Genomic DNA, 57,867 nt, shown 5'->3' with positions numbered 1-57,867 from the left:
TTGGAGGGTAACCATCATATTGTTAGGTAACCCAACAATCGGGTTCAAGATCTCGGAGGTAAGGATAGAAGCCTTAGAATAGGCACTAGACATTACAAAATTCCTATCTACTGAGGAACTCCTAGGCGAGATTTGGGAAGCGAGAAAAGTGAGGAACATGGATTCACCTTGGTAGGCGGAGTGTTGTATAAATGGGGTTTCTCCACACCCGTTCTTAGATGCATCTAAGGAGAAGAGGCTCAATACGTCATGAAAAAAATACACGAGAGGGTATATGGGAACCACTCGGTCAGAAGGGCGCTAGCGACAAAGGCTATGAGAGTAGGGTATTACTGGCCGCACACCTTCATGGACATGGAAGAGTTCTTCAAGAAATGCACCAAGTGCTAGCTGTACGCACCTGTACCACATTGCCCACCTGAAGAGCTCACGTCCGTTATGTCACCCTCATCGTTCGCCTAGTAGAGGGTCTACCTGGTCGGACCCATGCCTCCGAGAAAGGGGAGAGTCAGGTTCATGATCATTGCCGGTTCACGAAGTGGGTAGAAGTAGAGGCTTTAACAACTATCACTACTAACAGCATCACGAGATTCTAGTGTAAGGCAATCAAGTGTCGATTTGGGATATCGTGAAGCATCATTTCGGACAACGGCTGGGAGTTTGACTCTGACCAGTACTAAAGCCAGTGCATCAAACTCTGAATCAAGGTGAAATACTCCTCCTCAGGTACCCTCAAGCCAACGAGCAAGTCGAGGTGACCAAAAGCACTCGAGCCCATCTTCTGCCTAGTCTCGAAAGCCGAGTTCTACACTTGCATCAGCAACCAAAGGAGGAACAACTTTCCTAAGTGTTTCACTCCACACTACCTAGCACAGTCAGGCCCATCTCCTGCTTAGTCTTTAAATTCGAGTTCCACACTCACACCCGCAACCAAAGGGGGAAACAACTTTCCTAAATGTTTCATTCCTCGCCACCTATCGCAGTTGAGCCCATGTCCTGCCTACTCTCTAATGCCAAAGGAGGAAAAAGCTCTCTTTAATGTTTTGTTATGCGCCACCTAGTGTGGTTGAGCCCATTTCCCGCCTAAATTACAAAACCTAGAACTTGAAGAGAGCATGCACACCTACAAAAAGCTTGTCCATGCAAATCAACACAACACAAACATATTCACCATTCCAACACTTAAGGCACAAACACACCCGTGATGCCAATTAAGGCGTAGGCACATGCACACTCACCAAGCACAACATATAAGCTAACATGAACAAATTGCCATTACTATATGAGAAGTGTTATTTTCAAAACAATAATACAATGCGGAGGAAAGCAGGAGGAAGAAAATCAAGGGTTCGGTGAGTGGGAGGAGGAAAAGTATCAAACTCGTATCTCTGTCCAATGAGTCAAAAACTTGGTAAGTGGCATTGTCAACCATATTGGACTTCAATATTTTATGGCCAAGTGTGTAGCCTAGACCCCATCCTCCATTACGAACGCCCCGGGCGACAACAAGTTCTTCTCTAGAGGCCTCCAACTCAGCTTCCAAATCAACAATCTTCAACTCAAAAGTAGCCAACTTCCACTTGTAACCTTCAGAAACCTCGCTCAACTGCAGAAAACTTTGGTCATGCTTCTTAAGAACTCGGCTCACTTCCTCGAGTTGAGCCCCAACGTGAGCTTTCTCACCTTGAGCAATGCTAATCTGAATGGAAAGCTCCTGGCGAGCCTCCTCAAAACGAGTCACATGGACAACATACTCAAGGTTGCACCGCTTAGTCTCCTCTAGCTCCTTGTCCAGGCGGCAAAGTGGTCTTGAAGCATGCCACGCTCTTCCTCCATGATTTTTTTACTCACAATGTGCCACCTCTTCCTAGAATTTCTCCAGGTTATGCAAGAAATCTGCCACTTTTCCCTTGAGAAAGGAGACATGGTTATCCAGGTAATGGAAATACAATTCCGCCTGGGAGGGAGTCCTCGTGGCGGACCCCCTAAACATATGAGCTCATCAAGTGGTTCTCCTCCTCCAAGCTAATCTAGAGATCAACTATCTAGGCCACTAGGTGGTTTACTCCTTAGAACACAAAATAAGTCATGACCAGAAAGCACAAAAGGATAAAATGTAAAACTCAGGAACAAGAGACTCACCAAAGATAGAAAAGCCTCACTGTGTTGCAAATAAACTCGTCCTTGGGGTAGAACCTTGAGGGCCAGGCAACCCTAAGAAGTTAAGTGCTCCCCCAACAAAAGACCTGGAACTACCCACCTCATCACAACCTTGAGGCGACAAAGGAGCCAAAAAAGGTTGTGGAGAGGTGGCTGGGGCCATAGAAGCCTCCTCGCCCAACCACTTAGCCTACTCCAAGGATTGAGCATGGGTCAAAAGGTCGCTCAGAAGTGCAAATAAAGGAACCCCACCCCTCATGGGCGAGGTGTTGAATGGTGATGAAGGAATGGACACCTAACCTCTACTGAAGTCCACCCTCGAGGGTCCATTAGGGGATAAACCATGGGGGATAAAAGGGATCTCAGTAGTTAAGCTTCTCAAGATCGTGGAGGGAACAAACAATGAGTAAGGTCTAACATCCAGTTGTTCCTCACCATTCCCAACATCGTTGCTTGGCGCCAACTCATATTTGCCCCTACCATCAAAGAAAGCCCCAAGGCCAAGAGAGGCCTCAGACCACATCAATGTCCACCTCTTCTTGACCAAGATTTTCGTCAAGATGTTTTCAAGTTGGAGAGGACAAATGAGCCGGTTGGGGGTTAGTTTGTTCTGGGAACTCGGCTTCCAAGATCAACACCAAGTCGACATCTACCTTGTCCATGATTTGCTCTAAAAGCTCAAAAGTGGAAGAAGCTGGCTTAGTTGACCCACTTCCCGTCAGTAACCAAGATGCACGCACAGGTCACCACTGCCTAAGGGAACAAAAGTACGACCAACAAAACTCGAATCACTAGACGACTTGGGGTTTGGAGCACTATAAGGACAAGCCTTCTTTTCCCTTTTTGCCTTAGTGGGGTAGAAGACCCCGAGGTAGATAAGACCTGACCAAAATTTGGCCACCAATGGCACGGGCTCGGTTCAGCATAACCACAAATCGGTTTATGTTCGCACGGGTAAGAAGAACATACAACCATGTGGCACTGTCATTCTGTTGTACCCAATCGTAAACCAGATACAAACAAGCTTGCTCGTGATCAGAAAGATCGATGGTAAGGTTGCAACCTTTGGGAGCGGGCCCCCACAATGCCCGAATAGGAAACTTGCGATGGGGAACTTCACTCGACGGGAATTCTTAGCCACTATAGGAGAGAAAAATGAATTTTTGTGCCACTCCCTGGTGTGCGAATAACGAGCCTCCAGACACACCACCTTGTGATTATTGTGAGACCAGAAGCTGCACAAGTTCCCGCCAATACACTTGACACCGTGCGTATATAAGAACTCTTGAGCCATAAGGTCGAGATATATTTCGCTAGCAGGCTCCAACACCTAGTGCCAGGCCACACCATCAAAATCCTCCAAGCAGTAAGGAGTAGCTGTGCAGGGGCAAAACCAAGGAAGTCTAACTCGCCGCAAATGGGGCTACACAAGGAAAGATGAAGACCTATCAAGAACATGCTTGTATATAGAGCAACTCACGCAGCATACCCCTCGGGGTCAACAGACCCGCAACGAGCTGCCGGTAGGTCCAACACCATCGAATCAGGAATCCCATATCAAATTCAAACTCGATCTAGGTCTGTCTGGGAAGTAGTCGTCTGCCAATTGTGACCCTAGAAATCTGGAGAACAACACGAGTTGACACCTCCTATCTGACTAGAAGAATCGTGAGGGTGAGAGGGACAAGAACGTGAGCACCAAAGTGGGAAGCATTGTAGGGAGTCATGAAGAATGAAGGGGAAAGAGTAATCGAAGAGGCCAAAAGAAATTAGGGCTCGAAGGGAGTCGCAATAGTAGTAGAGAAATGGAATGAAACAACAAAAGAGTAATGTGTAAAAGGGAGAGGATTTAAAGGAACATGATGACGTTTGAACGACCCCAATGGAGGACTGACACATCACAAACAGAACAATAGTATGAGCATATCCCTTAATTTGTGAAGCACAAAGAGATGTGGAAAGTAAAACGACACACGCCACCTTAGGATTGGGAAAGTGCGCTCACGAGTGTAATGGAACTCTGCGGGGTAACTAGAATGGAAAAGTATCCCCTCACAAATACTAGCCAAACCTCGATGACCCAAGGGCCTAGAATCATCGGCCCACTCAGCAAGAGGCCTTGGTTGTAACTAGCAATCATGCGGAAGTAAAACACTGAACTAACTATCGCCAAATAACTAGACGATAAGGTTGTTATAAATCATTCTCAACAAGGTGAAGGTCTGAATTAGGTGCTGAGGATAATAATCTTGCCTAACTTGTCGGCAAGTTTAAAGTGCTAACAGCTTGCAACCTAATATGGATCAGGATGGTTAGCTGTTAGACAAGCCCTATCACTTTAATACATGCTCTATATATATGAAAAGGATACACACTTATGAGGTAACTTCTAAACTATTCTCCTACTTGAGAAAAGCAGATGACATTTATTTTCCTAACTTAGACATTGGAGGTATCCCGCAATACCTTGAGCCTTCACTTGGTTTTCCTAGTGCAGGTCTATGAACGTCGTGAGCAGGAGTGCAAAACACATTTTTAACGGTCCCATCACTTGTTTAATCGTCGCCTTCCCCATATATCCTCATTCTGCTTCTGGTGGGGGTTGGTTCTTGGTTCCTCGCGGGCCTTTTGTTCCACCTCTTAGGTTCATTTCAATCAGTGCAACTTCTTACTATCTCTCACTTCGCTTGTCTGTTGTTATGTTTGGCTTAAGCCAAATGGTGCCGTTTCACCTAATTTCTTTTTTATAAAACTTATAACTAAAACGACGCTGTTTCACTTACTTAAGTGAAATGACGTCGTTTTATATATGTATAATATAAAGTATATATATATAATCTGTTGGTTCGGCAGTTTAGGTTTGGTTCAGACCGAAACTAAACCAACTAGCGTTAGTTTACTTAATTTTATACTATCAGCCGACCAGTTCTCTGCCAATTTCATTTGATTCTGGACTCCAACAGTCAATCCACGTTAGGGACGATCGGTACTGTCAATTTCTGCACAACCCTAGCATAGACGTAGAATTAGAAGACAAAATATAGTAAGAAGGAGTGCTCGCTCAAAAAGATGAAAGCAATAACAATGCTCACCAAGTTGAGTGCTTGCTCATAAAGATGCTCATGACAATAATGCTTGCTATGAGGAGGCTCGTGACAACAATACTTGTTTAGAGGAGTACTCGTGAAAGCGATGCTCACTCACAAGGATGCTTGCGACAATGATGCTCTCCAAGAGGAGTGCACGCCCAAAAGGACGCTTGCAATAGCAGTGCTCACTCACAAGGATGCTCACAACAACTATGCTCGCTTCGAGGACCTAGGCCAACTATTTTCATAACCAGTTCTGAGGTGTACATGATGGTGATACCCCATTTTAACTGATAAGAGTAGGTGGTATATGAGATTCTACATTGTTTAGAAAGAAGTTCTTGCTTTTTACATGATGGTGATACCCCATTTCAATTGTATCATTGAAAGTCCTTTTGGAATATAGGCTCAGACGTGGGTCAGGTCTCCCTTGGTGTATTATAAATTAACCATGTCACTTATTTTTGTAGTTGAAATGAGGCAAGAGATTTATATAAATAAAAGAAAAATCTCTTTATTGCATAAAATATTATTAAATGAACCATATCTTAAATAAAAACGTAATTAGAGATTTTATTTTGGAAATAAAAGAAAATGAAATAATTGTTAACTTAACATAAATCAATTTTAACGTCTGGAACTAGGTAACATTAGACTGCTTCATTTAAGCCTGGCCCGCTTGCTGGTCCTAATTATCTTCCTCAGTTGGGTGATTAAAAATATAAAATAAAATTAAAATAAGCAGCACGCCGTACTGTTAACATAATAAAACGTAAGGTTGTTCAAAAAATGCTTGATTGAAATGAAAATTTGATTCATTCGCACTCATGCTCATAACATGCATGCTTTTTATAACTTTACTTCTTTTATCTTATCTTGATTGGCCAACACACATTAGCCTCGTGTGTTAAGCTATGCACTAGTTCTACCGCTTGTGGCCACAAGAGAAACTATTAATCATATCATAATATTTGTGGTCCACCATGCTTAGGTTCGTGGTTTAAACGCCTACCCATGATATGCATTGGTACAATGCATCTCTATGGCCATTGCTTTTCCTATACTTACTATATGAAGGCTTACATAACTTATGCCATGTGAGATGCAATAGTAAACGTGACTAGTAATAAAATATGATCATATAATATGATGAATGCCATGCTTATGTATCTACTCTACATGTCTTACGTATTTCATATCATATGCGGTACATAAAAGCTAGCTTTCAAGAGAATGACTTTAATCATTATATTAACTAAAATAGCTAATTTTATGGAGAGAGATGTGAGATTTACAAGTACCACAAGAGCCTAAAGTACCTTTCACAAAAGTAATTTTGTGGTTCTACAAGTCGGCCACCCTACTTATTTCGTTGGTTTTGCCCACTTGACTTTACCATGCCACGTGTCCGCCACCTAGATAAATTATTAAAAAAAAGCAAAAGGCTTCGGCTGTTTGAGAGGCAAAACCCTAGGGATGAAATTTACATAGCCACCCTCGAAAATTCCAAACCAGATCACAAATAGTCTTGACATTCAAATATGCATGAGCTACATTTTGCACTTTCAATGACACAGACAGTTCTGTGTCCTTAATACATGCTATGATGCAGCAATGTTGTCATCCCTACTAACACATTCTGAAGCAAAGATCACTTTTGTAGACTGCTAGCTACTTGAAATTGCTCGCGGAGCATTCCAGCTTCATGGAAAGACATGTACCCTTACACCGAAGCTATTCTGGGGATGAAATTTCCACCCCACGAACAAGACTGTTCTTTTTATTTCCCAAATCAAATGTTTTGCTAGAACTCTACACAAACAAATGGGTCCTCTGAAATGGGCTATTGTCGTAAAATGGGGCCTTCATTGGGTATACTACCGTAATGAAATAATTGCTAACGTTATGTGATTTAGATGTTGAGCTGAGATGAGATAATTTTTTAATATTAATAAAATATTTGAATTAAAATGAGATGAGTTAAAAATGATTTGACTTAAAATATTTTATGAGATTTTGAAAAAAGAATGAAGAAAAAGTTAAATAAAAATATTATAAAATAAAATATTATTAGAATATAATTTTTTAATATTTTAATATTTGAAAAAGTTAAATTGTTTTATTTTATTTTATTTTAAAGTTTTAAAAAATTATAATAATTCGATAAATGAAAAAATTGAAGATTTAAAATTAAAAAAAAAAAATTGAGACGAGATTATATAAAATAAATGAAAGCATCTCTATTAAATCGGGCCTTATTCTCATGTAATTAAAAAAAAACAAGCACAAGCCAACGCAGCGGTTCACAGATTTGTCCAATAGATATCTATCCAGAATAAACCTCCATCATTCAATTCTCGTATATTTATTATCTGAAAATTAAGAAAAACAAAATGGTCGTTCAATGACGAAAATACCATCAGCATACACATGTTATTACATATCTAGTGGTTAAGATGCAGAACTCCACGATCTGAACTCGCATGGACTGTAGCAGGTTATCTGCAACAGAAACCGAAGTAAACAAAGGTAAGCCAAAAGGAAACAAAAGCAGCAGTAAAAAGCCAAAATACAGAGCTGGCTTTCAGTCCGAAGCGAGCCATGGTGGAGCTCAGGCACTCGAGCTCGATCGGGAGCCGGGCTTCTTCGTCTCCGATGAAGCGCGACGACGTCTCCTCCCCTTTGGCTCCCGATAATCATCCCAGCGACGACGACGATCACGATCGACACTCCTCGAAGGATCGAGACCGTCATTTCTGGTACCATTTATCGTCCATATGCCCCTTCTTCAACGAAGATGCTAGGTTTTCTCCGCACAACTCCAGGATCTGGCTGCTCTTCGTACTTTTTCTTGTTCTCGCCGGTTTCGTTTCGGTTTCCTCGATCGTAAACCGATTGGTTAGCATTCTTATTGCGCAGTGCTCTGCATTTTGTAAATCCAATTCGTATCGCCGTGCATTCTCGGTTTTCCTTCTATGTGTGTGTTTCGGTTGCTCAAAAAATGTGGAAAACAAAGAAGGATGGAATTATGGAACGCCAGTTAGAAAAAAGACTGAATTAGGCTCCGTTGACTGAATTTCAATTATTTATTTATATTTTTTTCTGTGATAACTTCGTAGTGCTTTAAACTCTGAGTCATCAAAGAGTCAGAGTACAGTTGAATTTTGACTTTGTATGATTTTGATGATAGGAGATTAGGAGGCTAATCTGCATCAAGCTTTGTATTATTGTTTGCATTAAAATTATTGCAGTAATTTTAGGGGGCGGCTTTGGCATTTGAATTATTAGATTGATAAGTTCAATAGAGCCAGCCTTTTATACTGGGTTGGTTTTTAAAGCTTGAAAGTTGACCGAATGTGGATGGAACCTAAAGCTGTTGTATACTATCCCATTGTTGATTTGTTTTGGTTCATGTGCTTTGGTGCACCTTCAAATGAGATGTATTGTCTTATTTAGTAAAATTTGTCAATGATTGTGTTTTGTTTAATCCCACACTTTTAGTTCTTTTCTGATGTTGGCTATTCGGGTTTCCTTGTTGAACGTCCTTTATAAGCATTGAAATGCATTATTTTATCATGAATGAAAAGGCCATGAGTGCAGATAATGCTGTGAAATGTAAAAATTACTTGCATGCAGAACAATTTAGTGTTGATATTCTCAAATATGTTCTTGCATTCATAATCTGCACAACTAACTCTCCTTTCAACTTATTGTAGAATGCCCCTTACTTATGTAAAAAAGATGGCATTGTTCTTCACTGCCCACATGTAAGTTCTGAAAGGACCTTCATTTGGTTAGTTCTTTCCTTCTGTTCATATGTTCATGTTGGTTTGTGCCAATTGTACATCTTAATTGCTATTTTTAGGTCAAGGAAGCTTCTTCACTCTGGGAGAATCCTTACTCTGCCACCACATCCTGGAAGCCTTGTGCTGAGCGCCGTGATGGTGGAATATCTGGTAACAGTTAGTTTTTTTTTTAATAATGTATGTTAGGTATCATCCTCTCCATTTCATTGGGCCATGTAGACAAGGATATTAGTGGAATTGAGAAGTAAGGATAGTATCATTCTGGAAATTGACTCCTAATTTTTCATTTTCCCATCTGTTGTGAGACTTAAGGCTAGTTTGGACACTGAGGTATTATCAGATATTTCCTTCCCAAACATCACTCAAACACAACAGTTTTCAATTTTAAATCTTCCAACTTTTTCATCTAATCATTACCTAATCATTATCCAAACAATTTTTTCAAATTTCAAAACAAAAATAATATTCAAACAATTTTTTAACTTTATAATATTTTTATTCGTCTTTTTCTCTCACATTTACCCAAGCCTAATAAAACATCTTAATTCAAACCATTTCACTAATATTTACAAATATTCTAAGGTATTCTATGTGTCGAAACGAGCCCTTACACTCCATCCATATAAGTAGTAAATCCACTATGTCCTTGGTGTGATCCATCATAATTTTTTTGATAACTAAAGATTTTATTAATATCAGTTGGCGTTGCATAGTGCATTGGATGTATACAATAGAGAACACCTAGCAAGGAGGTGTGATCCATCATAATTAAGTTGGAATATCTAGTGTTTTTGGGGCTATGAAATATTTGAAAAAGAATCTATTGCCTTATAAGTGCATTACTGGGGCTCACCAGCTGCCATAACACCCTGTTTTTGGAGTGAATGGACTTTCTTTGCCTTTTTACTTTATTTTTAGGAGAGCTTCTCTTGGTTGGAGAACTTGTCTACATATTTTTGGACCTATACACTGGATATCTGTTATGATGATATATTTCCTTTAGGCATGCCTTAAAGTTGTATGATTGGACGTGGATAAAAGGATGATGACTACTTCGTACTTTTTATATAAGAATAGAATAAATAGACTAAAATTTGCACTTGAATCCAGATTGTGCTTAATTTTTTATTATTTATTTTTTTAGAAAGGAACCGATAAAAAAAAAAATAGAAAGGATCTAGATGATATTCTATTCTTCCCACCTTTTTTTCTTTTTATATAAGTAACTTCCCACCTTCTTATATACATACTGCAAAATGCTTGATTGTTATTTTCAAGTTTAGCTCTTTTATTTTCATTTATATCCCTTTGTCTCCAAGCAGCATTTTTGTCTCTTTTGCAGATCCTCCTTCTGAAAATGAAACAACTGGCTATATATTCATTCATGCTGAAGGTGGTCTGAATCAACAAAGAATAGCTGTATGACTTCATTTCTGCAAAATTGAAATCCAATAAAGAAAGTTCCTTTTTTCATTTATGTTGCTGTCAATCTGCACATATTGTACGTCTTCTTTTATCGGCACATAAGAATTTAATTGATGAGAACTAGGCATAGCCCAAGTGCACGGGAAAGAAATAATAAAATATATTGTATGACATTGCAAAGTACAACTTTTACATCAGTTGTCAAAATGAGGAATTTACAGATTTATTTTTCACTTTATTCTCTTCACCCCTCCCAATATACGGAGTTGGGTATTTATGGTTATTCAGCATACGTGTTGATAGAAGTTATAGTGAACTATATGCACCAATATAAGCATTCGTCTGTGGAGTATATGCATGTGATTTTTGTACCTTCATGGTCAAGTCAAGACTTGAGGAATTACTTGTCTTATGATATAACTTGAACGATGACATGGGGCAACTAAATCTTTTTTTTTTTTTTTTTTTTGTTTTCATGAGTGTGGAGCAACTAGATCTGAATCACAAATGGAGAACGAACTCCAAAACAATTTTTAAAAAAATCTTATAGAAATAGTTAATCGTAGAGGTTCAAACGATTATAAACAAAAGGATGATCATCGTGTTATTGTTTTGAAATAAATAAATTAATGAATCTTCAGTAACTGTCGAGAGAAGGAAATGGAAAGCAATGTCTTTGGATTAATTAAATTTTCTGCATTTAATAGGTTCTAAATATTTTGATACGTGTGACTTGCTCATGAAAAAGCTTTTCCACTGCTTCTTACAATGATTATATTCAAGTCTAATTTATATCATGGGAAAAGATTCCTGGCATTATCAGAATATATTGGTTTCTTCTGAATGTCCTGCTGAAGTATAAAGACTTTTAAGCATATTTAGTTTGTGTGCTGTGGTAATCTACTTCAACGACTAAATTTTATTTCTTCAAATGAAGTTCTGCAGCATGGAGTTCTACAGATTTTAAGCTGAAGTGTACTATCTGAACCAAGATTAGACTTTTGCATTAGTTACTTGCATGTCAAGGCACAAGTTTGATATTATATTCCCCATCTAAATTTTAATTTCTATTCGGTGATGTTTCTTTGAATGCTTTCTGTAAAGCATTGCTGCGTATTTATGTATTAAAGGGTTGATAAACTTGCAACTCTTAGTGAATCTTTCTTGGTTTTCAGATATGCAATGCGGTTGCTGTGGCTAAAATAATGAATGCCAGCCTTATTTTGCCAGTGTTGAAGCAAGACCAGATCTGGAAAGACCAAACGTGAGACATTGGCTGATATTGTTATACATTTCTATGGTGTAACCCATATGCTCACACGGTGATATTAGTATAGATAAGCAATGGTAGATTCGAGTCGATGATACTAGTGGTTCCCGTTTTCATTAGATGCCATTAGAAATTGAAACTTTAAAGTATTTCTCTTTCAATTGCTTGTTTTTATGTTCCATAAAATACGATAAAAATTTGTATCATTGAAGAACTTTTTGAGCATCATTAACCCCAAGTGGTGAAGGCATTGGTCTTGGGGTATCACTCCCTTCAAGGTCCAAGGTTCAACATCTCATAGGTGCAAACAATCCTTTGGAGCCACACTCTCTGGTGAAAAGCCAACGATTTAACCAGTTCCGTGTAAGGAAACTTCTGAGGGTGCGGTGCACGGGACTGGGGTTTACTTTGCAGGGGTGGGTCCAAAGGGCCCTGCCTTGGAGAGGTTCCCCGACATACATTTAAAAGATTACATATATTACAACAATGAGAATATTTCTCATTGAATAAAGTAAATGAAAACCACTAAGTAGGTGCGTTAACATTGGCTCTCTCCAAATCCTGCTCTATACGGTGATTTATATAAGAGCAATGCTACTTTTCATCTAGATTTTAATCACTCACAGTCATATTGGGTGATGTGGCACATTTTAAGTAGCTTTATAGTTCAACCGCTAAGTGTGACGCATGGCTGGTGTGATTGGGGATGATAAAATTCAAGATGCAGAACGACCTTTCTCTTTATATAATTTCAGTATTTGCCACATATTCTTTGGAAGCCCCTTGCTGCTATTTTTTAGCCCTTACTGTGTAATCTTTTGGTATTCTGAAGTTGCAAATTTTGGAAAACTTAGTGAGATATCTAACAGATCATGTTTCTGATACATCCTGAAATATCATGGTGATATACAGTCATCTCTACTCATTCATAGACTGCAGAATATTAGGAAAATATGTTTTAATCATGTACCTTTTAGTATCATTCTTTAGGCAGATAATTAATCTGATACTCTACTCGGTAAATGGATGGAGAGGGATCCATGATTTCAAATCTAATTGGTTCCTCGAATTCCATTCCATCTGCTTTGGCAAAAAATTAGATTTGTGGAGGTGTTTATATGTACATGCAAACCACTATCAAATACTGTGTCTTCTGCTTCTGACATTAATGTCGTCACAACTTATTTCATTTTGCCAACACCTTTAAAATACACTATCAAACTGTTCACGTTGCACTCACTGCATCCAGTCTTATTGGCTAAGATGCTGCCATGATCACCCATTCTTTTATCACCACCTTTGTCAATTCAGGGGGACTTTTAAGTCATTCACATTAGAGGAGGTCATAGTCCATATGTTAATTTTGTGTCTCGTAGGCAATCTTTTTCTACTCTATGAAACAATGAGATGTGCATGCTTCATCCAAAGGTATTCCTTTATTCAATTTTTTGTTGCTTGTTTGACATTTGCCTCGTCAATTTATAATTTTCTACTTCCGTATCATGTCTAAACAATTTCTTTTGTCGTCATGGTTCTGTTCTGTTATTATAGTATATTTCTTAGGCAAGCCGATTTTGAAAAAATTCTGATATTTGTTTTTGAATATTTATGGCCAATAGACGCTATCACTTCATTGAGACTATTGAGTAGTGGGTGGTAATTTGTTTTGATTGATAAGTTACACTCATAACCAGTCTTGAACCCACAATCTCATCCTTCATCCTTGTGTTTTCAAGCTCATTGGCATTACATGGAACTTTTTTTTCCTTTTTATCATGACCACCAATCTTTGCTTTTCTTTTTAAATTTATGCAGGAAATTTGAAGACATATTTGATGTAGATCATTTCATTGACTACCTGAAGGATGATGTGCGAATAGTTCGTGATATCCCCAAGTGGTTTACCGACAAAACAGAGCTTTTCACGAGTATAAGGTTTGATGACTTCACATGCTTCTGGTTTAGATACATTAGATATGCCTCCCTATATATTTGAGTTGAGTCTTTTGCGCTTATTAATAAATATTTCTATTTTATAAAAAGAACAGTCAATAAAGCATGTGTTCTTCCTCTTTAGGATTTATAACACATCTTATCTGATCTTTTACACTTGACAAAATGCAGCCTGACATAATACCTTTGCACCAACTTAGTGAAATTGTCTCTGAGTGAAATTGCTCATTTGGAATACTGTACTCTTATGGAATTTGATGCTGCTTTTTGCGACAATCATAGGACTTTGAGATAGTTTATTTAAGGTGCTTCTGAGCATCCTAGTGTTAAAAGATATAACAATAAAAAAAAAAAAAAAGGTATTATTGAATGCAAAATGTCTGTTATAGATTGTGATGCCAGCTATTGTGATCTACACGTTATCTTGATATTTAATTGATGCCAATTGGTTACAACTGGTATTTATTGAAAACTTTGTTATTACATATGGACAGACAGTAAAAAATATTCCAAAGTATTCAAAATGTCTGTTAAGGTATTACTGAATGTAAAATGTCTGTTATAGATGCTATTGTGATCTACACCTTATCTTTATTTAATTGATGCCAATTGGTTACAACTGGTATTTATTCAAAACTTTGTTATTACATATAGACGGACAGTAAAAAATATTCCAAAGTATGCACCAGCACAATTTTACATTGATAATGTTCTGCCCCGAATCAAGGAGAAGAAGATAATGGCACTAAAACCTTTTGTTGATCGACTTGGGTAAGCCATGGATTTTTGTTTTTATTTTTAATCTATGTTGTACTGCAGAAACAGTTCTGCTTTTGTGCGAATAAATTGATATTTTACATCTTGCGAATCATCTGGGTTCAGGTATGACAATGTTCCTCCAGAAATCAACAGGCTAAGGTGCAGGGTAAATTATCATGCTCTGAAATTTCTTCCTGAGATAGAGCAAATGGCTGATTTACTGGCATCAAGGATGAGAAACCGCACAGGCGGTTCAAATCCTTACATGTATGTAAAATTCGTGTTTGAAAGTTTGCTGAAATAATCTGCATCTTGTTAGTATGTATCTGTACTAACAATTTACCCTAAGTAGGGCTCTTCATCTTCGGTTCGAGAAAGGGATGGTAGGCCTATCATTCTGTGATTTTGTTGGAACAAGGGAGGAGAAAGCCAAAATGGCAGAATATCGAAAGAAGGAATGGCCTCGACGTTATAAGGTGAAGTCTAATGATACTACTTGTGTCAGGATTCTGAGTAGAAGTTAGTAGAAGCATTGATGGCATGATTCTCACCTTGTGGTGATTTGATATGCAGAATGGTTCCCATCTATGGCAACTGGCCCTGCAAAAGCGGAAGGAAGGACGGTGCCCTCTTGAGCCTGGAGAAGTGGCTGTGCTTCTTCGGGCAATGGGCTATTCTAAGGAAACTCAAATTTATGTTGCTTCGGGGCAGGTCTATGGTGGAAATAACAGGATGGCTCCCCTCAGGAACATGTTCCCGTATTTGGTAAGATTTATTAAATTTTTTTCATATACCCCATCCACTCCCTTTTGCAGGGGCAGCAGCGGCCATTCCTAATGATGATTATCTTTTTATACTTCTAAAGTTTAGGGTGGAAAAAAAGTTCGTGGTTTGGATAAAAAAAAAAAAATTCAAATTTTGAGCATTTCTTGAGATGTGTTGATATAATAATAACAATAATAATAATTTTATTTGGAGGCCTTTACACCATACCATCCATGTGGCATAATTTGATTTGGAAGATAAATTTTAAAATTTGAATCCTACAAATCAAATTATGCCACATGGATGGTGTATGGTATAAAAGCCTTCAAATAGCACTATTCACATATATATTTGGTTTTTTTTTTTTTTTTTTGTACGAGTGGATTTAATGTGTTTGTAATGTATGTTTTTTATTTTGTTTTGTGAAAACCAGTGCTAAAATGAAAATTTGTTTTAGGAAAATGAAAATCTATTTTGGGGTTTAAATATGTTTGGATTGAAAGTAAAAAAAAATAAAAAAATAAAATAAAATTATATACACCATCTAAACATGGAAGAATATAAAAACCGAGAAGTTTTTGGGCATTATCTGACATGGTAGCAAAAGGTCTTTTTGCTTCTGTTGGCATGGGAAGATAGTCATAGAATTGAACAAGGGAAGGTTCTCTTCCATTTTCCTTTTCTTAAATGACATGTTCATCTTGAGTGTTTATGGTAGGTTACCAAAGAGGAGTTGGCAACTAAGGAGGAGTTGGTGGGTTTCAGGAAGCATGTGACAAGCTTGGCAGCCTTAGACTTCTTGGTCTGTTTGAAGTCTGATGTGTTTGTGATGACCCACGGAGGCAACTTTGCTAAACTGATAATCGGGGCACGCCGATACATGGGTCACCGTCAAAAATCTATAAAACCCGACAAGGGGCTCATGTCCAAGTCTTTTGGGGACCCCTACATGGGCTGGGCAACCTTTGTAGAGGACGTGGTTGTCACCCACCAGACACGCACCGGATTGCCGGAAGAGACCTTTCCCAACTATGACCTCTGGGAGAACCCCCTGACTCCCTGCATGTGTAAGGCCTGACCACAAGGATTGCTGCATATGAATGTTTCACGTTGAGAGTTTCGTGGGGAGTACCCCATCTCCTTCAACAAGCTGTGCATTCTCATTCGGAAAGCAAGCTGTTTCAAGCCCAATGCCTGAGAGAAAAATCTGCAGGGAGTGAGTAATGGAGCTTTGAGGTGGGGAGATTTGGATGTGCACTGGAGTCTGGAGGCACTAGCCAGCAGGATGATGTTCTAACACGATCTTGTGAGGATCCGCATTCTGTGATTGCCAGTTGTGTGAGTATCTTTAGCAAGACACTGGGCGGTTTTGACCTCAGGACGTTGGATCTTTTTAACCGGTTGTTGGCGCAAAACATTAGATATTTTTTCATGTACCATTTGAAATCATGTAAATTCTTAAATGGGAGTCAAAATGTATGAACAATCCCAAAGCAAGAACAGATGGTAAACAAAACCATTTAACTGGAGCGACAAACTTATGTTCCTATGACATGATCATTGATTAGATACTTTCCAAAAAAAAAAAGGGTAATTTATTGATTAAGCAGCTTCTTGGTCGGATTTTACATTAGGAGTTTCGTTGGATAACTTGATGCTATATGATATAGACGTGTGGGACATTATCATATAAACTAGAGAGTTTTAAGTGAAGTTTGCCATAACGACACTTTACCAGGATGACACTTTGTGAAGATATGATGAGGTTAGACACGATGGCACTTTGCCATGACACGGCTTTAGAGTTTGAAGAACCTTTACCTAGCTCTTAAGCCGTTTGGCACCTTGCCATTCCGTGACACTTAAAAAAAAAAGTACTTTCTTAATTGTAATATTATGAACAGAATATTAAAAAAAAAAAAAAAGAGAGAAATAGAGTGGTGCTAACTCTACCGCTTGCAATTGCTTAGTGGCTCTAGTACAAATTGTATTTTTTTTTCTTTTTTTTCAAATATTTTTTTAACAAATTTAAACATTTTTAAAAAATAAATAAAATCAATATTATTTTTTAATTATTAAAAAAATTAAATATATGAACGGTTAAAAAAAAAAAAAAGGAAGGAGAAGATAAAATGAATAGATATAGTAAAATTATTAAAAGAAGTAATAGACAGAGAGGAAGAGATTCTCAATAATTATCCAAAAGTAGTCAAAGTTTTCAAAATTACAGAAAGTTGGAAAGTAGATCCTGAGCAGTGACCTCTAGTCCGTAGTACCTGGGCCGGCCGTGCAAGTTAGGATTGCTGTATCCAGGTGTTCGTTAATTTGAGATGACTCGATTGTAGTTTTCCATTGCATTAGAGAGAGAGAGAGAGAGAGAGAGTGGAGTTGGACTCCTCTCCTGTTTTGGAGGAATCGCCAAGACACAGAGACAGGGAGATGGGAAGAAATGACCAGTTCAAATGGTTAAAACCAAAACGTCATTGTTTGTCGCCGTCAATTACCCGTCACGCTCTCTGTTAGTTTCCGACGGTAAATGCCGCAAGGCATTGTCTTGTCGAGTCGAGTGTCTATATAATATAATACCTGCGAACTCGGTGTCATCAGCAGCTGGATCCCCCACGAAGAGTGAAGCATGAAGCTCTTCGTTTTGATCTCTTTCCTACTCTTCCTTCTTCTAAATCCAAGGTGCTTCCTTGTTCTTCTTCTTCTTCCTCTCTCTCTCTCTCTCTCTCTCTCTCTCTACTTGCAAGATAAGCGTCGATGATCCTAGATTTAACTATCCCTTTATTCATTTCCAGTAATAATCGTAGACGATTTTGAGTTTTTTATGTACTGGTTTGAGTTGGGGTTTGGAGGGACTGTGATTGCTGATATTCGCTAAATTCTTGGATTTTTTTAATGAATTTTATTTATTTATTTGACGAGCATTTAGGCCTTCTTTAGTTAACATCATTTAATTTTCCTTTACAAATTAGCTCACTTTGTATGAGTTCCGAAAGCAAATAAAAATGTGTTTGTATGAAGTAATTAGTGTAGGTTAACATCATGTGACTCGTGCCTTGAGAAAAACAACTCTCTCTCTCTCTCTCTCTCTCTGTTTTTTTTTTTTTTTTAAAACCATTCGTTTGGACTGTCTCGAGGTTATGTGAATGAATTTGCCGGTTTTATGAAGAAATGATGGGCAAAAGCAATCTTCCATTTCAGGGTATTGTCTAAAACTCTGTCCGATGGGGGACCTGAACGTGCCAGCCTCCCACCTAGAGGTTGGAATTCCTACGACTCCTTTTGCTGGACCATTTCTGAAGAAGAGCTCCTGCAAAGTGCTGAAATCATATCTAACCGTTTACTCCCTCATGGATATGAGGTAAAAATACTGGATTTGAGTCCTTTTCTGTCTTTCCTGGCAAACTTCTTTAACGAAGTTTAGAAAGTTACAATCAAATCAAAGAGTTGGTAAAATATTTTTGGATTAAAGAGCGATAGAAACAAATCTCTTTTGTTATTTTCTTTGAAAATGGAAATAAAATGCATAATGGATTAGTGATATCAACAAAAAAATTCCCCGATTGGAAATTCCATTTGTCACACTAGCTGCCGCATAAGAAATTAGTGTGCCATATTATCAAATTCTATTAGTTAAATTGACAAAGATTATTACAGCCTTTTCAATTACTTAAATACTTGCTTTCAATTTTATAAATCTTAGGACCAAATTGGAACTACATATATCTTTTTACAGACTAAAATAGGCGTTTCCCTTATTTTTAATTGATTTAGCAGTATGAGGATTGAAAAGTTTACCAAGAATGAAACTGATCAATGCTTCTTTTTTTTTTCCTTCTTTCTATCAATGCAGTATGTTGTGGTGGATTATCTTTGGTATAGGAGAAAGGTCAAAGGTGCTTACCCTGATTCTCTTGGATTTGATGTAATTGATGAATGGGGGAGGATGATCCCCGACCCGGATAGGTGGCCTTCCTCCAAAGGTGGGAAAGGGTTCACTGAAGTAGCCAAGAAAGTGCATAGCATGGGTTTGAAGTTTGGAATTCATGTTATGAGAGGAATAAGTACACAGGCAGTAAATGCAAACACTCCTATCTTGGACACGATCTCGGTATTGCTCTGCACTCCGACCAACACTTTAGAAGATGCTTCATTTATTATGGTTTGCTTATGAAACAACCAGGAAGCACACAATATAAAATTTTAATCCTCAAAAAGCATAAATAGTGCAAAATGAATATCTAATTAAACTAGAGGAAAATGTGAAGGGTCAGCATTAATAACATTACTTAAACCTTCTATGGTTTTATTTCATTTTTGTTAGGGAGGTGCTTATGAAGAGTCTGGCCGGAAGTGGACCGCAAAAGATATAGGGATTAAGGAAAGGGCATGTGCATGGATGCAACACGGTTTCATGAGTGTAGATACCAAGTTGGGAGCTGGACGAGCTTTCTTGAGGTCACTCTATGAACAGTATGCTGAGTGGGGCATTGATTTTGGTAATTTGACTATTGTTGATGGAATGTTATCCTAGTTAGCCCTTATGCATTACCACAATACATACTCAAGCAGTAGTATGAGTAGAAGGTGTTGGACATCCCAAGGATTTATGTGTGACACTGTTTTGATTTTTGCATGTGATACAATCATAACCTTTTACAATCAATGATCGTATCCATCACTGACTACAGAAAAACATTTTAATTGGATAGTCACCTGATATTGGTGGCTCAGTTGTTTGTATTACACTGATTTTGATATTCATTGATTCTGTTCTTCAGTGAAACATGACTGTGTATTTGGCGATGACTTGGATATAAATGAAATAAGCATTGTGTCAGAGGTAAGCAGCAGTATTCATCACCACCCCCCCCCCCCCCCCCCCCAAAACTGTAATACTTGTGTAAAATTTGTGTGGTTGACTATTTAAAGGTGTGCCTCTTTCCAGGTTCTGAAGCAACTTGACCACCCCATATTGTATTCATTGTCTCCTGGAACCAGTGTGACCCCTGCCATGGCCAAGGATGTGAATGGGCTTGTCAACATGTACCGGATAACTGGGGATGATTGGGATTCATGGAGAGATGTTGCGGCACATTTCGATGTTACAAGGTAAAAAGACTCGTCTATCTCTGTTCTATAGTTTTGGAGTTTAGGTTACATTTCAATCATGGTTTGTTTTCCATTTGGCGCTCTTTTGTCCTGTCATTATTTTATACCAAACGATATTACTTAATTCTTTATCAGGGACTTCTCTACTGCAAGTATGATTGGAGCTAAGGGCCTGCTTGGGAAGTCGTGGCCTGACTTGGATATGCTACCACTTGGATGGCTTACTGATCCAGGTTATAAGAATTTGCATGCTATTTTTCCTGCATATATTATATATCCAATGAAGAATCTTGACCCTTTCTTACAGGATTTCATAAGATTGAATGAACCTAAGATCACTTGGCAGTGATTCTCTTTTTTAACAGACAACATTTTAGTGTCAAATAGGTTGTTCATGCACTCAAGTCTATGTCAGGTAATTTTTAACAAAAAAAGCAGGTGCCATCAAAGGCCATGGTGAAACTTTTGCTGGAACAGATGTATGTCTAGAGCAAGTGGCATGGCTTCAAAAACAAGTTCTACACCATTGTTTCTTTACTCCAAACATGTTATATTCTCATAGAGCATTGCATTGTTATCATGTGTGTTAAGAATCTTAAAGATTCCTGAAGTCCCCATAAATACAAATTATTATTAGATTTAATTTTTAATTTTAGCTTTGAGCCTAGACACAGAAAAGCCATATTAACTTTTATACTTAAAAAAAAAATTAGGTTCAAATGAAGGTCCGCACAGAACTTGTAACCTCAACCCAGATGAGCAAAGAACTCAGGTATACATATGTATGGAGAAAGATATGAGTTGGTTCTTTATGTCCTTAGTAACTAAGCCAACTTTTCTGACCTTACATTTTTCATTTTCACAGGTCACTCTGTGGTCCATGGCCAAGTCTCCTTTCATGTTTGGAGGAGATGTGAGAAAGCTTGATGAGAGCACATACAATGTCATAACAAATCCTACCCTGTTGGAGATAAACTGGTTTAGCTCAAACAACATGGAGGCATGTTTACCCCATCTAATCTTTGTAGTCTTGAAAAAAATAAACTTTTTATTTTCACAATACAAACATAACATAGTATTTTGTTGCTTGTACAGTTTCCTTACGTCACTGGCACGAGGGCTCTTAGTACAGATGAGGTTCATTCCTATCAATCGAGAAGATATGCAATAGATGTGAGAACATCTGATACAAAAGCTTTGGCCCTCACCACCTGCTCAAATTCGGAAGCAATTGGCTGGTCTACTGAAGCTCTGGACGAAGAATTTGAAAAAATCTGCTGGAAAGAAAAGTTTAAAAGAAAAAATCAAGCACCGTTTTGCGTATACAAGGGAGAGCCTCTTTTGGCATCGTAATAGTGCTTTATCTTTCTCCAACTGATAGTCTCAGATATGTTATTGTAGTTTTCCTGTTGTTACTAATACTATAGCCTTTGTTTTTGTGTATAAATTACAGATTAATTGTGATTTTTAATGCTGATGTAGAGATGAAAGAACGACATACAAACAGAAATATCAGGGGAAACTCCATTTATTATCAACTGACAGAAGGGACTTTTGCTTGGGGGCTTCTTCAAATGAAAGGCTTACTGCAAAGGAAATCAAGAGAGGTGCATTTTCACCTTGCAGATGGGAGACGAACCAGGTGTACTTTTTTTTTTTTTTTTTTTCCTAAATTTATATTTCATGAAATTTTCTAAAGATGTACTTGAAATTTAGGTTATTTTCCAGGATGAAATAAATACTTTTAACCATTGGTTAAACTGTGGATTTTATTGCAAGCTAATGCATTTAGTCTTGGCAGATGTGGGAGTTGAACCCTAATGGAACCTTGGTAAATGGCTATTCCGGATTGTGTGCAACAATGAATTCTGTTAAAGGTGATAAATATGAAACTTTGTGCCTTATTGTATAGAATGATGTAATGACAATTTTTCCAGTAACTCGATTTCATATATTCAAATTAGTTGATCATTCTTGCAGCTAAAGTCAGCTCAGTTGGAACTCGTTCTTGGATTGCAACTGGAAGTAGAGGTATGTGACTCCACCAACAAACAAATAACTCTTAACCAATAGCCTCGTAGATGCACATTGCTCCAAGTTCAAAACAGCCCTTTTTTTTTTGCCAAAGGCCTGTGGTCTGATTGGCATAACCCCTAGCCTCCAAAATAGAGGTCTGGAGTTCGAAACCCCCCTCCTCCAACTCAAAAAAAAAAAAAAAAAAAAATATATATATATATATATATGTTGCTTTTTTTTATTAAAAAAAGGGTTCAATATTCTATTCTTCACACTATTCAATGACTATTCTTCCTGCCTTTTCAGGAGAAATATATGTTGCCTTTTTCAATCTGAACACACGGAAGACAGTAATATCTGCAAAGATATCGGACCTAGCCAAGGCACTTCCTGTCCAAAACTTGAATGGAGCTTCCTGCAAGGGCAGAGAAGTATGGAGTGGAAAAGACATTGGATTAACAAACCAGTCTATAACAATGGCAGTAAACGCCCATGGCTGTGCCCTAGTTGTCCTGAACTGTGATTAGCTCAGCATCAACCAAAACAAAAGACCACGTTGTCTGTGCTGTGTATCAAATGCAGCTACACATAATGTATTGTGATAAAAATGAATGATAGTTCAATTAATCCTTAGGTCAATATTGCCAATAACCATTTCCGCCGTGGCGGCAGTGGCGGCGGCAACATTTCTTCACCACAATTCCGATAAATATCATGTATTGGACCCGAGCTAAACAATATTCTATCAATACTGAGTGATGAGAATGGGATGAGAATGGTATACAGTTTCGAGTTCAACTAAAATAATCTTAACAAAAGCAAAAGAAAGAAAGAGAGGAACTTTCAAGGAAATTGATACGAATGTTATTGAAAGTGGGAAGGAGTTAGTGTCTTCCTGAGTTGGTCCACTGTAAATAAGTTATATCGAAATTTCTTGTCTACTATATACATCAGCCGAATGTCATGCATGATGCCATAATTCGTCGTATCAGTGGACAAATAGGGTGGCGTCAAACTAATCAAAGTCCAGCATATTCTCTCGGAGATATTTTATTCTCAAGTAGGTATGTGCAACACATCCCACACATGACACATTACTTGAAGGAAAACACTATACCCACAGAACATGTCTATCGAAATTCTTTACTGAATTTTTTTTTAATTTTTTTTACTTCATAATTAAGTATTTTCAAATAAATATGTGATTTTTTTTTAAAAAAAATATTTAAATTATTTAAAAAAATATTAAAAGAAAAGGAAAAAAAAAGATTTATAGTGTTCGGTAAAGGATTGCGGTAAAAATCTTCTGTGGACGTAGTAACGTTCTTACTTAAATGATAAGATTTGATTTGTAATATTCAAATTTTAAAATTTATCTTTCAAATTAAATTATGTCACGTTACTTTATTAAATATGTTCTACACATAAGTTTGAGAATAAAATTTCTCTCTTCTTCGTCTGCTAGTTTAGAGATTATTCACGTATAAATTTAAAATCATCACAATTATAGTATTTCCTTTAGTAAAGCTAATATCAATTTTTTTTTTTTTTTTGTTAAGAAAAGTTTTGCGAATGGTAAAAATTTAAGAGTTTTTTTTTTTGTTAAAGTTTTGAAATGAATTTGTTAACAAAGAAAAACGTTCTTTTTAAATAAATTTTAGGATGAACTTTGTGAAAATAGATAAATAAATGAAAATAGTATATGCACAACAACTTTTTACAAGTCTTTGTACGATTATGTTTTAGATGAGAAGATTTTTGCAAAATAACTTATAATGGAAGATAATAAAAGAACTGATTTTTTTAAGACTTAAATATATTTAGATCAAAGTTGAAGACTTTTGGTGAATAATTTGTAAAGACAAAAGTGATTCGTTTACTACTTTTTCACGATCTTAAAGCTATTGTGGCAACATTAAATTATTATTGTTGAATAGTGACTAATTTTTGGATTTTAAATAGTTTTTGCCGATTGAGTAACAAAAATACTTTAATGCAGTTGTGCTAAAGTTGTGAACTAAAGGCGTCTCACTTCTGCTTCACAAAAATATTAAATAATTACTGTATCCAAAAGTGTAAGGTCTATTTATATAATAAGATGAGAAGAAATAATTTTAAATGAAAATTAAAAGTTGAATAAAATATTGTTAGAATATTATTTTTTAATATTATTATTATTTTAGAATTTAAAAAAAGTTGAATTGTTTATTATATTTTGTGTGAAAATTTTAAAAAATTATAATGATAAGATAAGATGAGATAAAACTGTTTTTTTTATCTAAACAGGACATTCGATTTACCAACTACGTGTCATGAGCTAGGGCTGCAACCCGATCAACTCCAGCCGGGTTTGGACTCGGTCCGACCCCACCCGACCCGACCCTGTTTGGGCGCCAAACCAATCGGGTTTTCATTTTTTTTTTTTCCTATATAAACTATATGAACGTTGGTATCCCAATTATGGAAATAAGTAAGAGAAACGTTTGGAAATTTCAATAAAGAAGAACCAAAACAAATAAACCAGAAACATGGCAAACATCAAGCCATGAAACATAAACCAAAAGAACTAAAACAAATAAACCATAAACGTTCATGAAACAATCCAAATGAAAGAAGATCTAGAAATGAGTAAACAATCCAAATATGTCTACAGTTATTGACCAGATGAACAAAAACAAATAAACCAGAAGAACTAAAATATCAATTTTTTCAAGAAAGAAGTAAAGGTACAAAGGCATGATGTGAATTAAAAAGAACCATATGCAAAGAACTATTCAGGCCTATCACATTGCATTTAAATCCTGTTAATAATCTAATTAAAAACAACAACCACCATGCATAACATATAATAAAAAAATAAACTTTCGTAAAAATAAGGAGCCCTTGGATGGACTTTATCCATAAAAAATGTATGAAAGCCATCTATTACAAAAACTATCTAAATTACAAAAATATGAACATCAACTGATAAAGGACTGAGGAACATCCAACAATTGAATAACAGCAGCTTCCCATCTCTTCCTCTATATCTGTCATTCCAAATCAATAATAGCACATCATATAATTCAAGTCAACACAAAGTGGTTTAATTTCTCTAACAAATGAGTGAAAATGAAAAACATACCATCATGCATACCATAAGCCTTGAGTCACTCCTCATCAACATAAGTAAAACTTGATTTTGGATCAAACTCTAAAAAAACAAATGATAATTATTAAATGATATAAAAGAATAAACATTATGAAAAAGTTTAATAAATATGTAAATAAGAAATAAGTTTATTACCCAATTCCGCCTCAAAGCTTTCAATATTATCCAAGGAGGCATGAAGATCAATGGGTATTGGATCTCTCAACCATTTTTGTGTACAAACGAGTGCATCAACTGATCTTGGACATAGTGAACTACGAAATGGGTCAAGCACCCGACCCCCTGTACTGAAGGCTGACTCAGAAGAAACAGTAGAAACGGGAATGACCATCACATCCTGTGCAACTCTTGCCAAAATAGGATACTTTACTTCATTGATCTTCCACCAATCTAAAATATCAAAATTTGGAACTCGTGCCTCACAACCATGTTCCAAGTATTGATCGATCTCTGATTTGTTCATAAAATTAGATTCAATTATTTCTTGCTCATACTCAACCCAAAAGTTGAGAATCAGAATCAATCATACTAGGGTCAACTGAGGAAGGAGGCTTAGAAACTCCCCTTGAACTCACATACACAACATTATATTCTCCATAAATGTCAATCAACAATTGTTTCATTTTTGCAATCATTTTTTCGACTAAATTACCACCATATATTTTTTTGAACAATAAATGCAAAAGACTAAATTTGCATCTTGGATCAAGAACAACAACAATAATTATAATCAAGTTAGTCTTCTCGATTGATCCCAATATTTATCATACTTAATCTTCATATTCACCGACATACATTTTAACACTGCATCATTACTTTGATACATTTTTGACAAATGTGATTGGATGCCACAAAACTTTTAAAAATATGCATTAGATGTGACATACAAAGAGCCAGAAAGTCTCACAGTAGCATCATAAAACGTCTTCAAAAACTCTATCAATACTCTAACTCTCTCCTAATTATTAGAGTTTAGAGGGCTCAAGTTCACACTACGACAATAACAAAAAAAAAAGAATCATCATCCTTCTCCAATCGCAAAAATGGTTTTTTAAATGTTTCTGCAACTTCTAGCATTAAATAAGTCGAATTCCATCTTGTGGAAACATCAAGGCATACCAATTTTGTATAACCAATTTTTTCATTCTCTATACATTTTTTTGAATTTATCCATTCTTGCAGGAGATGATCTAACATACTTAACCGCATTACGCACCCTTATGATTGAATCATCACAATCTTTTAGCCTATCATTCACAATGAGGTTGATAATATGGGCACAACACCTGATGTGAATATACTTCTCTTCCAACAAATGATCTCCTACAAACTTCCTCAAATACTCAATGACAACATCATTTGAGGAAGCATTGTCAACTGTAACATTAAAGATCTTGTCAATACTCCAATCTTGTAGACATGAATCTACATACTTTCCAATAGTTTCTCCTTTGTGATTAGGGATCATGCAAAAGTTTAGAATTCTTTTGTGTAGTTTCCATTCACAGTCGATGAAGTATGCAGTAAGACACATATAATTTAAGTTTTGAATCGACGTCCATGTGTCAATGGTTAAACTAACCCGCCCAACCGTTTTAAATATTTTCCTTAACTTCTCCTTCTTCATTTTAAATAGTTTAATACAATCTCTCGCTGCAGTAGTTCGATATGGCACTTGAAACTTTGGTTCAAGTTATCTACATACTTTCCTAAATCTTTGGGCTTCTACTATCCAAAATGGAAGCTCATTACAAATTATCATTTTTGCAATTGCCATTTGTACATTTTCTGAATTAAATTTATGTGCATTTGTCGAGTTATTGACATCACTATCTCCAATTCCCTCAAAAGCCCCCTCATGACTCATAATCTGTTGATCCGTAAGTCTGATTCTATGAGAATGTTGCTTACAAGTACCAAGATGCTGTAGCATACTTGATGTACCATGTCTTTTGGGATGACAATAGTAAATCTTGTGACAATAATTATACTTCACTTTTGGGTCATTAAAAGGGCATCCATCTATTTTAATGAAATGGTCCCACACTACTGAGGGGTCCTTATTTGCCGTCCTTTTACGAGAAGGGACTGAGATACATGTATCACTAGACAAGTTAATATTTGAAACCAGTTGTGATTGATTTTCCAAAGGAGTAGTCGTCTCATTATCTTTTAAATTTGTATAAGTGTCACTTTCGAAATAATCCATATATAAACTGACATATAATATAACATATAAAAATCAAGATATTGGGATATGAACTGAAAATTACTCTATTTTCATAATTTAGAGAAACTCAAAAGAAAGAGAAACCATTATCATTCACGTATATTTTTCATTACATTAATATGATTAAATAACAATTATAGTTTGGGTTGAAAAAGACAAGTTAATTAAGGCTCCATCACTCGATCAAGCTGTTATTCTTTGAGGAGCTCTCACCAAAAAGAAGGTAAGAAAGAACTTGGTGATTATATGTATGTGTATATATATATATATACACATACAAAGTCAATATAAAGTCACTAAAATCTATTATTAATCTATTATTCTATGAACTTGGTGTTTCATAGAACTTTGCATTTTTCTTTTTTTAAATTAACATGTTACGGCATATTTTGACCTAACATGTTTGGTTTTCCATATTTTTTTTTTATTCTCTCTTTATTGTCCTTTTAAAACCTGACTAGTAGAAGAAACAAATAATTCAACCCATTATATATCTCTCCTCCAAATGAACCACCACCACAAAAGCCAACTCATACTATCTTTTGGGGCTCTCACTTTCTGGTACAACTAACTTTGTTTATAGTCTGTGCTTTAAGGCACTATATAAATGCTTGTTTAATCTCACACTATTACTTTAATGCTTGTTTTCACTATATGCGTCTCCATACTAATCATAATAATTACAGGAGAAAATAAACACTGGTTCAAGCGCAGAGACCATCGAAATATGGGGAATGAAAGTTGTATACCCATTACTCTTATAATATTTTGCCCCTTTGTCAATCTCTTATAATATGGGGAATGAAAATTGCACCCTCAAGCCAAGCTTTAGGCATACTAGACACTGCACTTGGCAAACTAAAAGATAGGCAGCAACCCATGTGTATTGAATCAAGAGAATTACTTGCTGTGATAATTGATCCCACAAATTAATTAATACGTAGAAATGAAATTATCTATGCCTAGTTGCCTATCATCCTGTGTATTCTTAGTAGTAGAATTTTGATTCGAGAGTAATAAAGAATCATGTATTCAAACCAGTCAAATCATGTGTCATTAATAGGTAGAATCAAGGGAAATCTGGTTAACATTTTAAGTACAAGTAATCCTAGTTAAACACACAGCATACAGATGACACAAACAATAGAGAAGCACATTGCATTTCTACTAACTAGGGAACTTGCAGGTATGGGTGGTACTTATTCTGGAAGTGGCTATGACTCTTGGCCCATGAACACATGGACACCAACAGCAAACAAGAAGACGCATATTAGAGCAAAATAGAGGATGGAATGAACCAGTTTAATATTTCAACAGACTTTGCAACCCAGAGAACGACGACCAAACAGAGAACACACAGACCACCAAACAAAGCTCGAAAACTTAAATCTTACTGAGAGAGAGAGAGAGCAAACCCATAAATACATGAGTACACCAAAAAGCAAAATAAATTATGGATAATCAAAGACAACGACAATCACTGCATAAATACATGCAGATCCAAAGGAAAAAAAAAAAAAAGAAGAAGAAGAAGAACGAAGCTGAAAGAAGAAAGAAACACCCTGCATTTACAACTCTCAAACCCATGAGAAATAGAAACTAATGGATAAAAGTGGTCCTCCATTTTGGTGCAATTTACGTTGCTCTACCCAACAGAAAATTCACAAACCAGTTCAACATTTCAACAGACTCTGCAATCCAGAGAACGGCGACCAAACAGAGCTTGAAAACTTAAATCTTATCGAGAGAGAGAGAGAGAGAGAGAGAGAGAGAGAGAGAGAACGCACATCTATGATGACCACTGCGACCAACAACAGCAATTGACGACGAGAACGGCGACAGTGACTAGGGTTTCCTCAATGGAGAGGATAGTGTTTTCGTCTTCAGTTCATAAGTGTTTCGTCTTCAATTCAGAGTCGGTTTCGACGGATTCTACGGGTTGTTTTTACTAAAACCTGGTATCATGCATTTGACACGATGAACCATCTTTCACGGGTTGGAGAAGTCGGTTCTGGCAGACGGATCGGGCTTACGGCCCATTATGCATAGCCCTATCATGAGCCATGTAAACTAATTTTTAAAACAAACTAATGTCCATTATCCCATGCTAATGTTCAATTAATCATGATGTCTAATCTAAAACAACTTTGACGCTTGTCCTCACCAATAGTTCTTTTTTCTTTTTTTAAATGGAATTGTTAGTGTTGTTTTTTTTTTAAATGCTAATGTACAGATTGCTTTATAAATTAACGTTAATGTATAATTTTACTTTTGTGAGATATTTTTGTGATTAAAATATTTTAAAAATAAATTAGATTTATTGGATTGGTGATTATCAATTATCATCGTTAAAAATAGGTTAATAATGGTACCAGAAGTCCACTTGATTTTTCGTTATATTTCAAATCAATTTACGTTTTTAGCATGTTGTTAGACGAAATAACTTGCCATTGTGTCATCATTCATTACGATTTGATCCATTGACCCACGATGGGTCAACAAAAAGTTAGGTGGAGCAAGGAAATTTAAGAGTAGTTTGGTTTGCTAGATTGTATTTGGAAAAGCTCTTTGATTGAAGATTCCGAATTATCATCTTTTTTATTTTTAATTTAATTAGAATATCATATTTTTTTTTCATAATAAAGGGGAGTGTAAAGTCGGAAATTCTGATTCACAGAGATGTTTATATTTTTAAAAAATTAATGGGAAAAAAAATCGTGAATATGATATTACCGCAAGTAACACGTCATTGCTGCAAGAGCTCTTCTACACACAAGCAGATTCGTAAATCAATCTGTACATTAATGTTGATGTAGACTGTTTTGTCAAATATTCATTTTTAAATCCGTACTTTTCATTAAAATCTATCTTTCTACCTTAATATTGATGAGTGTATTGGTGCGCAAATCTCCTTACAATCAAATTTTTTCTTACTCTGCAATATTACCATGAGATTATAAATGTTGCTTGAAAAAAAAAAAAATTAGTCCAAAGTTTCGATGTTAAAAGAAGGAAAATATAGATATAAAGTAAATTTTGCAAACTTGGATTTATTTAATTGAGAAATAGGTTTGGGTGGGGGTAATGCGGCTGGTCAAAGAAAGCAGTTAACCTGAGCAAAAGATCAGTAATGGGTCTCCCTCATCGCGCTCTCTCTCTCTCTCTCTCTACATCCATCCCCGGACCACCACCATATTGATATTAGAGCTAAGAAAAATTCATGAAAATTTTATTTTTTTATATTTCAGTTATTAATATGTTAAAAATTATAAAATTTAAAATTTAAAATAAAATTAACAAAATAAATCTTATAAATAAAAATTATAAGTTATACAATATTCACAAAAATTACAAAGACATCATAATTCAGATTTTGCATCTTAACGTGAAAGCTCTAAAACGCGATGCTCGTGAAAACGCGAGGCTCGTGGAATATTGGGATTTTAATCATGATTAATGATATTTACAATCTTTAAATTATATAAATTTTACGTTTTTTTTTTAAAAAAATATGAAATTTATATAAAAAAATTTAATATTTTAATTGTAATCTCCACTATTTTTTAAAAAAGAGTAAATAATATTTAAACACTTTACAACTGTATCATTTTACGTCTCTATTTTTATATTAATTTAAAATAAAAAAATCTAAAACATCCAAATCTCAATAAAGTAAGAGAAGACATATATGAGTAGTAATCAAAAATTTTCTTTAACGCACACGGACCTAATTACTTCTCCCACTCTAATTTGTTTCTGGAATTCAATTTCGCAAGTGTCTGTCTGTCTGTCTGTCTGTCTTTATTTCTAGAGGGTTCTGCAGAATAATGCATTGCGATTCATGGACATTAATGCAGAAATCACCCAAACGTACACGTTTTCAAATCAAACTTGAACTTCGAAAGCATAATAGTCAATAGTCATCCCCTTGGAAAATCTAAACGCTATTTGATCTTTATATTATAATATTTGCACATATTTTTCAAAAAAAAAAAAAAAAAGAAATTGTTGTGTTTTTCTTTATATAAATAAATATGATAGATAGATATATATTATCGGTAAATATGTCTTTTCTCTTATTTTCATAGTTTTGCACGTTGTCAGTGTCTGGGCCCAGGTGGTCATGGGGCCCCACAAACCTCCGACCATCTGGTTTCCTTCCTTGTATGTTATGTATATAAATAGATGGATAGATGAATTGAGAATTAGCTACCTAATGATTCGGATTCGGATTCTGATTCTGATTCACGTAGCACGCAGAGGCACAGACTCCGACACGGAGACGGGCATGGATTCGGAATAGGTGCCCGTTTCAAGGATATTATCCGTTTTACCAGCTCTCCCATTTCATTTCCGCCTTCCTCTCTACTCTTTTTCTTACATTTCTTGCCTTTTGATTCCTCTCTCTCTCTCTCTCTCTCTCTTTCTCTCTGTCCCAACATGATCTCTTCTCCCTTCATTCCAAGAGTTCCTCTCTCCTCCTCTTCTTCTTCTTCTTCTGGCCCCGTGATGTTACCAAATCTCTATAACTACCCCAGGCCCAAGCGCAATGATTTTAAATCCAGAAACCTCGCGTTCATGCCTTTGAAATGCATTCACAACTCCCGTTTCGATTCCTCGTCGGAATCGGACTCTCGACTCCCTAGTTTCTCCGCTTCTTGCTTAACGGCAACGGACACCACTTTAGCTTGCTCCGATCTCGTCGCCGATAGGCTCCGCCGCGTCGTAGCCGAGTTCAGGTCTCTCCCGGAGCCAATCGACCGCGTCAAGCGGCTCTTGCACTACGCGGCGCTCCTTCCCCCATTAGGCGATTCGGCTCGAGCGCCGGAGAATCGAGTCACGGGGTGCACCACCCAGGTGTGGGTGGAGGCCGAGTTGGACAAGCTTGGGCGGGTGAGATTTAGAGCAGACAGCGACTCGGAGATATCGAAGGGATTCTGCTCGTGCCTCATTTACATGCTAGACGGCGCGGACCCCGAGGAGGTGGTGAAGGTGAAGTCGGAGGATCTGGCGGACTTGAACGTGGGTTTGCACGGAAAAGCCCATTCCAGGGTGAACACGTGGCACAATGTTCTTATTGCTATGCAGACGAGGACGACGGCTTTGCTCGCTGGCTCCGAGTGAGTTGGAAACCCGCTTTTGGAGCACCCTTCTCCTATGTTGCCATCGCCGTTGATCTTAGCGCAAAGGGAGTTTTGCCGAAGCCCAGGTTAATCAACTCATTATCTTGAAGATTTTATTCTTGTTCAAGATTATTTGATGCTGAGTTTAAGGCGTGAGTTCTGAAGGTAGAAGAATGTAAATTAGATATTTTTTTTCTATTTTTTTTTTTTTTGTATAAATTTAGTGTTCCGTATATGATACGATATAGAAAAGATGAATAAAATTCCATGTAGTCGATTCCTGAGATTCACGCTATAACAGCGAGCAAGGTTCTTGTTCCTAATCTGTCAAAACAATAGGTATATAGTCAATGAACTAAAGGAAAAGAAACTAGGTGTTTTCAGATATTTTCCAAAATATTTTTTCATTTTCAGTTAGTCAAGAGTTTGAAGTCCATTTTGTTAGGATTTATATATATATATATAATATATATATGGTAATAAAAATTTCTCTAACTTGCAAAAAAGTCTTCTTGGCATAACCCATGTTAACCCCACTTTATGAGAGAAGCATTTCACAGGGCTCTTGGCAACCTCACAATGAAGTATCAAGCGGATGCTTCCTTAGGTTGTTCGTGATTCGCATCTTCCTCAAGGATGCTGTCTAGGTAAAGGAGACCTCTTTTAATAGCGCCTTACTCCTCCAAATGTTTTTTCCAAGGAAAGGGAATGCTCTCCTGTATAGTGAGGACCTCATGAACGTACAATGAATTTCTCCTCCTTTGAGAGGCTTCAAAGAATCTCATCTGTGCCTTCATCACTTAATCCTATAGAGTTCAATAAACTATAGAAGTATGTGAGGGCGCCAAACTCTAGTAATGAGTTTTCATGAGGAAATTGAGATTCTACTATGGAGAGCCACCAAAGACTTCCAATAAATCAGCCACTCAAGTCTCCTGCCCACCAGTTAACCAGGTGAATTTTTATTCTTCACCTATCCCACCCCTTTTAACTTGTGCATCCTCTTCCAACAAGTCAACCTTTAATCAATTTTTTCAATCACACCATCACAAGTAGAATTAGCCTTAGAAGGCTCCTGAAGGAAGATCGAGATATTTCATAGGTAGGGAGTATATCTGGTATTTCCACATACTAATCAAACTTCGACAGTATGAACCAAACTCCCTACATATGGCATAGGAAGTGAAACAAAACAATTTGCAACTGTGCACAATTAAATCAAGTGAAGACAGCCAAGAGCATGATGGCCTTATGGCATATGATCCGGTTCTCCAAATAGAAAACTTGGGTTCAAAACCCCCCACCAACCTTGTATAAAAATAAAATAAAATAAAATAAAGACACATATAATGAGATCATTAATTGCCCGAATGTGGCTTCCTTACGAAGCACAACCATCTTTTAAATGTTACAAAATGTCTTAAAGATTCGAAGACTCCTCTGCTACGGACCCTTTACCTTATGCTTTACCTGTATCTTTATGGTGGCGGTATATATGCAGGTTGGTGTGTTCAGGATGTCAATTGAACAGTTTAGTTGCACACTAGCTGGCAGATCCTACATACATGTGCTTTCTTGAGGCAGCTGCAGTTGCATCTCCGTTTGTGCGTGTTATATTATGTAATCACTTTGTAGGAGTAAAAAGCATGTGCCCCAGAGCTTGTACCTATAATTTAACCATGTTGTTCAACAATTCTTCAGGTAGATTTTATTATTCTCTTTCCTTTCTGCTTTGTTAAATTATTCAGTATCTTCATATGTTTAAATTGTGATAAGCTTGCTGGTTCCTTAATGTGCCAGGGATATGCTCAATTTCCATATATAAACTTACGTTTTAAGGACCTGAATCCTAGATGCCACAACAATGCCTAGTTGTTTCAGCAAATGGCTACAGACTATCATGGAAAATGAAGATATTGCTGAGACCATCCAGTCACTGCAGAGGCTCCATAGGACATAGAGTCACTGTTGCTTCGCCTGCAATATCAACATTTAATTCTTCAGCTGCTTTAATGGAGCTAAGCAAAACTCCTTTTTTTTTTTTTTTATATTACAAGTCCATTTTGAGAATGCTATATGGATTTAAGTGGCTCATCATGGATTAATTTACTTATTTTAGGCAAGTGGGATTATGGGATTTATATTTGTTTTGTTTACTTTCTAGTTGGGACATAAGTTCAATTTTTGCAATGTTTTGTAAAAAATTGGGGGATTTTGTACTAGTTTTGTTTACTTTCCTCGCAATTGGTGTGGAAACCATCATATATTGGAACATATGACCTATCCTTCGTTTGTTCTCTTGCATCTTATTGATGCCGTGGTTGGTGGTTCAAGATTAAAAATCTCAAAACCGTAAAATGGATAACTATGATTGCACAATCAACCGGCATTTAAGCTTCTTAATTTCAGGTTCTTATTTGTAAGAGTATAACCGGTTCGGTTTGGTATGGTTTTGAACAAAATTTAGAATCGAACGGGTATGTACCGGTTTTGTATTTTTAAGAACCGATTATGCATCGGTTACACTCCTAAATCGGTACTTCTGGTTTTACCGATTCTGGTCTGATTTTAATATACTATATTATATATATAATAATACATTATAGTATATAGTACTATAGTGATAATAGATTATAGTATATTATATTATTATAATATATAGTGATATAGTATTAGTATAACTATTAATACAATAGACTATAATGATATAAGATTTTAAAATTTAATATTATATTAATTAGTAACTTATCATATAATACAAAAATAATTTATATATAACTATATATTATATATAAAAATTATATACAATATAAAAAACTATGATATATATATATATGAACGGGTACGGTTCGATCCAATCCGGTTTTAGAAAAACAAATGAAATCGGATCTATTTTGACCGGTTTTAAGAAAAATATAATCAGTGCCGGACCAAACCAAACCCACCGGATCGGTCCGGTCTGGTCTCTTTTTTTTTACACCCCTACTTATTTGGATATAAACCCGCCCTAAATTTATAACCCTCTAATACATATTATATATATATATATATATATATATATATATTACTTTTTATAACTTTTACAATAAAAGAAAGAGAACTACTACAGAGACAAATGGATTCACAAAAGTAAATTTACAAATTGATATGGTTTTATGATATCCATTAGATCTATTTCGCAATAAAAGTAATTTTATAATCTGACAAATCACATCAAGTCACGTCAGTTTGTAGATTTCTTTTTATATAATCTTTTTATAACTAAGTATTTCTCTAAAAGAAATAACAAAACGACACCATTTAATGCCATTGCTATTTTTCAAAAAAGGTTGCATTTAATGGGTTATACGTAAATAGAATGATCGATATTGGCAGAAAACAAAAACACCCCTAATTTTTCTCTCCCTTTTTAGGTACCGTCGACCTTTGTCGCAAGCCACCCACTCCATGTCAATGTCGTTTCTCACCATCAGCCCACCACCGCATGGCATTTTGAGGTGGTAGTTGTACAAATTATTTTACAAAAACGTCATTAATTTAAATATGGTTGCGTAAAAGGTTGTGAAAATGAGTTGTATCTATATTATTATTAAATAAAAACAATGATTTCAAATGGTACGACCGTTTGTGAATGTATGAGAGATAGTGTATAAACTTTGTAATATATATAAGGTGTGAAAAATAAAGAGTTGATTAAACTAAAAGATTATGTGCGATGAAAGAAGATGAGAGAGACGAGACAATGAGAACGGATGAGAGAAATTTACTGGTCGGCACTATAGAGTTAGAAGAGCAGGTGTTTAAATAATTTACATACTTTTATTTAGTGTATGGTCTGTGTAAGGGGATTTTTCCCACTAAGCCTAAGACGCCTGTGGATGAAAAAGAAGTAAGATCAAAAGTCCAGTCCAAATAGTTCCCAACCCAGCCCAAAGGAAAAGTCCTCTGGGTGCAACCTGCAGAAGGGATGACGCTACAAGGAATGAGACTTGTCGATTCGAAGACCCCTCGAGCAGTGTCTAGCCCTCAAGTGTCTGCCCACATAGCATACGTAATATGCAAGGAGCCTTTGATCTATTGACATGAAGGATATCAACGGACCATGAAGAAGATAGTTTGAGAGAAGGAGGTCGGAGAACCACACCGCATTAATGGCTCCACTACCCTGGCAACACGCCACATGAATGACGCTGTCACAGAGCCACGTCGCATTTAAAAATTCTGACATAAGGAACAGTGCGAAGGACGCAGACTTCGTGGAGGCATGCACAATCTATCCCCCTGACTTATAGTATAAGTAGCAGATCCCAAGTACGAGAATGTCTCTCTGATTCAGTGACTCATTTACTTATTTAAAAACTTCTAAGAATATTTACTAACTTGGGCATTGGATGTTACCCAGCCCCTAGGTCGCCCTATCCAAGTTGCACTTCTCTCCTTCTTTTGCAGGTTTGTTACCAAAGACTTGAGCTGTCGGAGCCTGGTCCAAAGGCGTGGGAAACATGGCGTTAACAGTGGCTTCGTCTGTGGGATCGTAATAGATCTGGCTTGTCTTTCTCATGCTAGCGATAATCCATTCCGAGCAACTTAGGAGAAACATGAGAGAAGCCATGGAAGTAAGGTTGAAAATTATAGAAGAATGGGTAACGAACCTAACCGGCGAAGTGCAAACACTTCGCAAGGAAAACGAGGAACTCTGAAAACCTCAGCAGGAACATGACGACAAAGCAGTATCCGGCGACAGTGAGCATGTGGGGTCTCAGAACACGCAAGCTGGACCTAATAAAGAAGAGGAGCATAAGAACATGCAGGACGAGCTCCATAACCTCAAAAGAAAATACGAGGAGATAGCGAGGAAGGGAGGTACGTCGTCAATAGTAGACCAGTTGCTCACAAGCACGGGTCTACTCTATACACAAGAAGTAATGGTGGTACCTTTACCACCAAAGTCAAGGGTCCATGCTATGGAGATATATGATGGAAGAAGGGACCCTCTTAAGCACCTGGAAACTTTCAGAGCTCACATGACGCTGTATGGCTTCCTCGGAGAAGTAGCTTGTAGAGCGTTTCCACTAACCCTGAAGGGGTCCACACTTGTTTGGTTCGGGTCACTAGCACCTTGATCAGTGAACAATTTTGGCGAACTGGCCAGTTCCTAACCTAGTTTATGTCCAGTCAAAAGAGGCGACGTCTGGTGGCGTACCTCCTCACTGTCAAACAAACAGAGGATGAAATCTTGAAGTCCTACCTATCTCGGTTCAACAAGAAGCGCATGACCATCGACGACCAGGACGAGAAGATAATATTGGCGGTGCTGCTCGGAGGAGTTTGGCCACGATCCCAGTTTATGGCAGAGTTGGCAAGAAGGACTCATGTGATGTTGTGAGAATTCATGGACACTCTTCATGAATTCATCAACGCAAAAGACACTCTTCGAGCATTGAAGGAGCCACGGAGGAAGGAAGTGGAGCGTGCAAAGAAAAGGGTGAAGGTCTTGACCAAGACTAAGCCCCACGAGAAATGGGAAAGAGCTCCCAAGAAAAGCAACGAGAGGAAGTCCTAGCAAGGGGATCAAGACCACGGTACGACCGGCCCATGTTCGCCATACATGAGGTTTACACTCACATCGCACAAAGGGAGGACGATCAGGGAGTAACATGCCGCTACTACACATACCATCGGTCAACCTCGCACAATACCAAGGTCTACTTCTTCCCGCAAGGAAGAAGGGAATATGCGAAGCAGTAGAAGCGACGCCACTCCCCGACCCGAAGACTGGAGTAGGAAAGAAAGGGAGGGTCGGGAGAAAGGAGCTGGGATCGAGGCAACCAGCACAGGCAGACAAACAGTTCTCAATGGCGGCCAATGATAAGAGAACTGCAGCCAAATCATGCTCGTTCATCTCTAAGGCAGGAGCTCCCACTTGGAGAAATTCAAACCATAGCTGGAGGATTCGTGGGCGGGGGTGTTACCTCTTCAAGTAGGAAAGCGCATGCTAGGAGTGCTTGATATCATGAGGTGTACTCAGCTGAGTGTCATCATGCTAAACATCGAAGGAGTGACTCTACCCCCGCCATCTCATTCACGAAGGTCGACGAAGAGGGGGTTCTATACCCCCAAGATGATGCACTAGTTGTTATTATACTTGTCGCTAACTTCACCACCCGCATAATCCTTATCAATAACGGGAGTTCCAAGGACATTCTGTTCTGGGGAGCCTTTGCCAGAATGGGCATAGAGACCGCTCGGCTGCATCTGGCACCCATGCCCTTGAAAGTTTCTCCGGAAGTGTGGTCCAACCTTGTGGGAACCATCACGCTATCCGTCCCTGTCATGGTTGACTTCCTGGTAGTAAAGACTCTGTCGTCATAAAACGCCATTATCGGGAGGCCCACCCTTAACAGCTTACAGGTCATCACATCGACCTACCACCTCAAAATGAAGTTTCCAACTCCCCAGGGAGTGGGGGAATTCTGAGGTGAGCAAGTCTTAACAAGAGAATGCATATCCAAGAGCCAAAGAGAAGGATGGTGGGCCCGCCACGGATGACATTACCAGGATAGAGTAGGCCGAGCACCACCAGAGGAGCCATGATAGGCCTCCATCTACAACTTGCCCTGCCAGTCTCAAGGGGGAGTAAGGGGCAGTGCACGACGCTAGAAGGAAGGGTGGACAATAGCCTCATCGGCCAGAAACTCTGTTTTCCTTGGTTTTTGTAATATCTCTTTATCTAGCATGTACTTTCTTTAAATTTAATGAGAATGCGATTTTTTAGGACAGTGCAAAACATCTACCTCCCACTTTCATATTACCAGCAAAGCGCCAACAAGAAAGTGTGTGACTTACAAAATCTACGGCGACAAGGTCATCAGCAAATTAATAATTACCTCCCCGCAGGGCACCATATGGAAAGGTAGGCCTAAAGGTTGCCTTATCCCTCCCGTGATAGAGTACGGGCCAGCCTTCGGTAGCCTGAAGATGAAGGCTTACCTTCCTTGCGGGTGTGGGTACAGGTCCAGTCACAAGCTGCCCGAATAATGTACCTCCCTGCAGGATAGCATAGGAAAAGGTAGGCCCTAGGGTTACCTTATTCCTCCCCTAGCGGAGAGCAGGATCAGCCTCACAACTCCTTGAATAAATTACCCCAACCTTTGCCGTAATGAAAAGTGGGATTAACACCAGTATAACCCAACACTTACCTTTTCTGTGATATCAACGAGTGGGTGCGGATCCAGTCTCAAACTGCCCGAACAACATAGCTCCTGTGGGATTGAAGGGGAGAACTAGGCTGAAGGCTACTCTACCCCTCTCACGATGGAAAATGGGTCATGACCCCTGGCAACTCGAATAGCTTACCCCAACTCCAATCGTGACGAAGAGTGGCCAGCTATATCATTGTCTGAATTTACCTCCCCCCAGGATACCAAAGGGAAATGTAGGCCTGAAAGATGCCTTATCCCTCTCACGATGGAGTGTGGGTTAGTCCTCAGTTACTTGAAATCGAAAACTGTACCTTCCTAGTAAGCGTTAACAAGCAGGAGTGGGTGTAATAACAAACTGTCTGAATAACTTACTTTTCTGCGGGGTACTATGGGGGTAGGCCTAAAGGTTTGTGGCGCCCTCAACCCCCACGTGTTATTTTTGTGAAGTTCGTGACACCGGGATGTTGACCACACGGATCACGCACCCTAACGACCAATGCTCAAAGTGTGTATAATATGCAATAAGTGTACAAAATAATATTTGCAGTGGAGAAATGAAAAGGTCTTTCTTTATTAAGTACCAAAATTTGTTCAAAAACAGTAAAATAACTTTACAAGGATTATACAGTCATCCGACAGATAAATTAAAGACAGGAAATAACATAAGGTACGAGAGCGTTACCATCTCGTCTGTTCCCGTCGTCACCTTGCGACAACTCAGGGGACGTCACGTCAGTCTGTTACGCTCCAGAGTGACCAGAGGAGTTCCACCGAGATAATGCCCCATCTCGGCTTGGGGTCGTGATACACACGCACCCACATATTTAGTCACAATTTCAAACAGACAACGTGACATTACAGTACAATTTATTACGATAATTATGCATTACAACAGTTTATTGGAATACATTTAAATATCTCATTTACAATTTCACAATAATTACAAAAATACAGTTCATAACCACACGCGTAATCCCGTCCTCCAATTCGGCTCAAGGCCCAATTCCAACAACTCCAATTAACAATTACAACCCAATACTTCAACGGCCCAAGGCCCAATTCCAACAGACCAACAAAATCAACAGTTTAATTATAACTATATTATTATAAAACTGGAAAATTACATACACACGAAGATGGAAAATAAATCTGGAAGATCAAGCAAAAGGGGCGTTGCTCAAGGTGGCGGCACAACGGCGGCACACAGCGGAACTCACGGCGGAGCAATGCCAAAAAGACTCTTAACTCACGGATTTGGGTAAAATTACAAGTTAAATACACGGGTGACTCACGGGGATGGTCCAATAGCCAAGGAAAAATCACACAACACAACCTCTCGGATTCACCAACAAAAATATAGAACAAATCTCAAAATACCAAGAGATACAAAATGCTTAAGCGAGAAAGGGAAGATGAGGATTTCGGAAGGTTTTATTTGTAGGACCCGTGGCCTATTTATAGGCCAAGAATGGTGGTTTGAGAGGCCGCGTGTTGCACGGGTGGAAGAATGGTGAAAACGGCAGCTCAAGCCGTGGAGGAGATGTGTGGCAGAGAGGGTCGCGAGGTGAAGTGATGGCTTGACAGTAGATGCGGGAAGGCGTTGCCGAAGGACACGAAGGCAAGCTAGGAAGCTCAAGGTGGAAAGTGGTGGCCGCGTGGAGCTGCAGCTGGACAGCAGCTCTTCAGAAATTCCCAGCCGAACGACACCGAGTAGAACAATGGAAGGAGAAGGTGGCGGCTGGAGGATGAAGTGCGTGACTAAGGTCTACACGGCGATGGCAGCAGCTGCTGGAAGAAGAAGTTGCAGGAAGAAGATAGAAGGAAGAAGAATGAGGAAGAAGGTCGAGCGGCGCAAGGGGGAAAGAGATGGAACCCTAAGGGGTTTTCTTCCAAAACAACGCCGTTTAGCTAAATGAGGGGGCTGGGTTCACTTACGCACGGGTTGGGCTTTGCTTGCACATGGGTTGGGCTACGGGCTGGGCTTCGGGCTTAAACACAACACACACACACACACACACGGGCTGGGTCAAAAACAGAACACACACACAACTCACATGGCCCACATTCAGAATCACGCAAACACAAGCCCAATAAAAACACTACAATAAACAAGCTCAAAAAATATACCAAAAAAAAAAAAAATTTGCATAAATAAAATATCATAAAATAACACAACCAACATAATTAAAATAACACATTTAATTAAAAATATATGAAATTATAAACACAAGCAAAAACTAGAGATCTCACAAGGTTGCCTTGTCCCTCCTATGGAGGATAGTGAGTTTAGCCCTTGAGGCCACTTGAATACTTACCTCGACCTCTGCTGGGAACGAAGAGTGGGTTCAATGCTAGCCTGGCCCAAAATGTTACCTTTCCCTATGATGTTAACGAGCGGAAGTGGCTTCAGTAACAGACTGTCCGAACGACTTACCTACCAGTATAATACTATAGGGAAAGGTAGGCCTAAATGTTGCCTTGTCCTTCCACAGAGGAGAGCGGGTTTAGCCCTCGAGGAGGCCCGAAATTTACCCCGACTCCAATCACAGTGAAAAGAGCATAATCGCCCAGCGACTGTCCAAAGAAGTTACCTCTTTGGGGAACCAAAAGGGGCGGGCTGATTTGAGGCAGCCCAACCTCTCCCCAGTAGAGTGTGGGCTTAGTCTCTTGGCTGCCCGAAGTAAGAAGAATCTCCGGAAGTGAAACAGTGTCCCATAGAAAGCCGCACAGTGTCAACAAGCAAAAGTAGATCGAGTTTGTGAACTTTCTAAATACCGGGACAAAAGGCACAAGCATTAATAACAAGGGGCAACAACGGTGTAGTAGGGAGAACGGTGAATGTGGAGAAATGCGAAAATAGTATGATAACCCCTATCGGCTAGCAAGGTCGGCAGGGTTAAACTGGATGCCAGCAGGGTGGAATAGGAATCCTCAAACCTGGCCCCAGGTTACGGGCACATGAAAAGAAGGAGCAAAATAATTGAGAAGGCATGGTTGAACATGGTCATCAACACAACAAAGTATAACCGACTAAATAACGAGTAGTTTGGAGCATGGCTAAAGCAAGCGGGTACATATAAACTGGGAGGGCATAAACAACAAAACCAATAGCCATGTCCCGAGGACGGCTGTCCAGAAGAGACGAACAAGTGCAGCATGACCGACTGACAGGATGGGTAGAAGCTATGCGAACTCCTAAGCCAAATTCCCTCGGGCCGGTCATCAAAGTAGAGAAGAGAAAACATTCAGAAAAGAAGAGTCAAAGAAAAGCGTAAAGAAAAAGCAATGTATTGTTACTAATTAATAGATACAAGTCGCTGGATGACAAATTTACAGGTACATGTGTACAACTAAAAGGGAAGAACAAAGCAATGAAGCAGGATTATCCGGGTACATTAAGTCTCAGCACCGAAAATACCAGCCTCGGTAGTAGCGGGAGCAGGGTTATCCTACACTGCAACGACTGGAGCGGGAACAACTAGATCCGGGAAAGCATCAAACATCTCCTTTCTTCCCATATCGCGGTTGGCTTCGAAGGTCGTTGTGATGGTAGGAATCTTGTTGAGCACAAGGCCCTACAAATACTTTGTGAAAGACCTCAAACATAGCTCCGAACTCTCCAGGAGGAAGGCCTGCATTGATTTACAGCCCTCGACGATCCCAAGTCCCCATGCTTCATCACAGCTTCTCCGGAACAACTTCAGCTGCCTCTTTGAGGAGAGCGCGACTTCTTGCATACGGGATAAGTCATCCTGATGACTTTAGTTAAGCCTCTCCAATTTTTCCTTCTCCTTCTTCCCCTTCCTCTTGCACTTCTTCCGGCGGCACTCCAACTTCCTCATCCTCTTGCGCTTGTCTGCCAGGTCGAGCCGCGTCCTCTCCAACTCGTACACCAACAACTCCCTCTCTTCCCTCTCACCGCGAGCACAATCAAGGGAAACTCTAGTCACCGAACGAAGACCTAGATTCTATTGCACGACAGCCTCCTGACCATCCACGATAAAAGCTACTAGCCGAGAAGTACCCTGGCTATAAAATAATCGACATCCAGCGATCAGTAAGGCTCAAAGGCAAGAAAGAAAGGACAAAGACAAGAAATGAACAATCAAACCTCATGTAAGAAGCTAGACAAACACTTAACGACACGACCGATGGCCTCCTCAATACTCCCCTCCGTTGCCATCTGAGACAAAGGAGGGGGAACCTCCACAGAACCCTCGACTTCAGATGATTCTACAACTACTTCAGGAAGAGCAAACTGGTCCCTGCACAAACCCTCCAGATCAGAGCCAATTACAACATTCAGAAAGGGATCTTCCTCTATTGGGTGCTCGGCCTAGAAGGGAGGCTCGTAGTGCAAACCCTCACCAACTATAACATCCAGAGGGGCATCATCCCTTTTTGAGTGCTCAGCCTGGGCAAGCGGGTCCGCGACTGGACTCTTCAAACCCTCGCGGACTATAACATCCTGGAGGTATTTGCCTCCTGTGCAGTCCTTTATATCTATGCAGTTGCTGGAAGTAGCCGCCACTACCCCTTTGTCAACAGCCTCGAGGGAGTGACTACCAATGGCGGAATGAGACGAAGAAGAAGGGGAGATCCATGAAGAAGAATGCTACCCCTCATCAAGAATAATGATGTTACGAAAGGATCACTAGCCATTTCACTCGCCGGCACCATCGTCCGAGTCGCTGTAACAATGGGATGGCTGGCCTCCAAGATAACCAACTCCCACAGTGGAAGATTCCGAGTCCCAGAAGAAGGCTTGCTCTTAATCTGGGCACCCTTTTGGAGAGTTTTCTTTCCCCTGTCCAACGGGGGAAGATCCAAGTAGTGCTTCCAAGCAAGGGCAACTTGAGGTCGGGCGACGATCACCCTATCATCGGAAGGAAGGTGGCCCAGGGGAGGTAGAGAACTTCTTAAGCTCTCCTCGGAAATGATTACTTCGGAGAAGATGCTTTCAAGATTATTCTGCACCCATTCTCGGACAACCGCGATACGTCGCGCTACGTAGGAAGTAGCTGACAGACTTGCAACCTTGTCCTCCGGGACCTTCCCTCAGTTCGTTCGTATTGGGAACTCGCGTCGGTTCACGTGCCTGTTGGAAACTCCCATCTGCGGCCAGACATGAAGAAGAATTTAGGAGAGCAGTCTTTCACTTTGCAATACCTCGGTTGCAAGGTGACTAGAGCGTGTATCACCCTAAAACTGCAGACATTCCCCTTTTGCCATATTACCTTATGGGCAAGAAAGATCTCATGACCAGTAAGATCCACATCGTCTGGGAAGGATTCCAGCAAAGCGCGCCGCCAGATAAGATTGTAGCACATCATTAGTCTCCAAGCGTTCGTGTGCAGTTGGGAAGGAGCCAGACCTAGGCGGTCCAGAAGGTCGGGAAAAGGGTGAGGGAAGGGCAGCCTCAGGCTGCATGTAAACATGAAAGGAAATAGGGCCACCCTTGTGGAATGATCCTCTACATCGATGGCACCTTCATTAGAGCTAGGAACTTCGAAAAATGTTGACTCCGATACTTGGTAAGTGAGGGCCAATGAAGCCAACATTGGTTTTGTGGTACTTTAGCGCCATCCACTACCCCCAAACAACGATCCAGTGTTAGTAGAACTTGTACCAAAAACATTGGGTTGAGTAGGTTTTTCAAAATCCATCACCACCAATGTATGAGATAGCAAAGAAGATTGGGTAGAGGAAAGAAAAATCGAGAAAACTAAAATAGCAGGGCGATTACAACGCAGTAGACAAAATCCACACCCCACTCCTACTTTATATAAGGGGAAGGCGATGGTTAGTCTTTCACACAACGTGGCAATAGGGGAAGCACGTGCCTTTTCAAATTTTGAGAATATAGTCTACGAAGTGGCGCAAACACAAAGAGTCGCCTGACGTCCTCTCATTAATGAACTTGAAAAGACGTTATCAAAAGGTGAGCCTACGAAGGAAGATGGGAAACGCTTCCAAGATTACCAACCAACGGAAGCCTCCCTAGACTTCAGAGCGATGCGCACGTCAAAAAACGGATCCCAGCCTTAGTGGTGAGGCGAGTTCTAATAATGATAAAATTCCCACCGTACTCTTCCGATGAGAATTAGCGGGGTAACTGTAAGGGAATTTCCCTCATTAAGCCCAAGATGCCTGCGGATAAAAGAGAAAAAGATCAAAGACCCAGCCCAGGACAAATAGTTCCCAACCCGGCCCATGGGAAAAGTCCTCTGGGCGCAACTTGCAGGAGGGATAGTACTGCAAGAGATGAGACTCATTGATCTGAAGATCCCTCCAGTAGTGTCCATCCCTCAAGTGCCCGCCCACATAACAGGTGTAGTATGCGGGGAGCCTTTGATCTACTGACATGGAGGATATCAACAGACCATGAAAAAGATGGTCTGAGAGAAGGAGGTTGGAGAAACATGCCGCATTAATGGCTCCATCACCCAGGCAACATGCCATATTATTGACGCCGTCGCAGAGCCATGTCGCATTTAAAGATTCTAACACAAGGAACAGTGCGAATATTTATTAACTATCCCCCTTGAGTTATAGTAGAAGTAGTAGATCCCAGGTACGAGAATGTCTCTCTAATTTTGAGACTCCTTTACTTATTTAAAAACTTCCAAGAATATTTATTAACTTGGGCATCGAAGGTTACCCAACCCCTAAGTCGCCCTCTCTAAGTTGCACTTCTCTTTGTCTTTTGCAGGTTTGTCACCGAAGACCCGAGTTGTCGGAGCTGGCCCAAAGTCGTGCAAAACACGACGTTAACAGTCAACAATGAGTAACTTTTGTGAGAGCCCGCCTGAATGTTAGAAGGCTCTCTGCACAGCAGTAGCATGACCACATTGAGTAAGGGAAGTGGTCTTACCGCGTAAGCAAGCAGGCAAAACCCGAGTAAGGCTTGGGGCATTATCTCAATGGAGTTCCCTGATCACTTAGAAGCGTGAAATGATGGAATGATATCCTCTGAATTAACGCTGGGCATCAACGAGTTCAGATGGGACGATAACACTCTTATACCATAGTTGTTGCCTCTCTACTGGTGAAGGTTAGAGATTGCTGTGGTAAGGACAAGTATGCAAAGCCAAGTATTGCTTGTAACAAAGTTTTACGCCCAATCGTTACCCACGATATAAGAAAAAGAGCCAGGATGTATACATGATCATTATAGGGGAGGTCATGGTATATATATTAAAAATGGAATGTTTTAAAGACGGGTTAATGAAGGGCTTAGGGTTCTCGAATACTTGATCTAAGAGAGGGCTGGGCCCATTGAAATAAAGGTTAAATGGAGAACTTCGAATTCTAGGATTGATAAAACTTTGAATTTATGTTGAGCATAAGATGCTTGGACGGCTTTTACTGCGTTGAAATTGTATGATTTATGATTGCTCGAAATATTGATGGCTTGATAGATACAATGTTCTGTTTTTTTGGATTTCTTCAAGTTAGTTAGGAATAGTGTTTGTTTGGTTTCCTCGCCATGTTAAATTTAAAAGTGTGCATGAAGTTATTCAATCCTATTGCTCGAGGTGTGGCATACCCCGTATTAAATATTGATTACTCTTATCACTTTTCCCGGTGAGTAGGTTTCTTTGACCTGATTTTCTTTATTTCTCTGTCGTTGCACACTCATTGTTCTCACATATATTTTATGTCTTTTGGACTGATTTGGTTATATAAAATCAAATTATTTCATCTTGTCTTATCTTATATAATCATTATAATTTTCTCAAATTTCATTGCAAAATATAATAAACAATTTAACATTTTTAATTTATAAAATAAAAATAATATTATAACAATATTTTATTCAATTTTCAACAAAACATCTCATCTCACTTCATCTGAACTGCGTAATCAAACGAGACCTACTCATTGTTCTCACATCCCAACTGGTAGAGTGAGAGATGGGGCTTATCCCCACTTGAAAACAAAGCTTTTGTAAATAAATTAATATGTAATGTTCTAAGAGATATTAGTGAACTTATTAGGGGTGCAACCTACACCCCGTCAGGGTCTACACTAGTCTCGCCCCTGCCCCGACATGGGCAGGTGGGAGACTTTGGTCCATGAGGCTTGGCCTTTTCATCTAATTTTTTTTTGAGGGGGGGGGGGGGGGAGGTGTGGGGCCATCCAAAACCAACCAAAAATAAAAAAATCCAAAACCAAACTCTAGCAGAGAGAGAAAGAGAGACATATCTGGATCTAAAATTCTGGTGTCAATGGCAAGAGGAAGAGAGAGACATCAATAGACGGCCAGAGTGTGAGACATTGAGATAGTAAGAGGAAGAGAGAGAGAGAGAGGTTGCGGCAGTGAGGGGTTTCAATTTTTAAACTATACCTAATAAGAAACGACGTCATTTTGGGAAGAATTCTAAAAAACGACGTCGTTTTATTAAAAAATTATTTTTTAATATATTTATGTAGATATATGTATGTATGTATATATATTTACATAAATATATATATATATATATATATATATATATATATATATATATATATATATATTGAGTGGTCCGGGCGGATGAGGGGCTGTCCAACTCTAGAACTTATGATGGGATGCGATAACTATAGTTAATTTTCGAGATTTGGTGACTTGTGAATATTCAGGTTAATAATTTGGTGATCATAATGATATCTTTCGAGCTAAGTTTGTAGTTTAAATTCATGCCGTACTGTCAAGATCTTTTGAATTAATTGACATACTTTGATTTCTCATTAAGAGAATCAAGGATCAAATCTCTCTCCTAGATAAAAAAAAAAAAAAAAAAAAAAAAATCAATATATGTCAATTAATGAGAATCAAGATATGCCTTTCTGTTGTGCTAATACCTTTCTGTTGCATATCTTTTATATGCGCGTGCAGGGCACACAAGCATAACAAAGTGTGACCGTTGTGCGGCACATCCCCAGTGCCGCAATTCTCCATCAAATCACAAGCAGGTTAAGGATGTCACAGTATTATTTGCAAAATTTTAATTTGCAATACTTTTTTCCAACTTGTGCCATAACATATAAAACTCTTTATTTCCATCTATTTCACTTTTTCACTAAATATATATTATTTCAATATAAAAACACATTAAACTCTCTATTTTTAAAATAAAAATTGGGCAGCAACCACCACAAGGCCATCCATGGGGTGGCCGAAACCCTGTAGTGGTTTTGAATGATTCATTTTTTTAATAAATCTATATAATAATGTTGTAGAATATTCATAACTTTATTTAACTTTTTTGCATTTGGACATAATTTGAAATATTTTCCATGTTACGTTCTGTATTTGAACTTCCGCTATACTTCATTGAAAGGATGACCTCTTGTTTTCTCATAATTCTTTAGATGCCTGGTCTCCCTTAGGCCTATTAATATATATATATATATATATATATATATATATATATACACACACACATTTTCTTAAAATTTTCATCTTTCATTGATTTATTTAATTGTTAGAGGTAGGGCTAAGACTATCGGTTCGGACCCAAAAAACTAACCGGACCAGACCGATAGTCTTATTGGTCGGTCTCGGTCCCAACATGTAGAAAAATTTGGTAATCGGTCCGAAGGTGTGATTTGTTTTTGACCAGACCGAGACTGAGACTGCCTGAATGTATATATATATTTTTTAAAATTATATATTTAATATATTATTTTATATAGTAATTGTATAAGTTAATTATATAATTTTCATCCAATGAATTACCATTGACCATATAAAATGCTAAATAATATATACTATCAATTAACTAATATAACATATGATAAATCATGTTATTACATGTAGATACATAATCTACTATCTACATCTAATTAATGTAAATAGGTCTTTTTTTTAAAATACATAGGTTGCAAGTAAGCATGAAGAATATAATATATACAATGAAATTAATTATTTTTTTAATGAGTTAGTTACATAACCCATATCAAAGAGCTTACTTAATTTTAATTTGACTAACTTAATTAATTTCTTGTGTTAATTTTTCTATCAAAAAAGAAAAAAGAGGAAAAAAAATGTTCATAGATTGAGTCCGACTGATAGCTAACAGTCTGGTCCAGTTTATAGGGTTAATTGGTTTGGTCAGACAAAAATGATGGATTGAAATTTTTGGTCCATGTCTCTCCCCGAACCAGACCGATTATACCCCTAGTTAGAGGTTGGATCTACAGTACTCTACCACCAATAATCAACACTCCCATTGGATTAGCAGTGGCGTCCACATGTCGACTCTAGCATCATGGTTTTTCAACCTCTTTCAACTGGTTTTGGAGGTAAGAGTTTTGCTACAAATCAACAATTGTTCACATCACACACCCACACATGATGTGGAAATTTATTTATTTTTCCCTTCCCCTACAAAAACGCGCGTTTTGGATTCATAACCCCATTTCGAATTGGGTATCCCGCAAAGACCCCCTTCCTCCCTAACCTAGCAAGCTGTGACACCTCCCTTTGCCCAATGCCACCCCACGACGTCGTCCCTCTGTTCAGCGCTACCCCGCGACGCTCCTCCGTCGCGTTGCCCCTCCCCGGAGCTCATTTAACGGACCAAACTCGCAACACTGCCGCGAAGACCCCCTCCTCCCTCACCCAACAACTCGTGTCCCTCCCTCTTCCCAGCGTTACCCCATGGCGCCGTCCCTCTATTTAGCGCCACCCAACTTTCATATTTGTTCATCCTTGACGTTTATAAAACAGTGGTAGATTTGCTGGTTCCTCCAAAGGCCTAACCAACATGCACCAAAGGAAAAAGTTATGCCATTCCTCATGGGCTTGAATGAAAGCTATTGGATTCCTTTTTAGTTAGAATTAATCTAGATGCTCTGTTTGGTTGTCGTTGTCCCTTGGAGTAAACTATAAGAAACGTCGAAAATGTCTTTTTTGGGAGCTCTGACCTTACTCCTTATCTGGGTTCTGTGAGAAACCAAAATGGCAAGTGACAACATTAGGATTTCGTTTCCCATCACTTCATCATTAGGTTTTTGTTTTCAAACATATTCGTTGTCTATGTTTAAGTTTTGGAATGATAAGTGAACATTTATGCCTTGATGTGAGATACAATGGGCTTGGCTTTGCCAATCGCACTACCTTTGATGTTCTAAACATAGTTCGAAATCGCAGATCATCACAAAGAAGAAGAAGAAGAAATCATAAAGGAAGTCGATGGGATGAAACAATCTGTGGAAAAGATTGTCAGTGCGAAATCAAAATGTGTGCACGTGAGTGGTGAGAATCTGAGTGTGAGTGAGTAATAACAGAGAGTAAGTGAGAAAATTTGGGAAAAATGTTTTACTGGCGTCGAAATCATAGAGAAGAAGAAGAAGAAATCTCAGTGCATGAGTCCAAATATGTAGTTGATCGAGGGGTGAGTGGGGGAAGTAGGCTTCAGGAGGGGAATGAGGGCTTGTGAATCCGGTCTGCCACATAGGATGTGGGGTGTGCGTTTGAAAACTGGCTGATACCCAGATTAATTCTTTGCATATACGATCTCCTTTGAGATTGGTTCTTTAACCCTTGTCCTCTTTTTCCTCTTTTCTCTCTCATAGGATGCTAGATTTGTTGATGCCATATGTTACCAATAAGAAATGACACATGACTGCTCATTTTTTTTTTTTTATTGAGGAATTGGCGGAGTTACTTAATTCAATTTTTTTGAATTTTGAGTACCAAATTTTTTAAAGTTGAAAACTAAAGTTTAAGTACCAAGCCATCATAGAATATTGTATGACGGTTAAAAATCATCCTCCTACTGACACAACAACTGTGTCCAACAACCGCATCATGAAATATATATTGTACCGATTTATCAACAGTCACATAAAATATTTTTTAGGACGGTTTGTGATATGATGTTTGATTAGATGTTTGAACATTCATACTTTTTGTGATGGAAGGTTTCTGTCACTAGAACAACATTCAAACATAACTAAAATTACATTTGAACTTACTATATTTCAAATGTATAAGATTAATACGTTCGAACTTAAACTACTACAAGAAAATAAAATTTTGGTGATGGGAGAAAAAGTCAAATTTCTGTCACAAAATATTCTTATTGATGAAAAAAGCCCCCTGACCATCACAAGAACACCTTTAATAATTTTAAGGTTCGGACATGAACATATTAATATTTAACTATGATATTATATATGAATAAGAAATTGTATTCATACATAAAAACAACTCAAATAAGAAAATGAAAAAATACATGCACGTCAATTGTTTAAACACAAAAAACAATTACAAAGTAATAAAAGTTGTTCTTTATAGGTAGGTGGGAAACCTAAACATTCTCTCTGGCATGTTTCCTATTTTCATTTGGTGTATTGCTCCCTGCATTGCGTCCAGGTATTGTTAGCTCCTCTACTTTGAACCTGAAACGATGGCAAATGGGGTGGACATGTCAACACCTTGCCACAACATAGGCCTAACTCCATGATTCAAGAGTTGCACTTCTTGCAAGTAAACAACACTCAGCCTATATGATTCCAGAGTCTTACAAACTCATCTTTGCTTAGATTGGTTAGAGTATGAACCTACACATAGAGTGAGAACTATAGTAAAAAGAGTCAACTAATGTGTAGGAAATATAAATATGTCACTCATTTCATTTATGATATCTATCACAGAAAACTTAGAACCAAGAAATCCAGGCTTGCACCTCCAAACATCTAAAAGACAAATTCAGAAAAAGGATATTTAGACTCATTCTTTGCAGCATCCTTCTTGAGAAACTATGTACTAACAAGAATTTAGTGAACTCTCCACCCCAAATTCAGTCAAAAACTAAAACAAAGTACAAAACCTGGCATGATCATCCAAGGCTCTGTTTACTTGTTGCTGAGTAGTGGGCTTGAGCCAGCCCTTCAAATGTCATCTAACATCAACACTCGTCACAAGAGTATCAATAAAAGGCATCACATAGGGCGTCAACATATTTATCCACAAGCTAAGTTTAAGAAACTTATATGATCCATGCAAAATGCAAGAAGTATATTGCATTAAGCCGAACATAACTATCTAAAGCATTGAAATGTTTCAGAATTCATGATCCTCTTACAAACTTCTTTCCCCTAAAATTGAAATTTCAGTCATTATAATTTCTATGATATGGTTCAAGTTAAGGTGTTTTGTAGTCTAAGGTTTATCATGTGAAGTACAACTTCTATAAGGAACCGAGCAACCAACTCAAACTACTCCTAGAAAGATCGGTGCATACCATTGAGCTTCCCTCCTTTCATTTATAGAGACCTCAGGAATCCAAGGCAGGGGAAGTTTCATAGCAGAATCAATCATTAATCTAGTAGGTTCTACATGACCATTAAATACGCGACACAAGTTATTATTGTAGTAGTATCAACATATTTAAACATGCAAAAATATTATCGACTAAAGTAGCATACATCATTAAGCCATAAGTTGACACATCCCAAAACCCTTTCCATCCAATTCTTCTCAGCATCATAGTTGAAAGCTTGTTTTGCTAGCTTATGTGCTACCTCATTAGCTTCTCTGTATGTGAATTGGACTGTCCACCTTAGCATCCCAATTTACCTTCACCTCATGTTCTCTTGGGTTATGCCATCTGCTGAAACTCCTAGCAGTTCTTGATGTAGGAGACTAATCCTGCAACCTAGTTCCATATAAAGAGCTTAGCACTATCCGGGACTTGTAAACCCGATATCTGTTTCCAACTCCGTTTCAGACTACCTTGATGATTCACACCTTAAAAGCCTTTTTTTTTTCGAATGCTCCAAGTGATATGCACTTTTAATAGGAAAAAAAATCATTCTTTGTGTATCCCCATATCATTTTATCTTTTGCACCCATCCTACTTACAAGGATGCTGAAGATAACCTCAACTTCTTCACTACAGAAAATCTCATATATAACTTGTTTATTCTAGGTTCCACTACTAGCATGAATAAGCTTTTTAACTCTTGAATCATTGTCAAACAACTTCACAGGTGATTGAACTTTATAGGAAGAAGGGATTGGTAACCACTTATCCCACCCTCCCCCCAAATCTTGAATTCTTTTTACTATTCCCCACTCTCCATATCAAGCCTTCCTATAACATATCCATAGATGACCATAGACTCCTCCAAATCAGAGATGACCCATATCCAAGTTTAGCATCTAGAAAGTGATCGTGTTTGAAATAATTCTCCTTCATAACCAGAGCAACCATAGAGGATTGATTACAAAGCATCCTCCAACATTGTTCAGCCATCATTACTTTATTAAAGCATTCTATGTCTATGAATCCTAGCCCCCTCTTTTTTGCTTCCCCTATCCTATGCTGGCTTCTCCATTGAGTTCTTTTATCATTATGTTTATGGCCCCACCAAAATCTAGACATCATTGAGGAGATTTCCTTGCAAAGCTTCCTTGGTAACATAAAAACACTCGTAGAAAATGTAGGTATAGCTTGAATCAAAGCCTTGAGCAAAACCTTTTTACCAGTTTGGGACAGAAAATTATTCTTCCAACTATTGAGCTTGTGCCACACTCTTTCTTTAATACCTCTGAATGTATTGTATTTTGACAGTCCCACCATAGTTGGTAACCCCAACTCATAGCTGCCACTAGGAGAAACCCTAGCTCCTTGTATGATCGAGTCCATGTGTCTTTCATTAGTATTAGAGATAAGGAAAATGGAGGTTTTTTTTCCTGTTCAAGCATAGACTAGAGGCAGCCCCATATTTGTCCAGTACATCCTGCTCTTTTGTCCTTTCATTCAAGTTGGCCCCGCATAATAAAACACAGTCATCTGCAAAAAGTAGATGACTTATCATTTTTCCTCTCCTAACCACTACCACTCCTAGTATCCACCCTTCTTTCAGAATGATCAAAATATAACTTAGCCTTTCAGCACATTATGAACAGGTAAGGAGAGAGAGGATCTCCTTGTCTGATACCCTTGGAAGGAAATATTCTCTCCCTTGGTTGTCCATTCACAAGGATAGAATAAGAAACTATAGCCACACATTCCATAACTAGAGATATCCACTAATCATCAAATCCCAACTTCTTCATCATAACTTCCAAATAGGTCCATTCAATTCAATCACAAGGTTTAGGCATACCGAGCTTGAGGCCATGCTACCTGTTTCCCCCTTTTGTCTAGTTCTCATAGAGTGTAGGATTTCATACCATAACATTATCAGTGAGGAGTTGACCAGGAATGAAAGCACTCTAGTTGCTGAAGATGATATAAGGCATCTCTTTCTTGAGTCAATTAGCTAACACTTTAGAGATCACTTTGTATAATACATTACATAGGCTAATGGGCCTGAAATCACTTATAGCCAACGGATTTTTAACTTTTCGAATAAGAGAAATATAATTGAAATTTAAAGGAGGGTCCATGTCGTTGCCTTTTAAAACACTTAGGATTGCACTACATAACTCATCACCCACTATGCTCCAGTGGGATTGGAAGAAATAAGCCCCATAACCATCGAGGTCTGGGGATTTCAAGGGCCATTTGATGGAGAGCCTCCTCGACCTTAGCTGTTGTTAATTCTTTTAGAAGTTCAACATTCATCTCCACTGTCACTTGGGGATCAACTGATGCTAAACATTATTCTATAACTTAGATGAAATTGAGGAGTTGAATATGCTTTGATAGTGTTGCAAAAAGGTTCATTCAATTTCAATTTGCTCCCTTATAACACCTCCACACCTTCATGTTCTTGCCACCTAATTCGTACCACTTCCTTTTAGTCCTATGTGTCTTCCTGTTCTAGTAAAAGACCCAACTCTTCTTGCAAACTTTTAAGCTTAGCAGCATTATCAATGCCTTCTTCTTCTTGTAGTTTTCTTAGCCTTATAGTTTTACTAGCTATGATCTTCTTATTGCCTCAAAATTTTTTAGAGCTCCACCTGTCAATAACCCCACTGCAGAGCTTTAAACTTTCTTGGACCCTTCTAAGTGACAGATGAAAACACACACTTCCCTCCATTCTCCTGCAATGATCTGTTCACACCTGCATCACTAGCCCATTTGGCTTCATATCTAAAAATATTCCTTCTGTGTTTATTCCTTGGGTTGATCTCTTCAATAACCATCAAAATAGGCTTATGGTTTGAACTCCTAGCAGCCAACAGTTTGACTTAACAACTTTGTATTGGTCTGAACATAGGGAGTTTGCAATTACCCTATCTAACCTTTCCTTATTGAATCATAGATCTTCATGTTTGTTGCTCCAAGTAAACATGTCACCTCTCCACCCCAAGTGAAATAGGTATTGTCCTCCTTAGCCTTCCTAAAATCTTCCATTTGACACTCTGTCCTTGGTCTGCCTCTACACTTCTCATCTAGTGAAAGGATTTCATTGAAATCCCCAATAACAAACCAAGGTTGAGACTCTGAAGGTTTAGTAAAGACAATAAATCCCATGGGTCTCTCCTTTTACTAGTATTAGAGTAGCCATAAAATCCAGTAAGAGTCCACTTGCTACTATGGCCTTCACCATAGATCATAGCATTTATGTGTCTTTGTGAGTAGTTCAAAATTCCAGCATCCCCTTCAGACTTCCATAACAAGTTAATCCCCTTTCCTCCCATTTGGATCTACCACAAAACAACCAGCAAATCCCAGCCTTTTTCTTAAAAAAATCAAATTTATTAGACAATAACTTTGTCTCAATTAGGAAAACAATCTTGGGTTGTTTGTCCTTCACCATAAGGCAAAGATCATGAACTGTCCAAGGGTCCCAAGCCCCCAACAGTTCTAGCTTAAAGTGATCATAATGCTTGGCGGGGCTGACTAGCAACCATCACCATTGACAAATCAAATTCCTCACACAGAAGGATGCTCAGGCTCACTATCAATCAAATAATGTTTAGAAGGAACAACATTAGATCGAAGAGGTGTGTTTTTACCTTGTTCACGAACTTTTCTCTTCCATCTCCTTCCCTTCGAGACCTTTCCACCATTACAAATGCCTAAAGGTTCAAAGCTATCGAAGGGTGGTATTTCATCCACACTTAGGCCTTGCAAAGAGTTGGGCCTTTCATTGGTAATGGGCCCATTTTGTACTGATTTGCAGCCTATTACTCTACCACTATAAGTATCCAACTAACCCTCTTCATTTGATATTGCCTCATCCTCTCTTCTAATCGGAGAATATTCAATTCTCAGATCCTCCTTTGTGATATTCGCCCTGATTCCAGTAATCAACAGATCTTCCTTTTTGTAATCACCCGTCCTCAATGATGGCACCTCCTGTAAGGTAATATTATTTTCCGTGTCCAAAACAGCTTGATTCTCCCCATCTTTTTTGCCCTTTCCATCCACATAATTGTTCACTGCCTTGCTGGTCAACGATGGCTCATCTATATCTTTTGACTCCAATTGAGAAAATTGATCGTTTCCCGCTATGTCTTCTTGTACAGGTTCCAATTGTCTACTTGGCATCCTCTTTTGTGAACTTAGGTAAGCTTTGAGCCATGATCCAAACTGATTTTTTGAAGCATTGTTATGCTTCTTATGGTCCCTTGTACTACTGCAAACATTCCTTCCACAGACAATCCTCCCACTCTTAAAACACATTCTAGGGAGTTTATCATACTTCAACGGTCTATTTCTTCAAATTCACAGTTCGACCAAGTGAAATATATTTTCTCAAGTCAATTTCAATCTTAATCCATAAGTAGCCTCCCCATTCAACCCCGTTCTCCTGTACATTCGCTGATTGAACTAAACCAATTATTTCTCCAATTTGCTTTCTAGTTTCAAGATTCCTACAAGCCAATGGAAGGTTATGCAATTGGACC

General features: G+C 38.3%; 3 protein-coding genes across 4 annotated transcripts; all 3 read left to right on the top strand.

Annotated features, from left to right (window-relative positions):
• Nucleotides 1-7,546: 7,546 nt before the first annotated feature.
• On the top strand, nt 7,547-16,779 carry LOC121255714 (protein PECTIC ARABINOGALACTAN SYNTHESIS-RELATED-like). 2 transcript variants are annotated; one of them, XM_041156199.1, is made up of 11 exons: nt 7,547-8,147; nt 8,966-9,016; nt 9,115-9,205; nt 10,398-10,474; nt 11,656-11,744; nt 13,566-13,685; nt 14,358-14,474; nt 14,586-14,729; nt 14,815-14,938; nt 15,036-15,227; nt 15,946-16,779. In XM_041156199.1, the coding sequence occupies exons 1-11, from the start codon at nt 7,851-7,853 to the stop codon at nt 16,303-16,305; spliced, it is 1,662 nt and encodes a 553-aa protein (XP_041012133.1). In that variant the 5' UTR covers nt 7,547-7,850; the 3' UTR covers nt 16,306-16,779. The 2 variants fall into 2 exon arrangements, with proteins under 2 accessions (XP_041012133.1, XP_041012134.1); XM_041156200.1 differs by having other exon boundaries at nt 7,695-8,147; nt 15,993-16,181.
• A 722-nt stretch (nt 16,780-17,501) lies between these two features.
• On the top strand, nt 17,502-22,994 carry LOC121255833. Its single transcript, XM_041156366.1, has 14 exons — nt 17,502-17,915; nt 18,435-18,594; nt 19,087-19,344; nt 19,558-19,732; nt 20,015-20,076; nt 20,182-20,345; nt 20,481-20,578; nt 21,059-21,117; nt 21,211-21,345; nt 21,441-21,694; nt 21,828-21,987; nt 22,147-22,222; nt 22,326-22,376; nt 22,668-22,994. The coding sequence occupies exons 1-14, from the start codon at nt 17,863-17,865 to the stop codon at nt 22,886-22,888; spliced, it is 1,926 nt and encodes a 641-aa protein (XP_041012300.1). The 5' UTR covers nt 17,502-17,862; the 3' UTR covers nt 22,889-22,994.
• An 8,948-nt stretch (nt 22,995-31,942) lies between these two features.
• Nucleotides 31,943-35,154, top strand: LOC121256303 (sufE-like protein 2, chloroplastic). Its single transcript, XM_041157047.1, has 3 exons — nt 31,943-32,951; nt 34,367-34,566; nt 34,666-35,154. Exon 1 carries the CDS (start codon nt 32,183-32,185, stop codon nt 32,864-32,866), a length of 684 nt encoding a protein of 227 aa, XP_041012981.1. The 5' UTR covers nt 31,943-32,182; the 3' UTR covers nt 32,867-32,951; nt 34,367-34,566; nt 34,666-35,154.
• Nucleotides 35,155-57,867: the final 22,713 nt, after the last annotated feature.

Source organism: Juglans microcarpa x Juglans regia, chromosome 3D (genome assembly GCF_004785595.1).
Source record: "Juglans microcarpa x Juglans regia isolate MS1-56 chromosome 3D, Jm3101_v1.0, whole genome shotgun sequence".
In the NCBI taxonomy this organism is placed as follows: Eukaryota; Viridiplantae; Streptophyta; class Magnoliopsida; order Fagales; family Juglandaceae; genus Juglans; species Juglans microcarpa x Juglans regia.
This window is presented reverse-complemented; position numbering and strand designations above follow the sequence as displayed.

Excerpts from the sequence above, each read along its gene's own strand:
- LOC121255714 (XM_041156199.1), top strand. The coding sequence starts at position 7,851 with ATGGTGGAGCTCAGGCACTCGAGCTCGATCGGGAGCCGGGCTTCTTCG. Across the intron at positions 14,939-15,035 it reads AATGGCCTCGACGTTATAAG|AATGGTTCCCATCTATGGCA; the intron begins GTGAAGTCTAAT and ends TTTGATATGCAG. Across the intron at positions 15,228-15,945 it reads GGAACATGTTCCCGTATTTG|GTTACCAAAGAGGAGTTGGC; the intron begins GTAAGATTTATT and ends TGTTTATGGTAG.
- LOC121255833 (XM_041156366.1), top strand. The coding sequence starts at position 17,863 with ATGAAGCTCTTCGTTTTGATCTCTTTCCTACTCTTCCTTCTTCTAAAT. Across the intron at positions 19,345-19,557 it reads CTATCTTGGACACGATCTCG|GGAGGTGCTTATGAAGAGTC; the intron begins GTATTGCTCTGC and ends CATTTTTGTTAG. Across the intron at positions 21,118-21,210 it reads CAGATGAGCAAAGAACTCAG|GTCACTCTGTGGTCCATGGC; the intron begins GTATACATATGT and ends TCATTTTCACAG.
- LOC121256303 (XM_041157047.1), top strand. The coding sequence starts at position 32,183 with ATGATCTCTTCTCCCTTCATTCCAAGAGTTCCTCTCTCCTCCTCTTCT.